Below are 72,089 nucleotides of genomic sequence, written 5' to 3'. Positions count from 1 at the left end.
CACTCATATCAGGCTTGAATTTTCTCAGCCTCTGCTTGACAGGAGGCACCGTTGGATCGGTGGGCAATTTGTGAACCACTAAATCAGTGCTCAGGCCCGGCATGTCGTCATATGACCATGCAAAAACATCTTTGAATTCTATGAGTGCTTTAATTAACTCTTCTCGGATCTTTGGTTCGAGATGGACACTTATTTTAGTTTCCCGGATATTACTCGTGTCCCCTATATTGATGTCCTCGGTATCACTCAAGTTAGGTTTGATTTTTTCCTCAAAGTGAATTAACTCTTTACTAATCTCTTCAAAAACCTCATCTTCATCATATTCTGATTCATAATCACAATATATTTCTTGAATTATTACTTCGGAACCAGATTGATTTTTAAGACTGGGCTGAGGATTCCTCATGCATGCCATATCACTAGAGCCAGCGTAAAAAGAACTGTACAGAAAAAAGAAAAAGAAAAGAAAACTATCAGGAATGACAATAAAAAGGAAACTGCTTTTTATTGGATGATGAAAGATAACAGGGTTTGCACACTTCAAACAAACTGTAAGATAAGCTTTGGGATTACAACCCTGAAGTAACCCAAACAAACTTGAAAGAAAATCAAAATAAACTACCAAGACTCATTTCGAATGGGGAGAGGAGTGGCTTTCCAATTATTAAGCTTTGTTTCTGGCCCAATGAATTGAACTTCTGCGTTGCTACACCCTTCTCCGCTTTCCAACATATTCACATCATCAAACAATTTCTCGAATCTTTCAATTAATTCTTCTTCAGGATTGACCCTGGATTTAGGAATTGTTGTTATCGGGCGGTTTTTAGCACCGATTTTGACAAAAGACTTTGACAGACGTGGGACCGGTTTTGGAAGAACCCATGCCTTGTGTTTCAGCTTTCTGGCCTTTTTCACATCGGTGATAGTGGGTATAAATCCCAAACCAAATGTTCCCCAGTTCTCGGGGAGAGATACTGGTTGTATAATTCCTTGCAAAGATGAGCCCAGACCTTTGCCGGGTATAAAACCATTTTTTAACATTTCATAGGCTACCATGACTGATGCAGAGGTTATCTTTGGATTCGGAAGGTACTTCCCCTCTGGAATTTTCTCTACCGACACTGTGTCGGACACTTGGTATACCCATGGTCCCTGGTCATTTTCTGTTCCCTCGACCGGTACAATGGTACTGCTGTGAGCATTTAAACTTTCTTCCCCATGCACAACTATTTCTTGATGATCCCATTCAAACTTGACAGCCTGATGTAGTGTTGACGGGACTGCTTTAGCAGCATGGATCCATGGTCGACCCAACAACAAGTTGTAAGAAACAGTTATGTCCAACACTTGAAATTCCATTGTGAATTCAACTGGCCCTATTGTTAGTTCCAACACTATGTCGCCAAATGAATCTCTGCTTCCACCGTCAAACCCCCGTACGCAGATACTATTCTTCTGGATCCTCTCCTCTTTAATTTTTAATTTGCTTAAAGTGGAGAGAGGGCAGATGTTTGCACTTGACCCATTGTCAACCAATACCCGGGTTACTACGGAGTTTTCACATTTCACGGTGAGGTAAAGAGCTCTGTTGTGCTCGGTACCTTCCACAGGCAATTCATCATCAGCAAATGTAATTCTGTTTGTCTCAAAGATTCTGTTGGCTATTCTTCCCAAATGATTTACAGAGATTTTTTCAGGAACATGAGCCTCATTCAGGATTTTCATCAAAGCCAGACGGTGCTCCTCTGAATGGATCAGTAATGACAACAATGAAATTTGAGCGGGCGTCTTCTTCAATTGATCCACAACAGAATAATCATGGAGTTTCATTTTTCTTAAAAACTCTTCCGCCTCTTCTTCCGTCACAGCTCTCTTTATTGGTGTTGGATTATTTTTAGTTTTTCTTAACTCTTCGGGCGTAAAACATCTTCCCGAACGAGTCAAGCCTTGCACCTCACACACTTCTTCCTTGACTTCTTTTCCCTTGTACATTACAGTCACCCGTTCATAGTTCCATGGGATGGCTTTGTTGTTGATGACTGGCAGCTGGGTTACAGGTGTGATAATAACCCGATCTGTACGGGCTCCTTCCACGAATACAATGGGTTTGTTAGCAACCCCTGGTACTATCACTTTCGGCCTTTCTTGTTTTGTGGCAACTTTGCTCGATGATCCCTCCTCGACTATCATAGATGGTTCATCACCATTTCTGTTCTGCTTAGGTACCGGCTTCTCCTCTGTTAACTGCTTATCTGGCTTGGCTTCATGAGACTTGATCATCATGACAGTTTGTGACGGCTTCTTTGTCTCCCCATCAGCTTGTATGATTTCTATCATATTGGCCTCTTGATGGGCTGGCATTGGATTTCTATTGATATTGGGAGCTTCGGGGGTTTGAACCTCGATTTTATTAGTATCAATCAGCTCTTGTATTGCATTTTTCAAATGCCAGCATTTCTCCGTATCATGGCCTGGTGCACCGGAGCAATACTCACAGCTAATGGTGTAATCCAGATTCTTTGGAGGAGGATTGGGTAGCTTGGATTGTATTGGTCTTAAGCATGTCTAGCTGTCTCAGCCTGTGGAACAGACTAGTGTAAGACTCTCCCAATGGAGTGTAAGTTTTCTTTTTCTGTTCCCTTTCTCCCCTGAATGCTGGCCTAGGCCTGAAACCTGGTCCGGGATAGGCTCGTGGGTAAGTATTTGGTGTGACAGGAGCACGCCAATTGGTGTGAACAGGTGGCTGATTGTATGCTTGAGCATGGTTAATGGAAAAATGAGGCTCTGAAGGGTGATAGTAGTGTTGGGATGAATCATGGTGGTAAGCTGATTGGCGAGGTCGTTGTTGATTATAGTAAAGCGGTGAACCTCTGGGTCCCGACCAAATTCCTGAATCAACTACCGCTGCTTCGTCCCTCTTCTTTCTTCTGATTCCTCCTACCCCGCCTTGAATAGCTTGAGTAGTCGCCTTAATCGCTGAATAGCTCATGATTTTATTTGTCTTGAGGCCTTCTTCCACCATACCTCCCATCTTCACCACTTCGTTGAATGATTTCCCAACCGCTGAAACCAAATGGGCATAGTAAGTTGGTTCCAAGGCTTGGAGGAAGTAGTCTACCATTTCACTCTCCTTCATAGGAGGATCCACTCTTGCTGCCTGTTCTCTCCACCGGAAGCCATACTCTCTGAAACTTTCATTGTGTTTCTTCTCAAATTTTGTCAAAGATAGTCGATCTGGGATGATTTCCAGATTGTATTGGAAATGGTATGCAAATGCCTGTGCTAGGTCATCCCAGGTGTACCATCTCCCATGGTCCTGGCGTGTATACCACTCCAAAGCTGATCCGCTTAAACTTTGACTGAAGTAAGCCATCAATAATTCGTCCTTTCCCCCAGCTCCTCGCATCTTGCTGCAGAAACCCCTTAAGTGGGCTACTGGGTCGCCGTGCCCATTGTATAGGTCAAATTTGGGCATCTTGAAGCCAACTGGTAATTGTACATTGGGGAATAAGCACAAATCTTTGTATGCTACACTGACTTGCCCACCTAATCCTCGCATGTCTCTGAACGATTGTTCTAGACTCTTGACCTTCCTGAACATCTCTTCTTGTTCAGCATTTTTGGCTGGCTTGTCAATTTCGGTTGGGAGATCAAAACGAGGAGCAGTTGAATGGATTTCGGAGGCTTTGAGGGTGGGCTCCGGGGGGTAATATTGGTTGTCCTAGGCCTGGAATGTAGGCTCACTAGGAGATTTGTGGAATGTAGCCGGGGAAGGTGCTACAAAAACAGGAGTCACAGGTGGAGGAAAGTATGGACCTGGTTTTGGAGGTGGAGACTGCGGTGTCTGAGAGGTGGTGCCTCGGTAGTGCTGGTAAATGGGGAAATTTGGGGATAATTCAGTGGTAATATTATCCTGAGTTTGGGTCATTGATGGAGCAGGGTTAGTTGGGTAAGACGGGGGTAACTGTCCTGTAGACCAGGCTTGGTACATCTCAGCCATTTGCTGCTTGAGTTTAAACATCTCTTCTTTCATTTTCCCGACATCCATTTCCTCTAGCTCCATACCTGTGTCAACATCTGGGATAGACATACTTTCGGGTATTGGTCCTTTTGATCTTGTGTGATAATGATAATATGCCAGTATACTCTTTAGAGAAACTAACTGCTTGAATTCTGAAAATGAACAAACTTGTTAGTTTTGAGAGTTTAACACATATATAATTACACGTTGAGATGCAATGCTCCTAGACAAATAATCCCTTTCTATTATGCATTTGCTCGGCTGCTTGTGTCGTCCCAGCTTTCTTGAAATTTTTATTGTTATTCACTTTTAATTTTTATTTATTATATATATCTTTATTGTGGTGGTCGAATTTTATAGAGATTGCCTACGTATCACGCCCCCGCATGAATCAGACCTTGCGTAGTTCGGACATGAGGCAAACACTTTTATTCATTATACAAAGATGAACAGACATTACATTTGAAAACTTTGTAAGAAAATGGCTTGAAACACACACACTTAAATCAAAATAAAAGATACAATTCTTAACATCTCACAACGTGCCCCACTTTCCACTTGTGTTGTAAATTAATAGATTATTTGCTCAATGTGGAGCTTGACCTGGATGACCTCCCAGCGTACGATACATCCTTTCCAACTCCATTGCTAAATGACGGGCAAAAATGGGTGCATGCTCTGTAAATCTTTCATAATCCATTCCTTGGCAGTTTACGTAACTTTGAGAGGTGTAGACTGCCAGGTCGTGGATTTGTGCCCTGAAATCTTGGAGACGTTGGTCTTGGTCCTGCAATTGCTGCTGGCGAGTGGTGGCTATATCTCTGACACGGTTTTCACGATCTAGAGCTGACTCTAATAGAGCTCGGAGTCTGGCCTGCTCTAATCTTGCATGCGCTCTTTCCCTGTCGATGTCTGCTTGTTGATGTTCTCTGTTGCATCTTCTTGCCTCTTCTAGTTGTGCACGAAGCTGATCTTCTGATCGTATCCAATGGTCTTTTTCCTTCTTGAATTGTGCCCTGTCTTCTTCGGATTGCCTTACTTGGCGTTCCTTATTAGATCTGGCCTCTTCGTTTAATTGTTGGATCCTTTCTTTTGCTTTGCTCAACGCCCTTTTCGTTTTCCGCAAGAATGGAATCATAATCTTGCATTCTTTCAAAAAGATTGGCGATGGTTTTTTGATCCTTCCAGCTCCTCTTTGGTGTCTCAGAAACTCTTTTCATTTTTTGGAATCGAGCATGAAGATTTTCATTCTCACAAGCTAGACTCTTCTTCTCGCCTTCGGCTTCTTGTGCTTGCAAATCTTTCTCCAAACTGAGGCTTCTCAGATTTTCTTTTAGGGCATGGATAGTTGCTTTGTACCCTTTTTCCTTTTCTCCCCAGATCAACCGCTCTTGGATTTTATCATTGAAGTTTTGAACATGGGGTCTTTTTGTTGGCCTTCTTAGCTCAGGCTCTGGTACATCATCCACGCGAGACCGTTTTTCAAACCACCTTGCATATCCAGGATTTATCTCACCCTTTGTAGTGTCTGGGACTTGAGTATCACTTTTCAAGTATCGACATCCATTCCACATCTGCTGAAGTAGAGCCTCGGGAATAGTGGCTTCTGGGTGTAATTCGATTACTTGCATACTCAAATCTTCATCATCAGGAACTACTTGATATCTCCCTAGTTGTCTTAGGACTCTTAGTGGCGCATACGGCTGGATGCTTCTCAATCCCAATAGTAGCAGATAACTATTTGAGGTTGACATGTGTATCACTTCCCTCATCGGGAGCCATCCCAAAGTCCATTCAATCTGATTTGCCGTTAAAGCTTTTAGATGAGATACCCATGCTTCTATCCCTTCTGGAGCCTGATAATTTTTTATTCTTTCCTCATAACTCTCGATGCAATTATCATTGTTTGACCCATACTGTATGATCTTGGGCTGCTGTTGGAGATGTTCAATCACCCACATTTGCAACAAAATTTTGCATCCTTCGAAGACTTTTGCTCCTGATTTATATAAAGTCAAAGCCCGATAAATGTCTGAGAGAATGATGGGGACAAGGGTGTGATTTTCTTTGGTGGTGAGGATTTGCACAACTTTCACGGTGAGAATATCAATTGTTCGCTCATTGTTCGGGAAGATCATGATTCCCAGAAAAGCCACCATGAAGGCAAAGCGACGGTGAATCTGCCAAGTGTCTTTGTTTTGCTTGTTAGTAAGGCCTTTCTCATGAATTTCGAACCCATCTGACTTTCCGAACCTTGAATACAAAAAGTTGAAGGAACAACATCCATTGATGACATTGCTTTTCCTGATTTGACTGCTGATGTTCAGAAGACCGAAGAATCGATGTACCGAAGGAGCCTTTGTGAATATCAGGCTTTGATTTCTTAGACTTCCGTCAAAACCAGCATATCCAGCTATCTCCTCTAATGTAGGAGTAAGCTCGAAGTCAGAGAAACGAAAGACATTGTGAACAGGGTCCCAAAAAGTTACTAACGCCGCAATCAGATCATCACGGGGTTTAACTTTCATAATATCCGTGAGATTTCCCAAATGCTTGACGACCCATTTTTGACCATCTTCGCCTAAATCATACCACCACATTTGAAGCTGAAATAGAAACTCTTCTGTATTCGTGGATGTGGGGTTTTGTGTGGTGCTCATTTTGTATCTGAAATTTAATTTAATAAAGTCAAGACTCATTTTGAAAATATACACTAAAAAATCATTTTCAAAAATTTTTATTTATTAAATACCTTTATTTCAAGATTTAAAGCTATTTTTTTTTGGAAATTTTTAAAACAACCCATTTTATTCCTCGGTTCTCACCATGATTTCATTTAAGCTGGTCAACAAGCATGTTTGAGGCAAATGAATGCACAAGTAGCAAGTAGGATGCATCAGGATGGTCTTTTTGTTTCGGGTTCACCTATCCTAGACAGACCCAACCCCTGTGTTGAGTCTCCAAGGCCAAATGTACATGATGCAGATAGACGTTCCTACTAGGGATCTGGTACATGGCTGAGTTATTCTAGGTGAAAAACCTGAGGTTGATTGTTCTAAACCTGGCTTACCCAAACGGACAGTTTGAGCCGAAGCGGGGGCAACGTACCGGGAGAACGAAAGTCTATCCGGTCTAGTTACTTGTCCCAACTTCGTCTTATTTGGTACGACCTTTAACAGAAAGGTGGGCCACGCGCACGTGTGCACCATAAATTCAGAAGACTTAGAAAGAAGGGGGTTTCGTAGCAATTGTATATGCACAATTCAAATAATATTAAAGCAGTAAAAAGCAACATTTAGCATATTAGCATATAAACAGGTGAAAATCATATAGTAAATAAAGCCAATTAACACAGATATTTTAAGCTCGAATTCTTTAAACCCTGAACCAATGGTTCTGGGTTACAGTTTACACTGTAGCACTTTCGTCCCCAGCAGAGTCGCCAGAGCTGTCGCACCTCCTTTTTACCGCGCCCGCGGGGCGCGTGGGGAGTTTTCTCCAATTGAAGGACAGTCGAAACGGGATTTATTTAATTATTTCAGAGTCGCCACCTGGGAATTTTAAGGCGTCCCAAGTCACCGGTTTTAATCCCTGAATCGAGGAGAATATGACTCTGTTTATTATTCTGCGAACCAGAAATCCTGAGTAAGGAATTCTGTTAATCCGGAAGAAGGTGTTAGGCATTTCCGAATTCCGTGGTTCTAGCACGGTCGCTCAACTGTTTTTATTATTGGCTTAATTATCATGATTTTACTAAATACATTTTTTATTGCATGATTTTACTACCGCTTTTACTTATTGTTTACAATTATATAAACGAATTACACGTACGTATATTCGTATTATATACCTTTCATAATTACGGGGGATCATGTCACGCATACGTGTACACAATATAATTGACCATATTATGTCCTTTATTACAAATTCATATGTTCGTGATTTAAAATAAAATTATGAACGTCATCACCCTTGTATTTAAATAGTGAACTGCACATCCCGGGTTATATGAAATTATTTTAACATTTTTGGAGAAATCTTTTTTATTAAATATTCGCTCGAAATTTGCGCGTACGCATAATCCGGATTTGCTTTTAAAAATATAATCAGGGTACGCGAACGCATCCCTAATTGCGCAAAATCTTTGTAATAATATTATGGATTTTTCACAAATTGTTTATTATAACTACACATTTTATATGAAAATCCTGAGAAATTCACGTTCAAGGGATGCCTTTAAATTCTTTTAAAAGAATTCACAATTTATTAAATGTTGCCCGTCGATTATAATTTCCGAGTATAAATTATATTCATCCACACTATTCTGATTCAAAGAAAAGAATAAAAATATGATTAATACTGTTTTTAGCAAATACAACATATATATATGCCAAAGAATGAATTGTATATGAAACTAACAAGAATGATTTATGAAGGGAAGAAATATTTTTTGAAGAATTTTTATTATTTTTTATTTAGTGCAAATTCTATTTTTACTTACCATTGATATAAAGTATTGCAATTTATGCTTGTACACCTCATTTCATTCTCATATACTTGCTTTTAATCTAATAGGCCTAATTGTTTGGTTAATTTATTTATGAGGGTAAATAGGCATCAAGTTGATAAGAAAGGAATTATTATACAAGCCGATTCAATAAAATTGCCTTACATGCAACCTAACTGTATGTCGTAAACATCGTAACAAGCTATATCATATCACCTTTCGCTAATGGTTATACACACATCTATTATCTTATACATGAAAAATACCACCAACACCATTTTAACCTTATTTAACAATAGATGTTACTAGTGTAGTTTTCTTGATATTTCTACATTACTCTTTACTTAGCTAACAACACCAAAAAAAAATTTAAATAATGGCCAACATTCATGCCCTATTCCCTACCTTGACAATTCAATCATATACTTTAATGAAATTCTAGAATAGATAATATTATTACAACACTTATATGAATTTCAAAAGAGAATGATCAACTGAATATTAACATGTCAAGCATACTACTATATTAAACGACATGAAACAAAACTGAAATTTATAATAACAAACTTAGATAAATGGAAAAATAGAATTGCAATTCAAGCTTCATCGATTTGTCATGCTGAATCTCTTTCCAACATAGAATTTAAAGATAAGTACCTGGAAATGAAGGTAGAAGAAGTAAATTTCAGCAGTTGCAGCAGTAATAAAATCAACAGAATACCAGTATCTCCACAGATTTGAGCAATAATACAGAACCCGAGAAACCCAGATTCACAAGAGCAAAGCTTCTTAAAGAATTTCAGATTTTAAAACCAAATAGTATCAATACACAGATCCGGACAGATTCCAAAAAGAAAAACAAGGTTTCGGATTTTTCTTTTCTTTTCTATTCTCTGTTTCAACTTCATTGTGTGTGTGTTCCTTTTTTGTTTCTTTTTTCTTTTCAAATTTCTGTTTCTGATTCTATTTCTATCTCTTTCTTTCTTTCTGTTTTTCTCAAATGTATCTCTCTGAAAACTGATCTTTCTCCTCCTCTAAAATCTGTTTTATTCTCTTAAAATCAAATCTTTTCTCTTAATTTCCTTCTGATTTTTCCTTTCTTCAGTTTTAAAATCTGTCCTCCAGATCAGATTTTTTTCTTTCTCTCTTTCCTTTCTGTCTGAAAGCCCCCCTCAAGTCAGTCCCAATCCCCCTCTTTTATACAGGCCTGCCCCATCTTTTTTAAGTGTTGCCTGGACCCTTTTCTCTTTTTAAAAATCAGAAAGTTCCATTAAAAACTGCTTTTGAATACTTTAAATGATCTTATCCTGATTTTAAGCAGCCCCATTACCCTTTGTTCCCCATTATTATCTTAAACTATAGCCACTAACATTCCACTTTCAGCTCACTATTATTATCAGATTACCTTCACTGTTTTACCTCAGATATGCCCCAGATTTCTTACTGTAATTACTGTTATTACTGCCTTAAATTCAACATCTAACACTACAGATTTTAAAATCTGTTTAAGAAGCTATAACCAATCCTAGGATTAACCTCCTAATATAATTGTATTTAACCAACTTTTTGTAAACTTGAATTCAAAACTAACATCACAATACTATTATACTGAATTCAGCCTAATAATTCAACTGCATTTCAACATTGGACTAAAATCAAACAAACACAGGAGCATATTCAATGTACTGACAATGCCCTGTTCAGAAAATAATATATACACAACATTCATTTGAATTTACTGATTTGCAAACAAACATGATTTAATTGATGAGTATTAATCAGTTGATTATTTACAACATTTGTCAATAATCAATCTAAAAAAAATAGAAACAGACTGTTTCAATCAGCATTTTCAGAAACAGGATTTATAACACAACTAATCGACGAACTTAATCGAGTCGATTACACATATTATAAACAATCATAAACAAACAGAAACAATTATAATTCTGATCAAATAGACGAGTATGAGACAGTATAACAGAATTGACTAGAAAATTATGAAAAATTAAACAGACTAATGAAACAAACATAGAATACATGTAGAATACACATAAGAAATAGACAAGTACCTCTGAACCTTCAAATTTATTCAGACTAGAACTCCTCTTGGATTCGGATTTTTTGTTTGAAATCAAATAGACCTTAGTCGAAGTATTTTCAACTGAAAATACTTTGACTAAGGTCGATTAAACCTCAATCTTCTATTTAATTTGGGCAGAATCCAAAAATTGGTGTTTCTAGGGTTCTTGAAGGTTTGATTTCGGACTTAACCATTTCTGGTCAGATTCGAGGGGAACCAACAATGACACAAGGGTGAGGGAAACCTAGGGGTGATTTGGTGTTAGTTTAGAACAAATCTGGGTAAGTTCTTGTTTGGTTCGAACCTTCAAAAGAAGATTCGAAGAGTTCTGAGGGGATTCGAACCAAACAAACACCGGATCCATAACGAGGCATGCTAGGGGGTACTATGGTGTTAACTAGGGGTTGTTTGGTTTAGATCTGAGTTTGGCTCGAATCTTCAAATGAAGATTCGAGAACTTTCAGAGAGATTCGAGCCAAGCGGATAACATATTCGGATAGAGGGTGTTCAGGGGGTTCTGGGGTGTTAAGGTGGTGACCGGCGGCGTTGTTGCCGCCGGGTTTCAGGCGGTGGGATGTTAGGGCGGCTAGGGTTAGGGGTGGGTTTGAGGAAGATGATGATGAACAGTGGAGAGGGGGGTGTTCAGTTAGGGGCCGGGGTAGGGGTTTGGGCCTTATATAGGGGTGGGGTGGATTGATCTCATCCGTTGGATCAATTAAGATGCACGGTTGAGATCAATCCACTTAACCAAACGTTGTCGTTTGGTTGAAGTTCGGGGTCACGGGTTGAACCGGGTATCGGATCGGGTAATGATTACGGGTTAGGTTCGTGGGATCTCAGCCGTTGGTTGGCTTTGATCCAACGGTCACTGATAAACTACGACCAAACGCTGTCGTTTTGACTCGTTTGAATAAGACCGGATCTGGGCTGTTTGGATTGGGCTGGGGGGGGGTAACTTGATTTTGGGCCTGGATTTTAATCCAGGTCCGAGTTTCATTTTACAACTTGTATTTTTATTTTCTAATTTTATTATTAATCATTAAAATCTTAATTAAAATTATAAAAACAAAAATTACCCTTCTAAAGATATTAATTACTTTTTAACAATTGTTTAACACACAGACCAAACATTAATCACACAGTTAAATATTAAAACTAGAACAGACACATATTTTTGTGATTTTATTTTTTGAATCAATTATTAAATGCATAATTAAATCCTAGATATGCATGCAACATATATTTTTATTTTTATTTTCATTTTGTTATGACAAAGTAAACATTTACGGATATAAGACAAATATTTAACAAACACCACGCAAATTCAAAAATTGCACAGTAAAAGAAATTTATTTTATTTTTGATTTATTTTGGAATAGTTTTCGTAAGGCAAAAATCACGTGCTCACAATAGGTTTCCCCTCATATCCTTCTTCTGTTCCCGATAACTGGGATGGTTTGACTGGTGTAAATGGGGTTACTCCCGTCCTCGTGAATGATCACCTCCTTATGATTCCATTAAAACTTCACGACCTGGTGTAGTGTGGAAGCCACAGCCCCAGCGGCATGTATCCACGATCGGCCCAACAGAAGATTATATGAAGCTGATATGTCAAGCACTTGGAATTCAACGTCGAACCAAGTTGGCCCCATCTGCAGACAAAGATTAATCTCCCCAATCATGGCCCTTTGAGACCTATCAAAGGCTTTCACGTTCATGCTTCCTGCCCATATTTCATGGGAACCTTTGCCCAATCTTTTAAGAGTATCCAACGGAAAAATGTTGAGGCTCGAACCTCCATTGATCAGAACTCTGGCAATAAATTTGTCTTCAAATTGTACCATGATATGCAATGCTCGGCTATGATTCAACCCTTCAGGCAGTAGTTCATCCTCGTGGAAGATTATCTTATGACTTTCCAGCACCTGCCCTACCATGTTGGTCATCTCTCTGTAGGTGATATTGTTGGGTACGTAAGCTTCACCTAACACCTTCATCAAAGCATTCTTGTGCACCTCTAAATTTTGCAACAACGATAGGATAGATATTTATGCTGGGGTTTTGTTCAAATGATCAATGATGGAGTATTCCATTACATTTACTTTCCTCCAAAGATTATCTGGTCTTATTTCAATGACAGGCTACTTGGTTGTGGCATCCTTACTTGGTCCTCCCAAGTGTTTAGTAGTATAGATTCTTCCAGTCCTAGTCATTCCTTATGCAGGATCGGATTCTTCCATCTTTGCCTTTCCTTTTCGCCTAGCTTCGGCAACGTAATCCTAGGGTATTGCTTTTGAATTGAAAGGAGGTGTAATTGATATTGTCACTGTGAAAGGTGTGACTACTTTTACTTCAAATAGAACAGGGGTGGTCGCAGGTGGAGCTACCTCTACCTCAAATGGAACCGATGCAGCTACCTCAAATGGAACCGATGCAGCTACCTCAACCTCGACTGGTGACTAAGTCTGTACCACAATAGGAGTAAGTGTGACTGCGGGTTTAAAGTCATCGCCTTCTCGAATAAGCCCGATTAACCCCTCAGGATCCCATTCTTCATCCATCTCTATCACATGTATTCTACCGCCCCTATGATCTGGGAGAGGATTGTTGCGGACATTGGGTGCAGCTTCTTTTACCTGTATGCCTTGTTGTCAATTAGTGTCTGGATTTTATCTTTCAAGGTTCGACACTCGTTAATGGTGTGCCCCTTCATACCGGAATGGTATGCACAGGTTTCTTTTGGGTTGACCCATTGGGATGGGTTCTCTACTGCCATAGCAGGAATAAGAGTGACGTAACCAGCAGCCTTCAACCTTTCAAACAGCTGGTCGATGGGTTCAGCAATAGCGGTGTATTTCTAGGTGGTTTGCGGTCAAAATTGGGTCATGGTCTTGGATAATTTTGGCGAGTTGGAGGTGACTGGAAATGAGATGGTTGGGAATTATATGTGTGATAGACAATGGCTGGTTGGGGATATCTGGGAGATGAGGGTTGATATGCAGGTGGAGGTGTTTGGTATGTGGGTGGAGGTGTTTGGTATGTGAATGGATATGTTTGGTATGTGAGTGGAGATTTTGGACCCTGAGCCACCATTACTGGCCCAACGTCTTTCCTTTTCGATATGCCGCCTGATTGTAATGCTTTATTTGTGGCCTGTAGTGCCGCTTTTGATGCCTTCTTCGATCCTTTCACCAAGTTTTATGATATCAGAGAATTTATGGTTTTCAATAACCATCAACCTTTCCTAGTATTGTGGATTATGTGCTCTGACGAAGAATTTGTTCATTTGTTCCTTGTCTAAAGCTGGCCTGACTTTGGCCGCTTCTGACCTCCAATGAGTAGCATACTCATGGAAAGACTCGGTGGGCTTTTTCTTAAGGTTCTGAATATAGAAAACATCTAGTGCATTTTCTGTATTGAACCTGAATCGGTCCATGAAATCAGACGCTATACTCACCCAGTTGGACCATTTCTTAAGATCCTGTCTAATGTACCAGGACAAAGCATCTCCTGTAAGACTTCTCATAAAAAATTTCATCCGGATCCTTTCATCCTTTCCGACCTTGACAAGCTTGTCATAATAGGTCCTTAGATGAACCCTGGGATCACCTGCACCGTCAAACATCTCGAACTTGAGAGGTTTGTAACCCTCTGGCAGTTCTACATCTGGCTATATGCATAGGTCTTCATAATTCAAACCCTCTATCCATTTGCCTCCTTCAACACCCTGAACCCGACTTGTCAATATCTTGAGTTCCTCAACCATGTTCTTGATGAACAAGACCTTCTTAGTGGATTCTGGTGTATAGGAGGTTGGTTGAGTAGAGTGAGGTACGGTTTCCACATATATAGGGTTGTTTTGGTGAGTGCCAGAAACCTAGGTGTAGTGGTGGTCATTGGTTGAGTTTTGAGGACCAGGAATGAGTTGTGGTGTATTCTGAGGAGTGTGATAAGTAGTGGTTGGTGGGTACTGGATTGGTTGATGGTGGTGTGGTAGCGGAGTTGGTATCGATAAGGGATTGAGATTTTGAGGTGGAGTTGCATATTGATGCGGTGCAAGAGGGTTTTATGTATGTTGATTCAGTGTATTTTGGGGAAGTGCTAGGTTTTTGATGTTTTGTTGGTTGACATCGGGGACATTCAGGGTAGGGGACAGGTTTGCTAAGTTGCGGACCTGCTCAAGTTCTCCCTGTAGCTCTAGTATCTTTTGTTCCAACCATAAAACCAAATCATTTGGTGCCGGAGGACTCCGACCATCTGAAATTTTTGCATTCTCCGCATTTTTCTTTGGAATACCACTTAAGTCATCCATTTTAGCTTTACTTTTGCTTTTTTATTACTTAGAGGAGGAGGAGGTGGAGGTCCTCTAGATCTGGTGTGATACACTGATGATACCATTATGTGCGAACCATACTTAGGGGATGGGAGTAAAGAATAAAGAAAAACAAAAGGTAAACAAGTCAGTAAGGGTTTTGAAAAGTTTGTAGTATTTAAACACGTATTGCGGGAATGTAAATTTGTGTCCTAATTTAGGAGTCTCGTTGTGCCCGAGGTAGGCCTAGGGACAAATAGATTTGGAGAAATTTAGTGACAGTAATTGCCTCATTTCATTAATGTAAAAATAAACAATCCAAAACAACACTAAATAATGTTACTAATGGCACTTGACCTTATTACATTTAAAAGAAAAACAAGTAAACCTAATCTACTTGGTCCCAGAAGGACCCTCTCCAGACTTGATGCTGTTGTCGATCAATTTCTCCCAGCTCATGCAGGTTTAGTAGTAAGAATGCCTTGCCAAATGCCCTCCTTCATTTCCCTCAGCATTCTGGCAGTCGGTGACTCTCTTTCTTATCTTCCCTTCCAATTCCATTAAATTGTACTCCAGATATTCCAGCCTTTCACTGGATTTAACAGCTCTCTCTTTCCACTCATTAATCATTTCCATATCGGCCTTATGTTGCACCATATGCTCAGCTTCAGATTCTCAAACTCTTTTGCACAGCTTGTTATACTTCACCTCTGCTTCAGCGAACTCATATATGACCCTATTTACTGGACCAACCCTTGGCTCGAAGATTCCTGATAGATTATCATCCAATTATGAAGGGTAAAAGTATGAATGGCCCGCATGATATCGGTCTAGCTCGATGGTATCCTTCTCTACAATAATCTTCAAAGTCCACTTATGTTGTGCTTCATTATTATATGGGATGGCGTCACCCTGGAAATCAGCTATGAAGTGACTCATTTTAGCGACCCGTGGTATGACCTGTCTCCTGCATGCTTGTCTCATAACCTTGAGAGGAACATAAGGGTATACCTCTTTAACCCAATCAACACCAAATGTGGGACGTCTCTGGATCTGATAATGAACTCGTCGGATGGGGAACCACTCGAACATCCACGGAACATGGTCCTCAGTTAACTTGTTGAAGAACTGCACCCATCCTATAGCATCCTTAGGTTGAGCAAACATGTCTGGAATGTAAGTCATTATCTTAGGGTTATGGAAGGCTATATGGTCATTCCACGGCCTTCGTGGAAACTCTTGGCGGTATTGACTCCTTTGGAGATGTTCTAACAGCCAACCTTGTAACAGCAAATTGCAACCCTCAAAGAATCTGGACCCCTTATGACAGCGTTCCAAGGACCGGTACATGTCTGCAACGATCATAGGGAAAATAGTATATGTTTGTCACTCAATCCTGTCCATCAAAGTTTTGGCCACCATGGCCAGCCGGTATGGATTATATCCCCTTGGATTGTGAAAACCAGCATGCCCAAGAAACACACAATGAACACGAAGACCCTACGATGAACCCAACCCAAGGAGGTGATTGAGAACTCATCATCAAAAATACGGTAAGAGCTACTGTGATTGTATCTTTCATAGAGGAAGTCAAAAGGTATGTAGGAGTTTTTCAGGTACTCCAAATCATTATTTTTCTTCAGCCCTATCATCTTAAGGAACCCTCAAGCGGTGCGATTTTCAGGTGCTAACAGACTAGGGCTATACCAAGGCAACCCAACAAATCCTCATATTTCTTCTAGAAGGGGAGTCATTTCTATGTCTCCAAAGCAGAACACGGCCCTTTCCTTGTCCCAAAACAGAGTGGCAGCATCGATCAACATTTTGTTTGGTTGAAGATCCAACAGTGAAGGAAAATTCCCTAAGACTCGTTTCACATGATTTTGGTCACTTGAGGGAAGATCCCTCCACCAATCTAGCAAAAGTGGGGGTATGCTACCGACCATACCGAATCTGGGGACTTCGTGCCTCATTTTCTGCAAAACAAAAGATGGTTAAGCCCTTTCCCCCTCCAGGTTCATCTATTTATACAATAATGATTAGCATATTGGCACTTATTTCTCCAAAATTAATGCACACAATCGTGGTTGCGTCCGTTGGGATTATGGAAAACCCGATGGACTTTTGGACGAGGCTTGTCTTAAAGGGTTATTATGCGGATAACATATTAACCCGGCTAGGTTTGACCATGATGCATGCACAATTAATCAGAGTAAGGTTGCTATAGAGGTCTAGACTGGGACCCCCAAGAAGACAACTTGAGGGGGAAAGGCACGAAATCGTCAAACGCACCGCTGATCGACTAGTTTTACCGTAAATATGCCTTTCCGAATTTAAAGGGTGATATATAGGAAGAGAGCACACACTCATCAATCGTTGCTATAGTATTAATTACGCTCGAGTGGAGTATGATGTTGAGCATGATTTATGCAACAATGAATAGCATGTTGTCAAGTATTTGCACGTTAAAAAATGATAAATGCAGTATTTAAATAATTAGAAAGACAGTTATGGAAAAAGAAAACAAAGAGACAAGTCAGTTTCAGGAAATAAAGGAAATTATAAATACTTGAAAATAGGCATTTAAATCCAAATAAGGGGGAGGGTGCACGGGATAAGGCATGCTTAAGACTAATTCATAAAAATTAAGTTCGTTATGGTAAGAGCCTAAAAATATCCCCAGTAGAGTCGCCATGTTGTCGCGCCCCCTTTTTCCTTCGCGGAGTTCGGGTTTTGACATTCATGGGGAGCAACTCGTTTCCTTTTGGGAATTGGGTATTTGAAAAGTCACCACCTAACGGATTAAGGTGTGTTAGGGCACCTAGAGCAATTAACTCATGTAACCAATTTGCATTACCAAAGATTAGGGTAAGGGCTCAAAATAACCTTGAGGGGAAGGTGTTAGGCACCCCTCTCGGTCCACAACGGTGGGTCCCGACCGAATTAATTATGTGAATTAGTCATTTAACAAGTAAGCGGTCTAAGCACACATTTGCAAGTAAAGGTAGTTTATGAAGTCTGAACACATATACAATCAAGAAATTTTAGATGGTCTAAGCATACGTAAATTAAGAAGATTTGAACAGTCCAAGCACACATACATAAACCAAGGAAGTTTAGGCTGTTTAAGCACACATGTGAATTGGGGAAGGGAAGTCCTAAGTTGATTAGCCTATAGGATCAATTTGTACAATGCCCGGTAATCCTCCTCAACTAGAGGGGCTACACGTGACATTAGCGCATAAGTCATCATATCCTTTTACCACCCATTACCCTACCCTTAGTGGTTATATAAGTGAGTTTAATTAACTAACTCTAAACGTGTTTTACCTATCCTTTCCTTGTGGTCCCGAAGGCGTTTAGGACCTCTATACTTAGGCATTTCTAGACACTCCTAAGGTATTTAAAAGGTAAATTCTAAGCGACAACAAAGAACACGTGGGACTGTCAAATATGGAAGCAATTAGGGGATCATGTTTGCCTCCACACATAAATAGATACGTAGCACGTCTCAAACAACTGATTTTAAAGAAATTCAGAAGGCCCTAGAACATGATATCTAGATGAACATCACAAACACATAATATGCAGCATTCGTTTTAAGGAGAAGTGGAAGAATCCTAATCAGCTTGCTACTGGTTTTATAGCCTGTTAAACCTGGGCAATTTTACAAATAAGCAGAGTATAACTCTACAGTTATTAGGCCGTTAATTACCTAAGGCTTTCCTAGGTTTGTGCAATCATAATTCTAAGAGCTAATTGAAATAACTTGAAGTTGTCCAATCCTATAGGCATGCTGATCTAGGCGACTAATATTACAAAACTGATTTCATGCATGTTTACGCTAGGATATGATATCTATGTGTTGGACTATTTTTAAAACCTTTTATAGACAGTTATTTATTCAAACGATGTAGACATGGTTTAGAGCCAATGCAAACAAAGTCCTAAATCAGAATTTCTAATGCATATAGAGATGATCATTTTTATTAAGCCTGATTACAACAACAGTTTAATGACATGATTTCCAGGTGATAATACAGAGAAAGAAGTGATGAACTTATAACATGTTTCTAATATGCAAAATATAAACGTGAGTGTCCTAAGGTAGGTTTTCTAATGCAAATATTATAGACTTATGACATGTCTTGATGCGAGTAACATAGCATATGAGCCTAAAACATGATTTCTATCGTAACAGAAACTCAAAGCAGGATTTCTATTGCAAATATATATAAACTAAGAGCATGATTTCTACTATGTATCAACCTAAAGCATGATACCTACCCAGTTTCCCACAAATATCATATAGGAACCCTCCCCTTTTACTAATCACCCCAACATCCATTTACAAATAATATTATTACAGACCGGGATCAAATGAATTACATAAGTAAATGAAACTATACTATTGTTGCCACTACTACAAAGTAGTGAGAGTGGTCGAAGCAACTTTTACCCGAGAAGGTCGGGATCGATTTTCACAGGGAGCTAGAAATGGGAATTGGGTTTCTATCTAAACTAGAGATGCGTAATTGCTCTTAATTGCACTTCTAATCATAGTTGGTTTTTTTGATTACTTCTAATATTATGCTAATAAGATGCTAAATTAAGCTAAGAGTGAAATACTTGAAGGTTGTCTAAATAGTTAAGAAAGCACTAGGGAAGTGACTTTCTCCTAGGTGGATACTTGACAGGTTCTCGAGGCTAAGGCTAGGTTGTCATGTTGGAGATTACGATATAACCAATGCACTGAACTTCTCACTCTATACCTCTCGGTAGTTTGAGTGATTTTGCCCTAATTGACTTTCTCAAGATCAATTGGGTATGATAATTTGTGCAAGCAATTTAGGTTCAAGTCAGGTATTACTATCTCTAGGTTTAACCCTTTAATTTGGGCTATCAATCTCTTGAATACGCCCCAATTCTTGTTGGACTAATTTTCCTAGACTCAAGTTCTCTTTCTCAAGAAGAACCCAAGTTAACTAGGCACAAATTAGTGTTTGCAACCACTAATTCAACATTGAAACCATAAATTAGTCCAAATATCAAACACTCATAGACATTCAAGTCTTAAAACACAAGACCCATCAAATACCCACACTAGGGTTGAGCCACAACCCTAGCTATTGGGTCTAACTACTCATGATAATAGAAAAAAATAAAAAAATAGATGAAGAAAAACCCATAATATTTAAGTACAAGCTAAAACTTGAAGATTCAATGATAAACTACTCTAAAATTACTCAAAATAGGTAAGGAACACTGTTCACGAGCGCAGCTGAGCGTTAAATTACAACTGATAACCTAAAAATGGGAAAAGAAACTATTTATACTAGCTCGAATTTTCTGGACAAAAATACCCCTACGGGGGTAGTGCGAACCGCACAAAATCGAGTGATGACGCAATGAGGCTTCTTGGTTTTAATCTCTACTCTCGGAACTTGGCCACCGCGGGCCGCACAAAATGAACCATGGCCGAGGTGGCTTCTGTTGCAGTCCGCACAAAAAGGACCGCGGACCGCATTGGTGTCAACCTCAAAATCCCCAACTCTCTGAACTCCAACTTTGCAAACCGCACAATATCGAGTGCGGCCGCGATGAAACCAATGTTGTCCGCACAAACTACTTTGAGGCCGCATTGCTTATGTGTCTGAAATGAGCACCTCTCTGAACTTCCTCACTACGGACCGCACATAATGGAGTGCGACCGCATTGGACCTGTTGCACTATGCTTGGACTTGTTCTTGGTACTTGAGCATGTTTCACTCCTTTTTGAGCTGATTTTGACTAATTGTCACTTTGTTGACCAAACCCTGCAAACAAGTACAACATGTAAGCCTTTGGAACTATTTTGTACACATTTTTAATCAAAACTCAAGTAAGGAGTATAAAATGCACCATAATCCCTAGTTATCAACTCCCCAAACTTAAGCTTTTGCTTGTTCTCAAGCATACAAAATAAGACTCACCCCTTAAGAGTAAATCCAAGAAAATTCAGCGGACCTAAAGTGACCTCATCTAGCATCAATTGGGACTAACAATTGCCCTCAATTCAAATGAATCATTAACAACATTCATTCTTTCAAGCATCATGGTTTTAGTATGACACAAGAGCATCAAGAGTTGACTCAATCCATCAAAGAAACTCTTTCTACTACTTTGGTCATTGTGGAACCCCAACTCATACATCCTCAACTCTCCTTAAGCAAACCTCACCTTTAAGATTATGGCACTCAGAACGAGGATAGTGGAAACACGTTCATATCTCTCAAAGAAAGGTCACAAGTCTGGCTCTAAGTACCATAAGCTTGCCCCTTATGTGAGTCACCACTGATATAAGCTTCATTCAACTCAAGATCATATAGGGATTTTATGGAGATATAGTGAAAGCTTCTGGTTAGGGTAGGAAATGTTTGGTCTAAGGAAGTTCCATCTTCCCTTTAGCACTTTATTTGCTTCATTTTGGCACATATTCACTTGACTTTTTAAGTCATTTGCTTCTTTCTTAGGAGCTAGAGAGACACATTGTCACTCTTTCTTGCTCATTTCAAACTTTTTCTCCTTTCTCAACTTTCCACACCTTTACTTTTATTGAATCCCTTCATTTCTTTTCTACACTGATCATTCTTTTTATCTTTTTGATTTTCTTTCTTTTTCATTGCCTTTTCTTTTCTTCATTTTGTACCTTTTACCACTTTTTTGCATTCCTCGTCTCTCCCTCCAAACCTATGCTTTTGCCTTGTGCTAAGGAAAGATCGGGTGTCAAGAGAGGATATTTTTAGAACGGGTAAAGGCTTGTATCGTGGTTCTTGAAAGAAAAAGGTCTATGGCTCAAAAGGGTTGACTAGGGATATTATCATTGGTAGGCTATGGAAGTGTTCAAGATAACATTCGGATCAAGGAGAGCCTATAATCTCATCTCAAGTCAAATTACACTTAGGATTTCTCCTAGACAAACATTCAGGGCAAGGTCTAGACTAATGGCTCAAGACTTGGACCTGCAATTCAAATTCTCACCACACAAGCTATGGGATTGCTAAAGAGACAGAGTCGGGGAACCACAACAACCTTAGCTAAGATTTTAGCAACACAACGGCTCTGAAAAACCACTTGATGATTATCGGCCAACACAAGAGTCTCAAGGTCACAACTTTCACCATCCTATACACAACGATTTGTTTTTGACCATAGGATCAAAGGAAAATGTGTTAGGACCAAGTGAAGCTTTGCTTGAAGCACCCTTAACAACTAGCTACTATTAAAAGCAAAAAGAAAACCTTAAGAAGGTTGTCATACCATCCATCATCGGGAAGAGCCACCCGGTTCACACAAATTCCACCTTTGGGAAGAACCGTGGCATTAAGAAAACCAAAGGCTTATTGCACGCAAAAACTCAAAACAATAAGCTACTAAAATAAAATAAGAAGCTATGAAAGGAAAAATGCGGAAAGTAGAATGAATATATACAAGAGGGGATTATCGAATATACAATAGGGAGAATGAATATATACATAGGAGCATAACTTTATATACAGACCAAAAGTAAAAGTACGAAAAGTGCAATAAAATGATAAAATTATGTACAATCCAAAAGTAAAAAGAAAGCATAAAAGAAAAAATAATGTAATATATACAGTCGTCCAAATAGGGCTACCCCTTCAAATGAAAGTTAGCATTGTCCTCAATGCTAACTAACCAAAATAAGCACAAAATAAGGAAGAGAGGAAAAAGAAACTCCCTATTGGCCCTCCGTCTGCATAGGGTCCTGAGTCTGGGTCCCGGGGTCCTCGGTCTGCTCGGGAACCTGTGACTGACTCCCTGTGATCTGTGTCTCCACTGGGACCTGGGCCTGGACTGAGTCCTGGGCCTGTACTGGAATCTGGGGCTGGCTAGAGGAACCCCCCTACGGGTCCTCCAACTCTATGACAGCATTGTTAGTACGGGGAATCACCCTCTTCCTCTTGGGTGGCCTCTCTGTCTCCTGCTCTGGCTGGGGCTGGGCTTTTGGAGCCGGGTCATGCAATAACAGATCCAGAGGCAAGTGATCCACCTTCAACCTCTCTACCTCCACCCTTAGCTCCTTTACCGACTCCTTGGAAGCACGAGTCTTTCTCATTTTCTTTGCCTCCCTAGTAAGCTCCTTCAATGCCTTTCCATGAGAATCAACAGCATCCATAAGCTTCTTCTGGTTATCCAAAAGCTCCTTGAGAGTGTCCTCCACTGACTGTGGGATCTGTGGTGGAGGAGGTGCTGACTGGGCTGCCACCGAAGTAGATAGTATAGACAGCTTAGAAGTGGTTGTTCGCATCCAGTTGTTGATTCTGGCAAGGGTCTGGTTCAGGCGGCGGGCAGTCAAAGGATATGCAGTGGATGAGGGAATCTCTGGAGCTGTAGAAGTGGAGGGTCCTGGGGCCATGTCTACTATGGAAGAAGGAGGCTAAGTAGGAGCCACTACTACTACTGGCTCTTCAGACTGGCCAGTTGAAGTAGTGGCTTTGCCCTTAGGGTCCTTTGGGTTGTCGGGACCCTTGGTGTTGTACCAAGAGAACGGTGCCTTTGCTTTCACTTTCACATCAAATCTCCGCTTCTCCACATCAAGGTCCTCAAAGTACATAGTTAGAAAATTGGGGAAAGGGTAGGATCTGTCACCTTCATTAATCACCCGTGTAATTACCCAATACATCACATTACCGATGTTGATCGGGTACCCCGCGATGATTGATGCCACTAATATAGCCCGGGGGATAGGAAGTGAGTTGTCGTGAGTGGTGGGGTCTAGCTTTCTACACACAAATGTTTCCCATCCTTTAGCTTCGAAATTAGGGTCCTCCTCAGAATCTTCACTCCCGTAGTCAACCAATCTGGGGTGGTACCTGGGATTTCCAAGTACTCTGCTAACCAAGGAAGAGCATCCTCACCCAATGCCACCTTTTCTAGATACAATGACTCATCCTCCTCCAGGAAGCCCAAATAATCATTTCTTGTTTTGCCACCAAATTTCACTTTCAAATTCTGTACTTTGGTTACTGTGGTGCCCTTTTTGATGTGGGCAACATTCGTGTAAAACTCCTTCACCAAGTGATCATTGGCATCCTCTACATGGCCTACGAAATAATCCCATCCCGCTCTTTCTCTGAATTGCCTCAACACATTGGGGTTGTGAGGTATGAGGTCCCGTGTGATGAATTTCTGCTCCGGTATTAATTTTCTCTCAGGCCACCATTATCTGAACTTGTGGTAGGCCACTTCACTAATGAACATGTCCTGCTGGGCCTCCGGGTTTCTGGTTCTCTCTACCCCTCCTACTTGGGGCTCACCCCCTCCGACTTCTTCTCCTTCTTCTTCTACGAGCCCCTCACCGAATAGTGAAGTTGTAAGTGAGGTGGAATATTCACTGCCATTGCCTGCAGCTGAGCCCTCAGATGACTCAGAAGATATGCGCACTAATGCTTGGGCAGTGGGAGAGATCAGAGGTATATCCCTCAATCTGTTCCTCTCCGGCCAGTCAGGAACATACTCTGGCACGGAGTCTGAGTTAAATGCCTCCCGGGAAGGCTCATATTCACTCCCGGATTGGTCAATAGCTCTATCAGCAGCCTTTATGAGCCTTCTGGTGTTTTTGATGTTTTGCCGGGCTTGCGGGGTCAATATTATCCTTCCTTGTCCCCTACCCCGGGAGGACTCTCCTTTCCCTTTCTGTTTATCACCTCTGCCTCGCGATTTTACCATGATCTGCATAGAACATTCATTTGAGATTGGTTAGTATCAGCAGAGTCAATGAAGCATTGCAGAAAAAATTGCAGACATTCAGAATTTGCAGACCGCGGTCCGCACAAAATGAAGTGCGGCCGCAAAGAAGCTACCGCGGACCGCACAAAATGCATTGTGGTCCGTACTGAGGTGGGGTTCAGACTACCCATTCTCTGATTAAAGGCATTGCGGACTGCACAAAATGAATTACGGTTCGCATTAAGGCACCGCGGACGGCACAAAATCCATTGCAGCCATGGTCCTCAATTGTCAGATTTCAGAACATTTACCACCGTGGTCCGTACAAAATAGCATTGTGGACTGCAAAGAAGCACCGCAGACCGAGCAAAATCCACCGCGGTCCACGGTGAGTACTCAGCAGCAATACCAACCTAGGGTTCAAGATTTTCATGTTTTTAGTCCAATTTTTCATCTATTCTTGATCCCCTAAGTGTTTAATCATTGTTTTTTAACTAACTAACCCTAATTTAAACATGATTAAACAAACCTATGCTACAAAATTGAAAAAAACGAGAAGGAAAGGAAGAACAACTAAGAAAAATAAAAATTAAAAGAAAATGACAAAATTAAATGACTAAGAAGGAATTAAAGTAACCAGAAGTGAGATGCAAGCTTGATTAACGAGACTTAGCAGTTAAATTCACGCAAGAATGAGTGATGAACAGTAATTTTTAAGCTGTTGGGAGTAAAAGGTCAAAAAGTTTAAACTGAGGGCCTCAGGTCCTATTTATAGAAAAAGGACCTGGGGCCTATCTCACCTACCCACGTTGGACCGCACAAAATGGCACCGCGGTCTGCGGTACTCAGAAACAAGTGACACTGGAAAGATGGCCACTGCGGACCGCAAGAAATGCAATGCGGCCGCAGTGGTCCACCGCGGACCGCACAAAATGCATTGCGGCCACAGTGGCAAACTTCAGAGACTCCTCATTTTTGACCAAATACTCTGCGATCCGCATTGAAATGTTGCCCCCGCACTAAGGCCTTGCAAAATAAAGTCAGTCCAAAAATAAAGTGCGGTCCGCATTGCAAACTTCAGAGAGTGTGCATTTTTTTTCAACTTGGTCCTGCACTGCATCAAACAATCCTACAACATCTCACAACCAGTCAGTCCAAAAATAAATCCTACACTACAAAGAAAATCAAGGAAAAACAAAAAGAAAGACACATGGGTTGCCTCCCAAGAAGCGCCTGATTTAATGTCGCGGCACGACGCAGGTTACCATCAAATCACTTTAGATGGAGCAGTGCCACCACGTGGCTGTCATCAATCTTGCGCAGGTAGTACTTGACCTTGTGCCCATTAACTCTCAAAGCATCCCCATTTTTGTTCTTCAAGTCAAGTGCACCAAACGGAGTCACAAACACCACTTCAAAAAGTCCACTCCATTTCGACTTAATCTTTCCCGAAAACGGACATAACCGAGAGTTGAACAAGAGAACCAAATCACCCATTTTGAACTCCTTGACACGAAAATATTTATCATCAAGGTACTTCATCTTGTCCTTGTACAAGGACGAACTGGAGTAGGCATGGAATCAGAATTCATCAAGTTCATTAAGCTGCTCCACATGAAGGTTTGCTGCCAAATCCCATTCAAGATTCAGCTTCCTCAAAGCCCACATAGCTTTGTGCTCTAACTCAACCTGTAGATGGCAAGCTTTCCCAAACACCAACCAGTATGGAGACACACAATCGGAGTCTTGTAAGCAATCCTATAAGCCCATAGAGCATCATCCAACTTCTTTGACCAATCGGTCCTATTTGCATTGACTGTCTTTGACAATATACTCTTGATTTCCCTGTTTGAGACTTCAACTTGGCCACTCGCTTGAGGATGATAAGCAGTAGAAACTTTGTGGTCGACACCATACTTTGCAAGCAAAGTGTCAAAAGCTCTATTACAAAAATGAGACCCCCCATCACTTATGATTGCACGAGGAGTGCTAAACCTTGTAAAAATGCTCTTCTTGAGAAACGCAATAACACTCTGGGCCTCATTGTTGGGTAAAGCCACGGCTTCAACCCACTTTGAAACATAGTCAACCGCCACAAGAATGTATGTGTTCCCACACGAGCTAACAAACGGGCCCATAAAATCAATGCCCCATACATCAAAAATATTAACTTCAAGAATGGAATTAAGAGGCATCTCATCTTTCTTCGAAATTTCGCCCGCTATTTGACATTCGTCACACCTCTTCACAAGTTCGCTTGCATCTTTGTACAAAGTTGGCCAATAAAACCCACAACTAAGAACTTTTGAAGCCGTCCTCGCCCCGCCATGATGGCCACCATAAGGAAAGGAATGACAAGCCTCTAAGATACTCAATTGCTCCTCCTCCAGGACACACCTACGGATTACACCATCCGTGCAAATCTTGAACAAGTACGGCTCATCCCAATATAAATCCAAACTATCATGTTTGAGCTTATTCCTTTGGTTAGAAGAGAGGTCACACGAGATTATACCAGTCACAAGGAAATTAGCAATGTCCGCAAACCATGGCATACCATTCACCACACCAAAAGGCGTTATTCGTCGGGAAATGAATCATTGATCTCTAGGCCATCACGAGGCCCCCCCTCCTCCTCCAAGCGAGACAACTGGTTCGCCACTTGGTTTTCACTACCCTTCTAGTCCACAATCTCCAAATCAAACTCTTAAAGTAACCAGACCCATCGCATCAGTCTAGCTTTGGAATCCTTCTTCATCATCAAGTACCGGAGTGCGGCATGATTGGTATGGACTATGATCTTGGCACCCATGAGATACAGCCAAAATTTCTCCATCATGAACACTATAGCCAAAAGCTCTTTCTCGGTCACCGTGTAGTTCATTTGAGCATCATTCATTGTCTTTCTCACATAGTACACTGAATGAAATATTTTGTTCACTCTTTGACCCAAAACCGCCCCAACCGCAACATCGCTCGCATCACACATAAACTCAAAAGGCAAGCTCCAATTGGGTGCAGTAATAATAGGAGTGGTGGTCAACTTGTGCTTGAGAAGTTCAAAGTCTTGCATACATCTTTCATCGAACACGAACTTGGCATCTTTTTCCAATAACTTGCATAAGGGATTCACTACCTTCGAAAAGTCTTTGATAAATCTCCGGTAGAACCCCACATGCCCAAGAAAACTTCTAACTCCCTTGACAGAGGTAGGGGAGGGATCCATGAAATCACATCAATTTTTGCTTTGTCCACCTCTATACCATGCTTTGAAATTTTATGCCCGAGAACTATGCCCTCTTCCACCATGAAGTGGCACTTCTCCCAATTAAGAACAAGATTGGTTTCTTCACAATGGGCCAACACTCTATCAAGATTTTTCAAACATTCCTCAAATGAATCACCCACAACACTAAAGTCGTGCATGAATACCTCCAAAATATCTTCCACCATATCGGTGAAAATGGCCATCATACACCGCTGAAATGTAGCTGGTGCATTACACAACCCAAAAGGCATCCTAGAAAAGGCAAAGGTGCCATATGGGCATTACATAACCCAAAAAGGAATCCTTGAAATGTAGCTAGTGCATTACACAACCCAAAAGCATCCAGAATACCCATCCAAGAAACAGTAGAAAGCACGCCCAACAAGTCGATCTAACATCTGATCAAGAAAAGGCAATGGAAAGTGATCCTTGCGGGTCACTTTATTCAACTTGCAGTAGTCCATGCATACCCTCCACCCGGTGACGGTCCTGGTAGGAATCAACTCATTTTGCGAATTTGCAACCACGGTCATGTCACCCTTCTTTGGTACACATTGCACCGGTGAAGTCCAAGAGCTATCAGAGATGGGGTACACAACCCCGTCATCCAACCATTTGATCACCTCTTTTTTCACAACTTCTTGCATTGCCTCATTCAATCTCCTTAAGGAGAGCTTTGTATCATCTTCCAGAATGATCTTATGCATACAGAATGCGGGGCTTATTCCCCGAATATCAGCTAAAGTCCATCCAATTGCCTTTTTTCGCTTTTGAAGCACCGCCAATGTGGCATCAACCTGCATGTTAGTAAGACAAGAAGAAAGAATAACTGGTAAAGTTGAACTAGGGCCTAAGAACTCATACATGAGGTGTGGAGGCAAAGGCTTCAACTCTAACACCGGAGGTTCCTCAATTGAAGGTTTTGTTGGTAGAGTCTTCCTATTCTCAAGATCCAAAGAGAGTTTCCTAGGCTCATAAGAGTAAGATCCCATTCCATATAAAGCATTCACGCACTCCACTCGGCATTCATCCTCATTTACATCAAGATTCAACAACACGGCCTTTAGAGAGTCCTCCACATTGATCATTGCACCAGTATCATCAACTGTCACTATTGTGACAAGGTCCACAAAAGAGCACACCTTAGAACTGTTGGGCTGCTTCATTGACTTGCACACATGAAAGACCATTTTCTCATCACCCATCGGGAAGGTGAGTTCCCCTGCTTCTACATCAACTAAGGCCTTCCCAGTAGCAAGGAAAGGTCTTCCAAATATGATTAGAACTTCATAATCTACCTCACAATCCAAGATCACAAAATCAGCTGGCAAGATAAATTTGTCCACCCAGACAAGAACATCATCAATAATACCTAATGGTCTCTTCATAGTTCTATCCGCCATTTGCAATCTCATGGAAGTCGGCCTCGGTTGCCCAATACCCAAAGTCTTAAAAACTGAGTAGGGCATCAAGTTCATACTTGCCCCCAAATCACATAGAGCTTTAGCAAAGTCCGCACTCCCAATGGTGCAAGGAATGGTGAAAGCACCGGGATCTTCAAGCTTTGGGGCCATTGAGTGCACTATTGCACTAACTTGGTGGGTCATCTTGATAGTTTCACAATCCATGGATCTTTTCTTTGTCACCAAGTCCTTCACGAATTTAGCATAACCCGACATTTGTTCTAGAGCCTCCACCAAAGGCACATTAATGGATAAGCTTTTCATCATGTCAATAAACTTTTTAAACTGATTCTCAATTTTCTACTTCGCGAGCCTTTGAGGATAAGGTGGAGGTGGCTTTGGCAAAGGAGCATTGGCTTTAGGCACAACCATTTCTGGCATGTCTATTACGTGTTCCCTAGACGGGTTCACGTCATTCTGAGTCTCCACCTCGGCATCTTGAATATCAATCCTCATTTCTTCATTCACATTCTCATCAATCACATTTTCAACCACCAAAGGAATTTCATCTTTTTGCAACTCAACTTCATCACTCAAAATTGGTTTTTGCTTGGAGGCATTCATATCACCGCCTCTTTCACTTCTTGTAGTCACCGCCATCACATGATTGTTCCCACCCTTCGGGTTAACTATCGTATCACTTGGTAGTGCCCCCTTAGGGCGAGTATTCAAGGATTGTGAGATTTGGCCTAATTGAACCTCCAAGTGTCTGATTGAAGTATTGTGGGAAGCGCAACTGAGCATCAGAGTCCGCATTCTTTTTCATCATCTGTTCAAACATCATTTCAATTCTCCACATATCGTTGTTAGAATAACTAGGACCTTGGGATGGAAATGGGGGTGGATTGTTCGGTTATTGGTACATTGGGGGCCTTTGAAAGCCTTGCCCTCGATTTCCTTGATTGCCATTGTTCCAACCTCCCTGATTGTTGTTACCATCTCAGTTGTTGTTGCCATTCCAATTACCCTGATTGTTCTGATTATTGTTCTGATTGCCCCAATTGGAATTTTGGTTGTTGTTCCCCCAATTATTATTGCCTTGTTGTTGTTGATTGCCCCAATTGCCTTAGGGTCTCCATTGTTGTTGGTTGGAAGAATTGCCCCTTTGGCCCTGATAGTTGTTCACGTATTGCACCTCTTCATTCTGCCCATCATAACCATCATCTTGGAATCCACCATAATCACTGTGCCTTTGCTAGCTAGTTCATTGTAGTTGTCAGCTCTGCTATAGCCTACCCATGGTCATGTAACTCTTTGTGCAAGTGAGTGACCGTGGGGTCACCCTGTGGCACATTGGCTCTACTTTACCAAGCGGAGGATATGTCAGTCATCTCGTCAAGAATGTCACAAGCCTCATCATAAGATAGCTTCATGAAGTTACCCCCAGCAAGTTGGTTCACTATGCACTGGTTTGTTATGTTAATACCCCGGTAGAAAGTCTATTGGATCATTGCCTCAGTCATATCATTGTTGGGGCATTCCTTTACCATGCTTCTATATCGCTCCCAAATCTCATGTAATGGTTCGGTAGGCTCCTGCTTGAAAGCTAAGATCTCATCTCTCAATGCTGCCATATGCCTCGGTGAGAAAATTTTTGCAATGAACTTATCCGCCAACTCATCCCATGTAGTGATGGAATGGTTGAGAAGTCGCTCAAACCAATCCAATGCCTTCCCTCTAAGTGAGAAAGGGAATATCTCAACCGAAGTGCATCCTCGGACACATTAGTTTGCATGTTCTCCCAACAGGTATCCACGAAACCCTTGAGATGTTTGTAAGCATTCTAATTTGCAGCGCCCGTGAAATACCTACACTGCTCCAGCAATGTAAGCATCACATTGGTAATTTGAAAATTGCCCGCCCGGATCCGGGGTGGGACAATTGCACTAGCATAACCTTGGTTGGGAAGAACTCGAGGAGCCACTCTTGGAGGTGGCGGGGGAGGGTCTGGAATATTATCATTGGCCTGGCGGCCTCTACTTTGTCCTTGAGGTACAATAAGAACCTCATCATCAACATTTTCATCTACCTCTTCCCTCGGCGGAAGATCTCCAAGAGGTGGGTTGTTTGCTGCCATTTTGTACCTGAAGTTGTGACGCACACAAATTAGTAATACAGAAGGAAAGAAGAACAATAAACAAAACTATTTAAATAGATAGCCAAAATCGTTAGCTCCCCGACAATGGCGCCAAAAAGTGATCGTTGCCAACCCTACACTACTACAAAGTAGTGAGACTGGTCGAAGTAGCTTTTACTCGAGATGGTCGGGATCGATTTCCACAAGGAGTTAGAAATGGGAATTGGGTTTCGATCTAAACTAGAGATGCATAATTGCTCTTAATTACACTTATAATCATAGTTGGTCCTTTGATTACTTCTAATATTATTCTAATAAGATGCTAAATTAAGCTAAGAGTGAAATACTTGAAGGTTGTCTAAATAGTTAAGAAAGCACTAGGGAAGTGACTTTCTCCTAGGTGGATACTTGGCGGGTTCTCGAGGCTAAGGCTAGGTTGTCATATTTGGGATTACAATATAACCAATGCATTGAACTTCTCACTATATACCTCTCGGTAGTTTGAGTGATTTTGCCCTAATTGACTTTCTCAAGACCAATTGGGTATGATAATTTGTGCAAGCAATTTAGGTTCAAGTCGGGTATTACTATCTCTAGGTTTAACCCTTTAATTGGGGCTATCAATCTCTTGAATACGCCCCAATTCCTTGTTTGACTAATTTTCCTAGACTCAAATTCTCTTTCTCAAGAAGAACCCAAGTCAAATAGGCACAAATTAGTATTTGCAACCACTAATTCAATATTGAAACCATAAATTAGTCCAAATATCAAACATCTATAAACATTCAAGCCTTAAAACAGAAGACTCATCAAATACCTACACTAGGGTTGAGCCACAACCCTAGCTATTGGGTCTAGCTACTCATGATAATAGAAGAAAACAAAAAAATAGATGAAGAAAAATCCATAATATTTAATTACAAGCTAAAACTTGAAGATTCAATGACAAAACTACTCTAAAATTACTCAAAATAGGTAAGGAACATTGTTCATGAGCGTAGCTGAGCGTTAAATTACAACTGATAACCTAAAAATGGAAAAAGAAACTATTTATACTAGCCCGAATTTTTGGGACAAAAATACCCCTGCGGGGGTAGTGCAGACAGCATAAAATCAAGTGTGGCCGCAACGAGGCTTCTTGGTTTTAATCTCTTCTCTCTGAACTTGGCCACCGCAGGCCGCACAAAATGCACCGCGGCCACGGTGGCTTCTGTTACGGTCCGCACAAAAAGGACCGCGGACCGCATTGGTGTCAACCTCAAAATCCCCAACTCTCTGAACTCCAGCTTTGCGGATCGCACAATATCGAGTGCGACTGCGATGAATCCAATGCGGTCCGCACAAACTGCTTTGCGGCCGCATTTCTTGAGTTTCTAAAATGAGCACCTCTCTGAACTTCCTCATTACGGACCGCATAGAATGGAGTGCGGCCGTATTGGACCCGTTGCACTGTGCTTGGACTTGTTCTTGGTACTTGTGTATGTTTCACTCCTTTTTGAGCTGATTTTGACCGATTGTCACCTTGTTGACCAAACCCTGCAAACAAGTACAACATGTAAGCCTTTGGGACTATTTTTTACATATTTTTAATCAAAACTCAAGTAAGAAGGAGTGTAAAATGCACTATAATCCCTAATTATCAGTATGCCAGAGTTCAGAAAGATCTCAGGGATCTCTAAGCAGTACACATACCAGAGGGGCAGAACTTAACAGTCTAAGAGTAAGGTGAGAGTGCTTGACATAATGTTGTAAGAGTTAGTAAAAACAGTTAGAAGTGAAAAGATTCAGAAACAATTCTTAAAGATACAGGGAGTGACCAGTTTTGAGAAGAATGCTGAGAGTAGGAGCAACAGTTTTGAAATAATTATTTGAGGAAAGCATACTCAGCAAACAACCCAATTAAACGTAAAATACCCAAATTCACTTAACAAGCAGACTTACAAACAAGGGATGAAGGGGGTTGGGAAACATATAAGGTTGAAACCACATAAACAGGAAAACTAATACAGCAAATGTCCAGAACAACTAGGAGTCTGTTGAACAAGCTAGTCATAGTGATAGACAGTTAAGACATAGAGAAAGAATGTAACATAATCATGTTGAAAACAAAGATGTGTTGAGCAGAATTGGACATAATCAGGAACAATTTAATACATTAGAAAACTAAATAACTAACATAGTCATACTAATTAAAGGGAGGGGTAAGGGAACTAAGTAAACATGCTGGACAAATATCAAAGAACTAAATGAAGTCAGTCATGCTGATTACACATAAGGCAGAATTTAGACATGCTTAATAACAGCAAATAGAGAAACAAATTGAATAACTAATGCAGGAACAAGCATAGATGTATAGGCATAGAACACATAAATATGAGTTTCAAAATCTAACTGGAGACATAACAGTTAAAGAAGAGAAATGCAGAATGTAAAAACAGGTGCAATTCCACTATCTAGCCTTGGCTTTCAGCCGGCTACACCAATAGTTAGCACAAGTAGCAAAGAAAGAAGACAGAGTTTGAATGTATGTGTGTGTATTCTGAAAAGTATGTTCGTCTGTTGAAGGAGCAGAATGAGAGTATATATATAGCACTTTAGGGAGTAAACAAATAAGGTAAAGAGAATCACGATTCAATCAATTAGAAGTAATCAACCAATTATGGAATCAATTACAATTGAGAAATCCGAAAAAAGCTCCTTTAATTGGGGAGAGTCAGTTAACGGTCAGAACTGAGACTCAAATAAGGTAATAAATCAACACCATATTATATAAGGAGTCCATCAAATCCCCAAACTACTGATAACTAATAAAGGCAAATATAGTTAGTCAAAATAGGGAGACAAGTAAAGATTCCGAAAAATATTGATTTTAACAGGAAACAATTATTGAAATTCCCTAAATAGAAATCAATTAAGCAAAAGAAAGTCCCAAAGAATGCTGGATTTAACAGGAAAATCACTCAAATCCCTAAATAGAATCAGTTAATACGACTGGTTCATAGACATAAATATAATAAATGAAAAAATTGAAGAAATCAATGTTACAATCAGAAACATCTAGGGTTCGAGCATACATATGAAAATTAACCAAACACGCAAAGAGATGACTAGATTAAAAATTTGAAAGTAGAAAAAACCTCTTGAAGAGAAGTCTGGGAAGAACCCTAATTTGAAAACACTTAAGGTCGATTGACAGTATAGAAATCAAAGGACCCTTAAAGAAAATAGCCATGGAAACTTGAAACACTTCAAATAGGCAGGGATTCATACAACAAATAACAAAGAAACAAAAAACCCTAGAATAACATAGTGCTGAAAATCGATTAACAGTAAGGAAGTAAGAGAACCTTAAAGAAAATCAGTGATGAGCTCAGAATCACTCCAGATCTACAAAGATCTAAACTGATTCAAGTCCAAACATTAGGTTTTTGAAGAAAAAAGGAAAGGGTAAAGGGAAATCTGGTCTTGAACCAGAGATTTGAACCGTAAACATCGATAGAAAAAGCACTCACAGACCATTGACGGACTTTCAGAGGGTCTTGAACAAGATCTAGACTAGATCTCTTCGAGATCTTTCCATGAAATCACAAAAAACGAGTAACTAGGAAACATAGGAGACAATTAGAAGTCTCAAACAGCCATAGGAATCCATGGATCAAGTGAGGATCGGAGGGATTAAGGCTGGTTTTCGGTGGCGGCGGCTAGGTTTAGGTTTAGGTCTCAGAGAGAGAACTGAAAAGATGAGAGAACGAGGGCGGCGAAGTAGGGTAAGAATGAGCTAGGTTAGAGGGGGGTCGTTTGGAATTAAAAAGGTAAGAAGCGATAATGGTCGTTGATCTCTACCATCAACGGCCAGGATTTAGAATGTTTGGGGCCGGGTTTATTTGATTTGGGCCTAGGGTGAATTGGGTTAGAGACATGGGGTTGAAATTGGGTTGTTCAATTAGGCTAGATTCGAAAATATGAGGGCTATTTATGTCACGACCCGGATTTCCCACCATCGGGTGTCGTGATGGCGCCTACTATCGGAGCTAGGCAAGCCAAATATTTAAAACACCTTTCCTACTTTCTTTCAAACAATATAATAAACGAGACAAAATCTAAGCGGAAGACTTTAAATCTAAAGCAACTGAAAACCAAAAGTGCGGAAGTTTAATACACTGCCCAAGGTCTGGTGTCACTAGCTCACGGACTACTACAAAATACTACAATCAATGTCTGAAGGGAAAATACATCATGTTTGTCTGATACAAGATAAACAAACAAAAAAAAATATGGAAAGGGACTTCGGCCTGCGAACGCCAGCTAGGCTACCTCGAGAGTTCCTGGACTGAAGATAGCTCCCAGAAGTCCTACTGCTGCGGTCCATAAGTTGCTCCCTGATCTGTGCACCAAAAATGCACAGAGTGTAGCATCAGCACAACCGACCCCATGTGTTGGTAAGTGCCTGGCCTAACCCCGACGAAGTAGTGACGAGGCTAGACAGTACCTACCATAATTAACTTGTACAGATATATATACAACGAGTGCAAGAAAACAATAACAAGATAATACAAAGTAAAACTGGGAGGGGACATGCTATCGGGGAGTAACAGATAAAAATGAAATATCGAAAATAAACAGAAGAAACTCTGGTTCCCATGATGTATATATATATAAGTGGACGACGTGCCACACGATCCCATAATATCATATATAAGTGGACGGCGTGCCACACGATCCCATAATATCATATATAAGTGGACGGCGTGCCACACGATCCCATAATATCATATATAAGTGGACGGCGTGCCACACGATCCCATAATATCATATATAAGTGGACGGCGTGCCACACGATCCCATAATATCATATATAAGTGGACGGCGTGCCACACGATCCCATAATATCATATATAAGTGGACGGCGTGCCACACGATCCCATAATATCATATATAAGTGGACGGCGTGCCACACGATCCCATAATATCGTTCATAATATCTGACTTCATATAGTAGACCCCTTCAGGGGAGAATAACAACTCAATACCTTTAACCCGGCAAAGGTACAGCTAATAGCCCAAAATATCCCGATAAGGGAGAATCTATATATCAGTCTACACCTCCCGGCAAGGGAGTATTCACAACACATTCTCCTTTTTAAATCCATTCTTCCTCAACTAACACATTCATGTTCGAGCTAACGCTCCAAAAGTACACCAATCACAATTTTACCTCAACCGTTCACATTATATGAAACTCATCAAATAAACAAGGAGCTTGTGTCACATTATTCGAATTAAAAGCAATCAAGACTCACGGTCATGCTAGACTCCGGTGCATAGATAACCGTCACCATGCCTATACACCGTACTCCACATTAGCAAGTAGCAAATATCATCCTAATCCTATTCCCTCAAGCCAAAGTTAGAACAAACACTTACCTCGAATGCTCCAAACTCAACTCACGCTTCTAGTACAGCTTTACCTCTTGATTCCACCACCAATCCGCTCGAATCTAGTCATAAGTTACTTAATCACATTAATAATTACTAAATGAATCATCCCCAATGCATGAAAATAGATTTTTCAAGGTTTTTCCCAAAAAGGTCAAAAATATCCTCGGACCCACGTGGTCGAAACTCGAGGTTCGGACCAAAACCCGATTACCCATTCCCCCATGAATCCCAATATATGATTTGTTTTTAAATCGGACCCTAAATTGAGGTCCAACTTCTCAATTTGTAGAAAACCTAGGTTCTACCCAAAACACCCAATTTTCCCCATGAAAATCTTTGATTTGAAGTTGAAATTATGTTAAAAGATGTTAAGGAATAAAGAAATTAAGTTAAAAATCACTTACCAATCGTTTTGAAGAAGAAAAGTTGTTTGAAAAATCACCTCTTAGGTTTTGGGTTTTTGAAAAGTGAAAAATGACTGAGATTTCCAAACTTGTATACCTTTCTGAGGACCTGGCGCGGACCGCACAAAAATGTGTTGCGGCCGCGCCGAGTGGGAGAAAAGCGGGGCTTCTCTGAACCCTTCCAGCGCGGACCGCACTGTTTTGGTGCGCGGCCGTGCTGGTTAACCTAAAACCCTATCCCTCAGACTCAGCCACGCAGACCGCACAAAAATGCATCGCGGCCGCGCTGGTGTCTGCAACACCTGAATTTGCATTTTCTTAAGTCCAAGACCTCCCGGGCCCCATTCAAAACTCACCCGAGCCCTCGGGGCTCCAAACCAAACATGCACACAACCTTAAAAATATCTTACGGACTTACTCGTGCGATCAAATCGCCAAAATAACATCATATACATAGGATCAAGCCTCAAACACACGATTTTCTTTCTTCAACTTTCATAACTCAAATTCTCCCTTTTTAGTCTGAAACACGTCATATGACGTCCATTTTTAGCCAAACTTTACAGATAGTGCTTAACACATATTTAAGACTTGTACCGGGCGTCGGAACCAAAATACGAGCCCGATACCTATATTTTCTAACCCCTTTTTCATTTCAAATTTTCATATCAAATTTCAGAAAAACAATTTCTTTCAAAAATTCATTTCTCGGGCTTGGGACCTCAGAATTTGATTCCGGGCACACGCCCAAGTCCCATATTTTTCTACGGACCCTCCGGGACCGTCGAATCACAGGTCCGGGTCCGTTTACCCAAAATGTTGACCGAAGTCAACATTATGCATATTAATACCAAAATTCATCAAATGTTTCACATAATTCACATATTCTAACATAAAAACTTTCTGACTACGTGCCCGAACTGTGCACGCTAATCGAGGCAACTAAAAGAGAGGTTTTCAAGGCCTCGAAAGCGCGGAACAAGGAAGAACTACGGTGATGACCCTTCGGGTCATCACATTCTCCACCTCTAAAAACAACCGTTCGTCCTTGAATAGACAAAAGAAAGAAGTACCTGAGTCGGGAAATAAATGAGGATAACGGCTCCGCATATCGGACTCGGACTCCCAGGTCGATGCCTCAGGAGGCTGACCTCTCCACTGAACACGCACCGAAGGAAAACTCTTCGACCTCAACTGTCGAACCTGCCGGTCTAGAATAGCCATCGGCTCCTCCTCATATGACAGATCCTTGTCCAATTGGACAGTGCTGAAATCCAACACGTGCGATGGATCTCCGCGATACTTCCGGAGCATAGATACATGAAACACAGGATGCACGGCTGACAAGCTAGGTGGCAAGGCAAGTCTATAAGCCACCTCTCCCACACGATCAAGAATCTCAAATGGACCGATGAACCTAGGGCTGAGCTTGCCTTTCCTCCCAAATCTCATCATACCCTTCATAGGCGATACACGGAGCAATACCCGCTCACCAACCATGAAAGCAACATCTTTGACCTTGCGGTCTGCATAACTCTTCTGTCTGGACTGAGCTGTATGAAGTCTATCCTGAATAATCCTGACCTTGTCCAAGGCCTCCTAAACTAGATCCGTACCCAATAATCGAGCCTCTCCCGGCTCAAACCATCCAACTGGAGACCGACATCGCCTACCATACAATGCCTCATACGGAGCCATCTAAATGCTGGACTGGTAGCTGTTGTTGTAGGCGAACTCTGCTAAAGGCAAAAACTGGTCCCACAAGCCTCCAAAATCAATGACACAGTCTCGGAGCATGTCCTCAAGAATTTGAATAGTCCTCTCGGACTGACCGTCCGTCTGGGGATAAAATGTTGTACTCAACTCAACCTCGGTGCCCAACTCTCGCTGAACCGCTCTCCAAAAATGCGAGGTAAACTGCGTACCCCGATCCGAAATGATAGATAGCAGCACCCCATGAAGGCGAACAATCTCCCTAATATAAATCTTGGCTAACCTTTCGGACGAATAGGTGGCTGCAACAGGAACAAAATGCGTGACTTGGTCAGCCTATCAACAATGACCCAAACTGCATCAAACTTTTTCCGAGTCATCGGAAGTCCAGTAACGAAATCCATCGTAATCCTCTCCCACTTCCACTCGAGAAGTGCAATCCTCTGAGATAGACCACTGGGTCTTTGATGCTCGTACTTAACCTGCTGACAGTTCAAACACCGAGCCATGTGCGCAACGATGTTTTTCTTCATCTTACGCCACCAATAGTGCTACCTCAGATCCTGATACATCTTCACGGTGCCCGGGTGAATAGAATACCGAGAACTGTGGGCCTCCGCTAAGATCAACTCTCGAATCCCATCAACATTGGGCACACAAACTCGCCCCTGCAATCTCAATTCACCATCCTCATCTAAGGTTACTTTCTTGGCACCTCCACGCTGCACTGTGTCTCTCAAGACACACAAATGGGGATCCTCAAACTGCCGCTCGCGGATACGCTCTAATAATGAGGAATGAGCAACCGTGCAAGCTAACACTCTGCTAGGCTCAGAAATATCCAACCTCACAAGACGGTTGGCCAAGGCCTGAACATCCAAAGCAAGCGATCTCTGGCTGACTGGAATATAAGCAAGACTACCCATGCTGGCGGACTTCCTGCTCAATGCATCGGCCACCACATTGGCCTTCCCCGGGTGGTATAAGATAGTAACATCATAATCCTTTAGCAACTCTAACCACCTCCTCTGCCTCAAATTCAACTCTTTCTGCTTGAACAGATACTGAAGACTCTTGTGATCAGTGTAAACCTCACACGTCACGCCATATAAGTAATGCCTCCAGATCTTCAAGGCATGAACAATGGCTGCCAACTCGAGATCATGAACCGGATAATTCTTCTCGTGGATCTTCAACTGCCTCGAAGCATAAACAATGACTTTGCCTTCCTGCATCAACACTGCACCAAGCCCAATAAGAGACGCATCACAATAGACCGTATATGGCCCTGAACCTGTGGGCAAAACCAATACTGGTGCTATAGTCAGAGCTGTCTTAAGCTTCTGAAAGCTCGCCTCACACTCGTCCGACCACCTGAACTAGGCACCCTTCTGGATCAATCTGGTCATAGGGGCTGCAATGGATGAAAACCCCTCCACGAACCGACAGTAGTAACCTGCTAACCCCAGGAAACTCCGAATATCCGTAGCTGAAGCTGGTCGAGGCCAGTTCTTGACTGCCTCTATCTTCTTCGGGTCTACCTGAATACCTGCTGTTGATACGACATGACCCAGGAATGCGACCGAACTCAACCAAAACTCGCACTTTGAGAACTTAGTATACAACTGACTATTATTTAGGGTCTGAAGGACCACTTTGAGGTGTTGCTCATGCTCCTCCTGACTGCGGGAGTATATAAGAATATCGTCAATGAAGACTATCACTAACAAGTCCAAATAAGGTCTGAACACTCGGTTCATCAACTCCATGAACGCTGTTGGGGCATTAGTCAATCCAAATGACATGACCAAAAACTCATAGTGCCCATACCGAGTGCGAAATGCTGTCTTGGGGACATCAGACGCCCTAATCCTCAGTTGATGATAACCAGATCTCAAATCTATCTTCGAGAACACCCTCTCACCCTCGAGCTGGTCGAATAAATCATCAATCCTCGACAGTGGATACTTATTCTTAATTGTAACCTTGTTCAATTGCCGGTAATCGATGCACATTCTCATCGAACCATCCTTTTTCTTAACAAACAACACTGGCGCACCCCAAGGTGAAACACTGGGTCTAATGAAACCTTTCTCAAGCAAATCCTGCAGCTATTCCTTTAACTCTTTCAAATCCGGCGGGGCCATACGATATGGCGGGATAGAAATGGGCTGAGTGCCCGGGGCCAAAATAATACAAAAGTCGATATCCCTGTCGGGCGGCATACCCGGCAAGTCTGAAGGGAAAACCTCAGGAAACTCCCGAACAACGGGCATAGAATCAATAGAAGGATCCCCCGCGCTAGAATCGCGAACATACGCCAAGTAGGCCAAACATCCCTTCTCGACCATACGCCGGGCTTTCACATACGAGATAACACTGCGGGTACAATGACCAGAAGTCCCTCTCCACTCTAAACGGGGTAAATCCGGTAAGGCTAAGGTTACGGTCTTGGCATGGCAATCCAAGATATCATGGTACAGGGATAACCAATCCATCCCCAATATAACATCAAAGTCGACCATGTCCAAAAGCAACAAATCAACACAGGTCTCAAGACCCCAAACACTACGATACAAGAACGATGAACTTGATCAACCATAATAGAATCACCCACCGGTGTTGACATATAAACAGGAATACTCAACGAGTCACTAGGCATAACTAAATAGGGTGCAAAATAGGACGACACATATGAATACGTAGATCCGGGATCAAATAGCATAGAAGCATCCCTATCACAGACCAGAATAGTACCTGTAATCACAACATCTGATGACTCAGCCTCTGGCCTGGCTGGCAAAGCATAACAACGGGGCTGGGCCCCACCTCCCTGAATCATATCCCTGGGTCGATCTGCTGCTGGTTGACCCCTACCTCTAGCGGTCTGAGCTCCACCTCTAAGACCTTTACCTCCCCCTCTATGTCCTCTACCCCCGCCTCTAGCTGGCTGGGCAGGCTGTGGGGAAACTGGTGCCTGGATCATCGGGCGAGGACCCTGCTGTTGCGAGCTACTAGAAGCTCGAGGGCAATATCTGGCAATGTGACTCACATCGCCGCAAGTATAACAAGCCCTCGGCTGCTGAGAATAACGAAGTGGTGGTGCACTGATAGGTGCTGATGGTGAACTGAAGAGCTGCTGGTCAGAATACTGCGGCTGAGAACCACGACCACCTGGTGTACCATGAGAAGCCTGGAGAGCTGACTGAAAGGGCCTCGAAGGATGGCCTCTACCATAAGAATCCCTACCTCCAGACGAGGTACCACTGAATCTACCAGAATGACGGGGCCTCTTATCAGACCCATGGCCATCTGAACACGGATCGGCTGGGCCAACCCATCAATAAACCTCTGCACCCTCTCTCTATCGGTGGGGAGTATCACAATGGCATGACGAGCAAGATCAATGAACTGGGTCTCATACTGGGTGACCGTCATAGGACCCTGCTGGAGACGCTCAAACTGCCTGTGAAGAGCATCTCGCTGAGTAACTGGAAGAAACTTCCCCAGAAATAACTCTGAAAACTGATCCCAGGTCAATGATGGCGACCCTGCTGGCCTGGCTAAACAGAAATCCCTCCACCAAGTCTTGGCGGATCCTGCCAGGCGAAAAGTGGCGAAGTCGACCCCATTGGTCTCTACAATGCCCATAGTCCGTAGAACCTCATGACAGCTGAATATGAAATCCTGAGCATCCTCTGAGGGGGTGCCACTATATGTAGTAGTGAAGAGCTTGGTGAAACGATCAAGCCTCCACAAAGCATCCGCGGACATAGCCGCACCATCGCTGGACTGAGCCGTAATACCTGGCTGGGCTGCCACAGCTGTCTGCTGGAACCTGAGCCTAAGGAGCTACCGGCTCTGGAGTACGAGTATCGGGAGTCTGAACTCCTCCCCCAGCCTGAGATGTGGCTGGAGCTACGGGAAGCAAACCCGCTCTAGAAATGCCCTCCATAAAGCCTACCAGTCGTACCAAAGCGTCCTGAAGCACTAGAGTGGCTATAAAACCCTCTGGGACTTGATCTGGGCCCATTGGAACAGCTGGGGCCGGAACCTCCTCCTCAAAATCGACCTGAGGCTCCGTCGCTGGAAATACTGCTTGGGGCTGAGCTCTGCCCCGGCCTCGGCATCTGGAACGGCCTCGGCCTCGCCCTCTGCCCCTAATAGGGGTTGCTACTGGGGGCTCAGGCTGTTGCGTGGTAGAAGAGGAAGCACGTGTCCTCGCCATCTGCGAAAGAACAGAGTGGAAAGACAATCAGTACTTGAGAAACAGAATCGCACGACAAGAATGAACAAGGTGAAGTTTTCCTAACTCAGTAGCCTCTGCGGGATAAATACAGACGTCTCTGTACTGATCCCTCAAACTCTACTGAGCTTGTCCGTGAGTTGTGAGACCTAAGTAACCTAGTGTTCTGATACCAACTTATCACGACTCGGATTTCCCACCATCGGGTGTCGTGATGGCGCCTACTATCGGAGCTAGGCAAGCCAAATATTTAAAACACCTTTCCTGCTTTCTTTCAAACAATATAATAAACGAGACAAAATCTAAGCGGAAGACTTTAAATCTAAAGCAACTGAAAACCAAAAGTGCGGAAGTTTAATACACATCACTACCCAAGGTCTGGTGTCACTAGCTCACGGACTACTATAGAATACTACAATCAATGTCTGAAGGGAAAATACATCATGTTTGTCTGATACAAGATAAACAAACAAAAAAAACATGGAAAGGGACTTCGGCCTGCGAATGCCAACTAGGCTACCTCGAGAGTCCCTGGACTGAAGATAGCTCCCAGAAGTCCTACTACTGCGGTCTGTAAGCTACTCCCTGATCTGTGCACCAAAAATGCACAGAGTGTAGCATCAGCACAACCGACCCCATGTGCTGGTAAGTGCCTAGCCTAACCCCGGCGAAATAGTGACGAGGCTAGACAATACCTACCACAATTAACCTGTACAGATATATATACAACGAGTGCAAGAAAACAATAACAAGATAATACAAAGTAAAACTGGGAGGGGACATGCTATCGGGGAGTAACAGATAAAAATGAAATATCGGAAATAAACAGAAGAAACTCCGGTTCCCATGATGTATATATATATATATATAAGTGAAGAGACTTTGGTTCCCATGATATATATATATATATAAGTGGACGGCATGCCACACGATCCCATAATATCATATATAAGTAGACGGCGTGCCACACGATCCCATAATATCATATATAAGTGGGCGGCGTGCCACACGATCCCATAATATCATATATAAGTGGACGACGTGCCACACGATCCCATAATATCATATATATAAGTGGACGGCATGCCACACGATCCCATAATATCATATATAAGTGGACGGCGTGCCACACGATCCCATAATATCATATATAAGTGGACGGCGTGTCACACGATCCCATAATATCATATATAAGTGGACGGCGTGCCACACAATCCCATAATATCGTTCATAATATCTGACTTCATATAGTAGACTCCTTCAGGGGAGAATAACAACTCAATACCTTTAACCCGGCAAGGGTACAGCTAACAGCCCAAAATATCCCGACAAGGGAGAATCTATATATCAGTCTACACCTCCCGACAAGGGAGTATTCACAACACATTCTCCTTTTTAAATCCATTCTTCCTCAACTAACACATTCATGTTCGAGCTAACGCTCCAAAAGTACACCAATCGCAATCTTACCTCAACCGTTCTTATTAAATGAAACTCATCACATAAACAAGGAGCTTGTATCACATTATTCGAATTAAAAGTAAATCAAGACTCACGGTCATGCTAGACTCCGGTGCATAGATAACTGTCACCATGCCTATACACCGTACTCCACATTAGCAAGTAGCAAATATCATCCTAATCCTATTCTCTCAAGCCAAAGTTAGAACAAACACTTACCTCGAATGCTACAAACTCAACTCACGCTTCTAGTACAGCTTTACCTCTTGATTCCACCACCAATCTGCTCGAATCTAGTCATAAGTTACTTAATCACATTAATAATTACTAAATGAATCATCCTCAATGCATGAAAATAGATTTTTCAAGGTTTTTCCCAAAAAGGTCAAAAATACCCCCAGACCCACGTGGTCGAAACTCGAGGTTCGGACCAAAACCCGGTTACCCATTCCCCCATGAATCCCAATATATGATTTGTTTTTAAATCGGACCCCAAATTGAGGTCCAACTTCTCAATTTGTAGAAAACCTAGGTTCTACCCAAAATACCCAATTTTCCCCATGAAAATCTTTGATTTGGAGTTGAAATTATGTTAAAAGATGTTAAGGAATAAAGAAATTAAGTTAAAAATCACTTACCAATCGTTTTGAAGAAGAAAAGTTGTTTGGAAAATCGTCTCTTAGGTTTTGGGTTTTTGAAAAGTGAAAAATGACTGAGATTTCCGAACTTGTATACCTTTCTGAGGACCTGGCGCTTACGACTCAACTCTACGCACGATCTAGATTCAGGAAGAAGGTAACAACCCTAGATGTCATGTAGCCTCCTGATTATAAATGTGGCGCGCTACACATCCATAATCAAGACTCTACTAGACACGGCTCATAGACAACCCCTAGGACAGACTTGCTCTGATACCAAGTTTGTCACGACCCAAACTGAAGGGCCATGACTAGCACCCGACCACACTTGCCGAGCACCAACGTACATTTCATCTAACCTTCATTATTATCTTTTAGGGCTGACGAGATCAATATAAATGGTAGACCTAGATCATGGACAACCAGCAATAAAATATGACGGCATGAACATACATAGCAGGGGATGACCAGACAATCAAGAAACTACATATAAGGTATGAGCTACCATGCTACTATGAAAGACTATACAACAAAAACTAGCCGACAAGGCATACCAAACTATACATGAGCCGACACCTGTCTATGAGCCTCTAAAAGAACATAAGTGTTGCAACATAGCCGGAACAGGGCCCCGACATACCCATAATGTCTATAACAAAAATTGCATACCAAGACCAAGGCAAGTCCGGAGAAGGGATCTCGCCAATCACCGCTGAACTGGACAGTCTACTGTGGTGGGGGAGCTGCACCTGCCTGTCTATCAGGACCTGCAGCACGACATGCAGTGTCCACAAATAAAAGGACGTCAGTACGAATAAAGTACTGAGTATGTAAGGCAGGGAACCATAAATACGATCAGTAATGTAAGCAAGGATAGAGAATATACAACCTGTAACATCTTAGTACCTCTGAGGGCTACTTACATGAAATGCATGATACATATGTATAAATACATAAACCTTTAAAGCATTCGCCTCTGTGGGCATCATCATCATCATATCGTACCCGGCCATAATAGGCTCGGTAAAAAAACGTACCCGGCCATCATAAGGCTCGGTAGAATCGTACCCAGCCACGTGAAGCTCGGTAAAACCCAACTGATCAGTGGTTGCACAATAGGTGTCGTACCCGGCCAACTATAGCGTGGCTTGGTAGAGTAAAATAGATACATATATATAATGCATGCTCGACTCATGGAATCACATTCTAAACCTTTCGGAGTGACGTAAGGTCGGTATCCTCTGTACATGTTATTAGGACTAACTCTTCACTATGAACCTTATAAGAATCAGGAAGTACCAACAACATTGATAACATAAGAATAAGAGAAGCAACATTAACATCAATCGTTCCATAAGAGGGAAAACAATGTAAGTACTGCTAGCTTCTAAGAGTAGAGTATCTTGGAAGCTCGTTCATTACATTATGTACAATCGGAGTCGTGCAAAAGAAGGAAAGGGATAGCCTCACATACCTTGTATATACTGCCCCAATCTCAAGCTATGCAATTGTCAAAACTCCTTAGTCTACAATAAGAGAAACGATACTATCGTTATCATTTAAGCGTCATAACTATTATGTATCGACCACAACCTATTTTACGATGAAACGGACAGCACCTCCCCTATATATATGACCTCACACCATTCAAAACAGTCACCAAACAGCCCAAACAACATCAATAATAAACATATTGAGCCTCCCAAAATAGTCCACACACAGCCTAATCACTCCATACATACGACGACCACCGTAGTCGTGTCAAACAACCTGGAAATGTTACGAATAACTATCAGCCCATAACCCTACATATATATGGTGTTTCTCCACACCCTTCCTCCTCCAAAACTCCACAAGATAGTAGTAAAATACGCAGCCCAACAACAACGCAAAACAGTCCACAAAACAATAACATTACTACCAAGCCTTTCGATATATATCTCACAAGTTCTAGCTTCAATGGCTTAGCCGCAACTTGGATAATCTTAAATACATATAGAGTAAGAGGTTCCTTACCTTTATACAGAAAGAACAACTCCAATTTGACCTTAAATTTCCATGAAATATCCCTCCAATGCTGCCACAACAACAAAAAAGCGAAACTAGCGATCAATTAGTGTTTTTCGGCACTAGAATCACTTTAGAAGGCTTGAAATCACCTAGGATTGATATTAAGAACATGAGGGAGTATTTACAGAACATAAACCCTTTAAAACAACCTCCCACACGAGCTGGAACGACACAAAAATGAGCAACAACAAGAAGAACAAGAGACTTACTAGCGCCACGGAATTCCCGACACTTGATTTGTGTTGTTTGCCCTTTTTGGGTCTTGAATCTTGAGAGAACCTTGAGAGGATGCTCCTAGGGTTCTAAGGTCTGAAAATAGTGAGAAGAAATGACTTAAAACGGGTTGGAGGCATCCTATATAGGTCCAAACATCTTAAACCGCCTTAGTGGGCCCCATAGAGAGGTGCTTGGCGCAGTCTCGCGAAAACGCGAATATCTCTCTACTCCGAGATCGTATCGATGAACGGTTTAATGCGTTGGAAACTAGACTCATATATATTTAATTTGGTTGGTAGATCACCCCGTAATTCCTTGTAAATTATGAGAAAGGATTAGAAACATTTGACCTAATGTTTAAGTAAAATTATGAACCTAAGTTGCGACAACTTTTGTCGACTTTTGTTTCATAACTCGTTTGACTTCAAGACTTATGATACGGATATTATATGATTAAAATACCTTAATAAATGACCTCTTGAGTGTATTAAGCACCGCTAGATTACCTGAAAATACGAGTTACAACATCCTTGATTCGTTTAACTTCTAATACTGGTTAATCACCCTTATACACTCTTGTATCACTTAAGACCAATAGGATTGACTTCTTATCATCTCAAAGATAATTCCTTCTTGGATTTATGTTAACTAATATATGGCATGAACTAACACATGTGGATATGGGTTGTAACACCCTCCCCCCTTAGGAACATTCGTCCTCGAATGTAAGGGTTTATGGGGAGTTTAAATCATCGTGGATTCCAATGGAAATTTCCGATCAATTTTCCCCTATAAAATGGTCACTAGCAAAACTTGCAAGTAATTAAGCCCAACATATGGCTTCACAAGGCTACACAAAGCATTATGCGTATTTACATTATCTACATATCACCATTTTCCCTTTTTAGTCCGAAACACATCATATGACGTCCGTTTTTAGCCAAACTTTACAGATAGTGCTTAACACATATTTAAGACTTGTACCGGGCATCGGAACCAAAATACGAGCCCGATACCTATATTTTCTAACCCCTTTTTCATTTCAAATTTTCATATCAAATTTCAGAAAAACAATTTCTTTCAAAAATTCATTTCCCGGGCTTGGGACCTCAGAATTTGATTCCAGGCACACGCCCAAGTCCCATATTTTCCTACGGACCCTCAGGGACCGTCGAATCACAGGTCCGGGTCCGTTTACCCAAAATGTTGACCGAAGTCAACATTATGCATATTAATACCAAAATTCATCAAATGTTTCACATAATTCACATATTCTAACATAAAAACTTTCCGGTTACGCGCCCTAACTGTGCAAACCAATCGAGGCAACTAAAAGCGAGGTTTTCAAGGCCTCGAAAGTGCGGAACAAGGAAGAACTACGGTGATGACCCTTCGGGTCGTCACAATTTATTAAATACCCAAATAATTGAATAAAAATTATTTTATAAAATAATTAACAATGAGAAAAAATAATTTTCATGCATAGAAGTACTTTAAAATAATTATTCACTATTTTAAAAATATAATAGACCAATTCCTGGTAAAATAATGCAGTGATGTATGCATGGGCTATAATTGCAAAATTATTGTAATTGTAACCAAAAGGTGTAAATCTGGCCATTTGTGAAATAATTTGAACTTAATATGGCTATAAATAGCAAAATTAAATCAATGAAATGTTATAGAGTCATTTGTGATGCAATTTTGTAATTATTTATATAAATAAAATACTAGAATAAATTAATTTAAAAATATAGAAATTATGGAAAAATATCCATTAATGCTAATGCATAGTTTTGAAGGTATATATGCACTTTAAAAATATTATAAGGAAAAATTGGGTATCAACACCGTCTTCAGGGACCTGTATATGTCAAGTTGGGCCTTAGCATGAACCCATATTTCATACAACTCCCATGACACACTGGGAGCGGCAGAAGTATGAGAAGTGGACGGCTGGGCCTGCACCTGCACCTTCTCGACCCTTAGTGAGACAACCTGCTAATTCAGCTGAGATAGGTCCGCCTCCAAACCCCCAATCCTCTCCTCAAGTCTTGCCTCCTAGAGCGCCGAAGTTTTCACCTCAGTAGCTCGCTCAGACTTGCAAACATGAAGGGCGCCCCCTAGAGCTGCCGCCTCCACCACAACGGTCATCTTGCTTTCTCCGCTCGGTCCAACTCTTCGACCCTGGTGCTTAACTCACCCCTCAAGTTGACGGCCCTTGCTTCGCTCTGCTCAAGCTCGAACCTTAAAAATGCCACCTGCTCCTGAAGGTCAGTGTTTTCGGCCATTACTCTCTTCCTCACCTCAAGCTCATCCTCCTTAGTCCTCAGCACCCCCTCGAGCATGATGCACCTGCCGATGGCCCTCATATGCTCCTCATCCTTCTCCTTTAGCTCCTTATCCTTCTACTTGAGCCTGTCACGAAGCGTCTAAAATTGGTCGTCCTGGCTAAGTAATTCGACTAGCGTTCGATGCTTAGAACAGTACTCTTTGTACTTAGATACCATCTTCTTGGAGAGGGTCGTCCGCTCTTCTCGCCGATCACGCTCAATCTCCATAATAAAGGTCTGGCACACAAAAGAAGACAGGTCAGCGGAAGCAAAATACACATACAAAATAAACTAACCTAACATGGGAAAAGCAAACTTACTCGCAAGGCTATGCCAGATATACCCAATGACAGATTCGCATCCCTCAACATTTGCAGTGTCCTGTTCTCAGAATCTTCACACAGAGGAGCGAAGGCCGACACTGCCCGTTCCGAATTGGCCAAGAGGTCGTAATCCACGGGGATGACTATGTGCCAATCAGTCCCCTCCATCCTTATCTCCACTCAGGTGAACCTCTCCTCAAAGGCCCGCACCTCCTTAGGGTCGATATCGGAGCCCGACCTATCATCTTCTACGAGGATGGTTTTATCTCTTTCGTCCGCTGATGATGGGCCAGCCTCGGCTACTCATGCAGGTTCCCCTCTGTCGAAGGTCCCTTCAACCTCTAACTGTCTTTCTTCCGTAACGACAACCGACGTGGGAGTAGCCTCAATGCCCAGTAAGGGTGCCGCCTCTACATCCAAAAAAAGGGCCTTTCCAACTCGGCATCAGTAGGACCGACCCTTCCAGTCTCCACCCTCCGCCTTTTCCTCGATATCGTCTCCCCCTCGTTAGGAGATGACTCATCGATCAGGTGCAAGATGCGGTAATCGGAGGTCTCAATCGACGTAAAGGTTGCCTGTGGGGAGGAATCACCCAAAGACAGAGCTAAGGTTCGACTCTCCCGTGCAGACTCAGCTAGTATGAATTCCATTCCAGCCGAAGCGACTGTCTAGCGGAAGGCGGGCACCGGAGCCTTTGCCTTCTTAGAAGCTCGCCGACCTGGCGCAAAAAGAAAATCATGTTTAACGAAAAATGATAGCAAGATAGTGGTAAACTGTAACGAAAGCAAAAGGGTCATAGAAATGGGAATCAGACTCACTAATCAAAGGCTTGGAGCCGAACCGCTGTTAACAGACATCCAGTCATGAATCCCCACGGTATGAGGTAATACGCGAGTCACCCAGCCTTCGATATCAGGAACCAAAGGAGGTGGACGCTTACCAGCTGAAAATAGAAAGACATGAGAAAGTCAGAAACAAAAAGACTAGGGATGAACAAAATATGTAACGAATGGTAAAAGGCCCTTATGATTGAAGCTCCACTACTCAGGGAACCCGGTGGGGTCTACCACTACGTGCTCGGTCCTGACGAAGAAGTAATTGCACCAGAACCGGCGGTTCGCCTTGTCATCCATCCCCATTACCAATCCTTTAATCCCATAGTGGCGGAGATAAATCAGTGTCCCCCTATAGAAACTAGGCGTGAAGAGATGCAGCATATGATGAATGGAGACTTCGCATCCGGCCAACTTTGTAAATTTCGCCAGCATAAAAAAGGCCTTATACAGGTAGGGGGAAAGTTGTGTCGGGCAAACGCCATAGAAACGGCAGAATTCCTCATCAAGTGGGGGAAGATGAAGAGAGTAACCCACCAAGAAAGGGTATTGGTAGAAAGCGAATACCCAGATCGATGAACTAGTATTGAGTCGTTCCCTGTCGGAACAATGCGACGTCAGCAGGAATACGGAATTTAGACCGCATCTCAGATATTTGCTTTGACCCCATGACTGAAAGAACCTGCTCAGGAGCAGGGCCAGGTTCCTTCTAAAATTCATTTCTAACTGATGGTTTCCGAGGAACTATCTCCTTCACGGTGGGAAAACTTTCATCTTCCGCAACCATGGGTTCGCTACTATCGGAAGGCATAGCCACCGATAAAGGGGTGGCATCGGAAATTGTATCAGAAGTATGAGGGGAGTTTGTCATTTCTACAAGAAACGTGTATACCATAGAATCGGAATAAGGGTATTAACGAAAAAGTGTTTGATCGATGAGAAAGCTAAAACTAAAAAGTAGGAGCAAATCGAAAGTAATGGTTGGAGAAGAACCAGAAGAACAGGCAAACTGCCAAAGGACTAGGAAGTTCGAAAAGTCTCATTTTTGAATCTCCCTTCCCCTATTTATAAGGTACTATGGTGCCTAGATCAATGTAAGAAACTATCAGTGACACTAAGATCGAAACAACAGAGGCACTAGAAATGACGCATTGCATGGGGAAGATGCATAATGATGACGCGCGTGGTCATGATGTCATCCTATGTTAGCCACGCCAACCACAACCTCTGTGTCAGACTGTCGTCAACGCGACATCGACCAACTCAGCTTATTCAAGATGGCGAAATATCTTGTGATTAGTTACAAAAAAAATTCGCTCATCAAGGACTCCTAAGAGGATGACCTCAATAAGCGGAGGGACTAACGGTATGGGTCAAAATTAGTTCTAGTTTAGCGAATGCAGACAGACGATCTAAGGCCGAGGTCGAAATCAAGTACGGTCTAGTGGCGAGGAGTCGCTCAAATGAGGAGACCAGTGCTGAGGTCGAGTAGAGAGCAACGACTACAATTGTTAGAATGTTCCTGTTATTATGAATAGGAATATTCTGTTGTACTTTTTTAGGATTTTCTAGGGATATCCTTTATAAATAGGAAGAGAGAGGAAACAAAGGGGGATTGGGGACTTGGGTGAAAGAACATCTTGTAAAGAGTTGACTATCAGGAATATACAAAAAGCTTATTTTGTCTCTCTTGTTTGGTTCCATCACATAATATCCCTCTTTAGCTAACAAGATCCAAGAACACATAGTCCATTTCATTTGTTTGCTATCACACGTTGCAGTCAGAGGAAAGAATCATCCATCTCATCCGACATTTGGGTGACAAATTCTTTCTTATTACATTTAATGTCATTTATCATATTTATTGCATATTTTCATCCTCGTATTAATTACTAATTAACTCAGCATTTGTTGACTTGGACACGGGCCCATACCGTCTAAGTTTTTTACTTTTGGATCTAGAATTTTTTACTTTTAACTTGGATTCATCCCTTATCTATTTATTAAATTGGTTTAACTAAAATTGTGTAAAACTTTTTGGTCAAACATCTACGACCACCCTCTCACTCACGCATACATGCTATATGTGTGATGCTGACACCCTAATCTAGACAACCACTCCAGACTATTTACCTTATTTACTATCTTCTTATGGCCATCACGTTATTCTATAATTAACTATGCTATTTATGCTAAAGATAGCCCTTCATAGATCTCTATGACCTACCTCTACGAACAACCTTATGAAAGTACAAGATGGGGGTGAATTGTAACTCTTTTAAAAATAATTGCTTATTAGTTGACTTATTACTTGAGTAGTCGACTAGATATGATAAATTGACAGATATAATAACAGGAAGCAAATTGCAGGAATTAAAGAAACCAGGATTTTTATACTGGTTTGGATTCAATGTGAATCCTAGTCCAGTCCCTTTGGGTTGCAAGGGAGTTCTCTTTAGTAAATGAGTTTCTTCCGAGTATAGTTGTAGTGAATTTCACTCAGTTTCTCTAGAATTCGTTTTTGATACAATGTCTCACCAGTGTTATGCTCTCTTTCTTTCCCTGACTTGTTACACAGCAGATCCTAGTGAATACAATGCTTGTTTGTAGTAGAATAAAGAGAGTAATTTTGGTTTGATCAAAGTATAAACACTAGGGTTTACAACAAGGTATAAATACTTTGATGGATGGTAGAGGCTTGACAACCCAAGAGATTTGATTCCTGGAAAGAATTGATTCTTTCCAAGAATAAGGAATGAAGGGTTTACAACGAGGTATAAATACTTTGATGGATGGTAGAGGCTTGATAACCCAAGAGATTTGATTCTTGGAAAGAATTGATTCTTTCCAAGAATAAAGAATGAGTTGTTGCTTCTCTTAATTGCTTTCCTTCAGCGGAGATACGAATGAAGATTGCTCCTTGATTGTTGGTTCTTCCAAATGCGGTCGCGTACCAAATCTCCTCGTATCCTTCAATCTTCCGTGATTCTGCCCTTGATTTGTGCCTTTACTCAAGGCTTATTTGATTCTTTCCAACTCAGCTAATCGTTGTTATTATTGATTGATTTGTTGATTAGATTCCGCCCAGATTTGTGAAACCTTTCCAAATTTGTCGAGTGTATGCTAATTGATTTCTTTCCTTATACATCATGAACCACTCCAGCAGTCTTTTTTACTTCTTGTAATTGATTTCATGCACATGTATATTATTTGCATCATTAAAACAAGATCTAACAATCTTCCCCTTTTTGATGATGGAAAAATAATATAATAATGTAAAGAAGTAAACACCAGTCAACTTCCCTGTGTTTTACTAGTCGACTTGACTTGTCCATGATACTCCCCCTAAATGTATGCAGTCGACTTGCTCCATGATACTCCCCCTCAATGTATGCAATCGAATTGTACCTGTACAATATACCAATATATGCTACCTATACACATAGATTTTCTCCCCCTTTTTGTCATCAGCAAAGAGAAAATAAGAGAATAGATAGCAGTAAAGCAGAAGAGGTAAAGAGATTATCCAACGGCTGGTAAAATAGCCTACAGTAGCAAAAAAGACATAATTATCCAGGGGCTTAAACCACAGCCCACAAACCACCAAAACAAATTGTCAAAAAAAAACACATAGTCTTAAAAGCATCCACACTAGCGGCGCAGGAAATAGGTAAGGGTGTTGCAGATGGCCTCCTTTAACTGTTCGAAGTTTGTATTTGCAGAGACGCTCATACCATCCAGCCTATCATGAACCTCCTTGAAAGCTTTGACAGCATTCTCCCTCACTTTGAGAACAGCAACTTTGATTTTTAACATGTCAGACCCTGTTTCCTTGGAAATAGCATGAATGTCACCCACAGTAGACTGAGTGGCGGAAAGAAGGTTATTGGTGTCAGAGAGTTAGGAGTTAATAGTGCAAAGCTTCTCACTAAGCTCAGAACTGGCAAGAGTAGGAGGAGGAACAACGGGTGAAGGTTTGGATTCTATAGGGGCCTGCTTTGTTTCACTCTCACTTTTCTTAACCCAGGAGCCCTTGATACTCATATAGCCCATACTAGCAAAATCTCTAGAATTATACGACTTGGAGACAGTGATGAATGGATAGTTGGACAGAGAAATTTGATGGGTTTCCAGAATATGAGTGATTGCCATGCCATAGGGTAAACTAGTGGGATCTTCAGCACTTTCTATCATGAAATTTATAACCCATGAGGAAAGCTTGATTTTGAGTTTGATGATAAGGCGGTAGACAAAGAATGTATCTCTTTGAGAGAAGGTTGAAAAGGAACCAGTGCAGGGAAGCAGAGTGGTTGCCATAATATGGGCCAGAACCCAAGTTTCAAAACTGACATCACTGGGGCACAATTGGTTTGGAAGGATTTCAGAGGGACACTCAACAATGCACTGTTTGGCTTGGTCAAAAGAGATTTCAAAGTCATCAGGCCACATGTTTTTAAACATAGTAGGGAAACCAAAGCAACGACATTGAAAAAGTGAGTCAAACAAGGCACAATCAAGAACAATGTGCTTACCTAGCACTAGAGATTCCAACCTACCCGGTTTACTAGAGCGAAGATTTGCATAAAATATTTTGACCAGAGGTTCATATACCTTAGGCGGAGGAATAGAGAGGAATTTTTCCCAACCTTGATAAACAAAAAGTTCTTTAACCTTACAGTTAAGGGCTTCCATATCATCAAGATCCACGACCCTTCCATGGGCGATGGGCTTGTCTTTAAGAGTAATAAAAAGATCCCTATTTGGGGTATCCCAGATATTTAGTCAGACTCGAGTGAGGCAGAGAAATCAACCTTTGATTTCTTTGGGGTGGATGAAATAGGGGGATCTTCCATGGGTCGCTTGCCTAAAGCTTTATCTCCTAGAAGTTGGGAGTGTTCCGAGAAATCTCCCTGAGATGAGGCGAAGCCTTCAGAGTGATCAGACCCTAGGTCTACTTGCTTAGGAGGCGTAGAAGGGGGTTTTGCTTTGGAGCGGGTACTCTTTATGGTGGAGGCAGAGGGATTTTTGGAGTGTTTTGCCATTGTAGAGAAGGGGCTTTGCTAGAGGTATTGGAGAGGAGATGGAGATGAGAGTGACTGAAGGGGTTTTCTAACTTAAGAAGAGGGTTTTAACGGTTGAGTATAGGAAAGGAAAAGTTGTCAGTTGAGAAGACGTGATGATTGGCTTTCCATCTTCGAACTACGAACTGATGTGAAAGAAGCGAAAAGAGAGAGAAAAATCGAAGGCGTAATTAAGGCGTGGGAAAAGGACAATTATAGCACTTTAAAAGTAACTGAGCACATAGGTTCTAAGAGTTATTAGAAATGCAAATAATACCAAGTAATTTCCTCAAAGTACAAAATCTTTCTTCTAACAAAGGCTTAGTAAAAATATCAGCTAATTTAACAAAAGTTCCAATAAAGGATATTTCTATGTCTCCCTTAAGAACATGATCTCTAATAAAATGATGTTTAATATCTATATGCTTTGCTCTAGAATGATGCACAGGATTTTTTGAAGACAAATAGCACTAGAATTATCACAAAAGATTTGTATGGGTTTAAATGAAAGCTCATAGTCACCCAATTGATGAGACATCCATAGTAGTTGTGCACAACATTGTCCAATAGCAATGTATTCAGCTTCAGTAGTGGACAAAGCGACTGATGCTTGCTTTTTACTGTTCCAGGATATTAAAGCCTTTCGTAGTAATTGACATGTTTCGTTTGTGCTTTTTCTATCTTCTTTATCACCTGCAAGATCAGCATCTGAAAAACCTTCTAGTATAAAAGAGTTAGAACGAGGATACTCCAATCCATAAGATACAGTTCCAATGAGATATCAAATGATTCTCTTTACAGCAATCAAATGTGACTCCTTGGGAGCTGACTGAAACCTGGCACATTTACATACGCTGAACATAATATCTGGTCGACTTGCTATCAGATATAGCAGTGATCCAATCATTCCCCTATATTTGGTTTCATCAACAGGGGTGCCCTGTTCCTCTTTGTCTAGATTTGTAGCGGGGCTCATTGGAGCGCCAATTGATTTTGCATTGTTCATACCAAATTTTTGAATCAGCTCTTTTGTATATTTGGTCTGACATATAAAAGTTCCTTCTTCGGATTGTTGAATTTGTAGCCCAAGGAAGAACGTGAGCTCACCCATCATGCTCATTTCAAATTCGCTTTGCATAAGATTTGAAAATTCCTTGCACATAAAAGAGGGTTAGCACTACCAAATATAATATCATCAACATAAATTTGAATAATGAGGTTACCTTCTGATGATCGTTTAATAAATAAAGTAGTGTCTATTTTACCTCTTGTAAAGCCATGATCAATAAGAAAGGTACTCAGCCTATCATACTAGGCACTGGAGCTTGTTTCAACCCATACAGTGCTTTAGCAAGCTTGTATACATGGTATGGAAATTTTGAGTCCTCAAAGCCGGGAGGTTGTTTCACAAAAACTTCTTCCTTGATAAATCCATTTCAAAAGGCATTTTTAACATCCATTTGAAACAGCCTGAATCCTTTAAAAGATGTGTATGCCATAAGAATTTATATGGACTCCAAACGAGCTACTAGGGAAAAAGTCTCATCATAGTCACCTCCTTCTAGTTGTGAATAGCCCTGAGCAACTAGTCTAGCTTTATTTCTTATGACCTTTCCATCCTCGTTCAACTTGTTTCTAAATACTCACTTTGTTCCGATTACAAACACATTATCAGGTTGGGTATTAGTTTCCACACTTGATTCTTGCTGAACTAATCTAATTCCTCTTGCATGGCTTGCACCCAGCTTGAATCTTTCAGTGCTTCCTCTATCTTTTCTTGTCTCAATTTGAGAAATCAATGCAATGTTTGCTTTCTTCTTGAGAGTAGCCCTGGTTTTCATTCCTTCATTTGGATCCCCTATAATAAATTTCTGAGGATATTCGGGTTCGCTTCTCCATTCATTTGGTCAAATTGCATTTGTAGTTGACTCAATTTGTGGATCTGGAATATTGCTGCTATTTTCACCAGTTGACTCGATCACCCCAGATGTATTAGTCGACTCTTGTGATTTTCCTTTATCCTGAGCTTCTTGAGTTTGATCTTCACCACCTGTAGTAGTTCCTTTCTCAACCAAGGGATTATTTTCATCGAATATAACATGTACAGATTCTTCTACACATAAAGTACATTTATTATAGACTCTAAAAGATCTGTTATTTAATGAATAACCAAGAAAAATACCTTCGTCACTTCTTGGATCAAACTTTCCAAGATTATCCTTACCGTTATTGTGAATGAAACATTTGCTTCCAAAGGGATGGAAGTAACTGATATTCGGACGTTTACCTTTCCAGAGTTCATATGGGGTCTTCTTCAGAATTGGCCTTATGAGGCAACGATTGAGGATATGACAAGCAGTACTTACACCTTCTGCCCAGAAGTGGTTTGGCAATGAATGTTCTAGTAGCATGGTTCTTGCCATATCTTGGAGAGTTCTATTCTTTCTTTCCACGACCCCATTTTGTTGTGGTGAGCGTGGTGCAGAGAAATTATGAGTGTATCCTTGATCATTACAGAAGTCTTCAAAAGCTCTACTTTCAAATTCTCCTCCATGGTCACTCTAAATTTTTGAGATCAGATGTCCCCTTTCTCTTTCAACCTTTTTGCAGAAAACTTCAAAATTTCTTAAAGCTTCATCCTTATGAGACAAGAAGATTACCCAAGTGAAACGTGAAAAATCATCAACAATGACAAATGCATACCTTTTTCCTCCTATGCTAGCAGTTCTAGTAGGCCCAAATAAGTCCATATGAAGTAATTGCAAAGGTTTTGAAGTAGATACTATATCTTTATTTTTGAAAGAATTTCTGGTCTGTTTACCCATTTGACATGCATCACAAATTGAGTTCTAGAAAAATTCAATTTAGGCAAACCAACAACTAAATCATGGTTGGACAGTTTTTCAATCAAATGCATACTAGCATGACCTAGTCTCCTATGCCATAACCATGGATCATCAGACATAGAAGATAAGCAAATATGGCCATCTACCTTTTCAAAACCATCAAGTATATAAACATTTCCATACCTTTTTCCAAGAAGAATTATCTTACCTGATTCGTATTCAATAGCACAACCTATTTTCTTAAACTTTACCTCATATCCAGAGTCGCAGAGTTGACTTATGCTCAAGAGATTGTAGTCCATCGACGAGATAAACTTCAGTAATGTCACAATTGTTATTAAAGGGAATTGTTCCAGTACCGACTATTTTGCCCCTTGAATCGTCTCCAAATTTAACACTTCCTCCATCGATTTTTGTAACTTCTTTGAATAGGTTTTTATCTCCTGTCATATGACTGGAACACGCACTATCTAGATACCATTTTCCTTTGCGGCTTACTTTGTGGTGTTCCTGCAAGACAAGATGATTACTTTCTTTTAGGTACCCAAGCTTGCCTGGGTCCTGGAGGGTTAGTAGTACTAGGTTCAGAATTTTTTGGTTTCCAAACCCATCTTGACACATTTGATTTACGAAAATAACAAAAGGAATATTTATGCCTACTTTTATCACAGTAATGACATGTAGCTTCAGACTTGCTTATAGGTCTTTCATAAGTGTTTGAACTAGCTGACTTAGTTCTAGCTGGTTCTTTCCCAGTTGATTTGTAAGTCACCTGGTCCGACCGACTGGTTGACTTTGGTTCTGGTTGGTTCCTTTCCAGTCGACTTGTAAGTCGTCTAGTTTGACCTAACAGAACTATGACTGGTGGATTTGCGCAAGCTGTTGAGCTGCATTTGCAAACCCTCAAACTCTTCCTAAAGTACTTCCTTTTCAATTTCACATACTTCGTGTTTGAGTTTCCAGTCTTTAACCTCCCTAGTGAGTCTCTTAATCTCATTCATCATTTTTTGAGACTCTTTCAAGGTTGAATAAAGAATATCCTATAATTCATTACATCTTTCACAGTCATAAGATCTTACTTCACTAGTTTCACCTCGTGCCATGAAACAGTTCTCATTCTCGTCATCTGAATCGTCTTCATCTGTCCAGCATCCTGAAATTTTGTTTATTTCATTTTCCAGAACTGTCATGAAGCAAAGATTTGCTATTTTTTTGTGGTTAGAGTCATCCTCATCGCTCCAGCTTCCGAAGGATTTGTTCTTGTTGAAGCCTCTAGAGATCTTCCTTTTCAGTTCTGGGCATTCATCTTGAATATGCCCAAATTTTTCACATTCGTAGCATTTTCCATCATTCTTGTCATGTTCGTTGTATTGTCTAGGTCATCTTGGTGGGTATCTTCCTTTCTTTGTGTTTCTGTATCTTCTCATCAGTCCATCCATATTTCTAGACATTATAGCAATCTCTTTTTGTAGAGCTTCAGGATCATCAATTTCATTTTCAGCCATTTCAATAGAGGTTTTGAACGCAACTATTTTCTTTTTCTCTTCTTGATTTGTCTTTTTCAGATACGTTCTTTCAAAAGCAATGAATTCTCCTCGTAGTTCATCATATGATAATTGTTTAGGTCTTGAGATTCCAGTGTGACTACTTTGGTCTGCCAAGTGGTTGGCAGACTTCTGAGAATTTTTCTTACTTGATCACCATTGGTGTAGGGTTTGCCAAATGCCTTTAAGTCGCTAATTATTTTGCTAAACCTGGCAAAAATCTCTTCAATGAATTCTCCTTCTTTCATTGATAAGAGTTCATAATCATGAACTAGCATGTTGATGTGTATTTCCTTTACTTTGTTGGTTCCCTCATAGGTGACCTCAAGTTTGTCCCACATCTCTTTGGGTGTGTCACAACTCGATATTTTCTCGTATTCTTCACCACTTATAGCATTATGAAGCAGGTTTCTTGCCTTGTTATTCACTTGTACCGCTTCCAGTTGCTCTTTTGAGTATGAATCTATATCATCAGGATCATCAAGTGGTGGAGTGCTAGCTGGTAGGGGATAGTTTTTCTTTTTGATGACTCTCCAGACTTTGACATCGTAAGCTTTAGCAAAGATTTCCATTCGTACTTTCTAGTGAGAGAAATGTTGTCCATTGAAGTATGGTGGTCTAACTTGTGAAGTTCCTTCCTAAAAAAGAGCTCCTATGATAACCTGATTTGCTATGATTTTTTCTCACAAGCTGTTAAGCAAAAGTAAAATGTGAGCCAGGCTCTGATACCAATTGAAAGTACAAGAGGGGGGTGAATTATAACTCTTTTAAAAATAATTGCTTATTAGTTGACTTATTACTTGAGTAGTCGACTAAATATAATAAATTGACAGATATAATAACAGAAAGTAAATTGCAGAAAGTAATTGCAGGAATTAAAGATACCAGGATATTTATACTGGTTCGGATTCAATGTGAATCCTAGTCCGGTCCCCTTGGGTTGCAAGGGAGTTCTCTTTAGTAAATGAGTTTCTTCCGAGTACACTTGTAGTGAATTTCACTCAGTTTCTCTAGCATTCATTTTTTATACAATGCCTCACCAGTGTTATGCTCTCTTTCTTTCCTTGACTTATTACATAGCAGATCCTAGTGAACTACAATGCTTGTTTGCAGTAGAATAAAAAGAGTGATTTTGGTTTGATCAAAGTATAAATACTAGGGATTACAACGAGGTATAAATACTTTGATGGATGGTAGAGGCTTGACAACCCAAGAGATTTGATCCCTGGAAAGAATTGATTCTTTCCAAGAATAAGGAATAAGTTGTTGCTTCTCTTGATTGCTTTCCTTCAGCAGAGATACAAATGAAGATTGCTCCTTCATTGTTGGTTCTTCCAAATGCGGTCGCGTACCAAATCTCCTCGTATCCTTCAATCTTCCGTGATTCTGCCCTTGATTTGTGACTTTACTCAAGGCTTATTTGATTTTTTCCAACTCAGCTAATCGTTGTTATTGCTGATTGATTTGTTGATTAGATTCCGCCCAGATTTGCGAGACCTTTCCAGATTTGCCGATTGTATGCTAATTGATTTCTTTCCTAATACATCATGAACCACTCCAGCAGTCTTCTTTACTTCTTGTAATTGATTTCCTGCACATGTATTTGCATCATTAAAACAAGATCTAACACCTTAGATTGGCGTACTAATAGTAGCTGCTACCCATACCGCTGATGGTCGCTCACCTAAACCTATCTATGTATATATGCTTAGAGCACACCTCCTCACCCGATAGACGAGAAAAGATATTACAGCATTTTTAACATCTGCAACTCTAGCAATTAGTTGTCATTGTTCCTTGAGTTGAGGGTCTATCGGAAACAACCTCTCTACCTTCACAAGGTAGGAATAAGATCTGCGTACAAACTACCCTCCCCAAATTCCAATTGTGGAATTATATTAGATTTGTTGTTATTGTTGTAACTCTAGCAATTAGTCCTCACATGGATTGAAGGATAGTGGGAATTTTTTTAATTTTAAGAAAGAAGTTGAAAGCTAGCAAAACATTAATTGGAAGAGTGAGCAGCACAAAGGCCAAAGTTGGAGTGCATTAACCATGTTACTAATTCTACAAGCATTAAGCTGCTGACTTTGGTAGGGTTTTTAGGATCTGAAGCACAGCCTTCTCAGATCTCAAAACTATACTTCAAGTAATATTTTCTTCTAATAATTTAATTCAGTTTTAAAACTTAATAATAATTTTCATAAATAGGTTCATTAATTCTTCAATAAGTACAGTCCTACTACTACTTAGATTTTTGAGATCCAATGCTGTAAAAATAATATTTGATGCTGCGTGATTTGTACTACAATAATCTGCCTTTGACTTTCGTCCATGTGAAGCTATGTTGCATTTATTTTTCTCCTTTTGATATTCAAGAAAATTTCTTGATAATTAGGTTAACAATTTTTTTTTCCAACAGAGCAGAACTTCGTTTTTCTTTTATTTTTTTCACAGTTAGGAACTACTAATCGACATGTGGTCGGCTGGAAATCCTTGAAGTTGTGATCTCGATACTGTAAGGTAGAGGCAGAACTAGGATTTTAATTTTATAAGTTCTGAATTTAGAACAACGACTTCAAGTGCTAATGAATGGTTTCTAAATTAATATGACACATATTTAACGAATTTTTTAATACAAATATATTATTTGAACAAAATTTGTTGAGTTCAGCTGAATTCGTAGCTCGGCTTCTGCCTCCGTCCATGCTATTAGGGAGGTCCTGCACAAAAGTAGCTCAGGAACACTTCGACCAATGAGACTAAGCTTCCTACTTGCCTTAAAATTTGTATTACCGAAAAGGTTCTTTTTACAAGGCAAGAAACTCGCATAAAGAAAGTAGAAATTTATGCACGCTCGACAAAATCTTGAACCTTTTATCTTGATTTATAAATTCAGAAAGAAAAAAAAATAGGAGTTACTTAAATAGCTAGAAGTTAAAGACATTACACTATTCCATATTCCACGTTACTTCAAGCGGTCAAGCCTATTAATTGGCGAACAAAAACTTTTACTTTTTAAAAACTTGTAATATAACGAGGAATTTAATTTATAAATGCCTTCTTAATGGAGGAAAACCGAAACATCATTGACGAATTAGAAATTCATTAAAAGGGTCGCAAACCATTAAATATCAGGACTAATTACTGTAAGCACGTGATTTTTGCTTTACGAGCAATCGCTCCAAAAGAAAATAAAAATAGTAACAAATGGTTACGCTGTACAAATGTTTGAGTTTTCGTGACATGTGTTGTTAGTCATTTGTGGATCTGTCCATTTTTGCATTTAATCATTAACAAACAAAATATGTATGTCAGGATGATTAAACCATAATTCGGTCAGTAAAAGAAAATTCAAAAAATAGATATATATGTGTGCATCGTTTGTTCTAGGTTTTTAACTTACTTAAATAATTTTTGTGGTAATTGTGTTAAAATGTTGCATTGTTGTTTAGTTTTAATTTCGTTATTTATTATTTTTATTTTTATTTTTTGTTTTATAAAAAAAAATGAAATTAGAAAACAAAAGTGAAGGAAATCGGTTTGGGCCAAAAATTAAACAAAATAACTGGCCCAACCAGCACTCAGGCCCAGTCCAAATCCGGTTGCCCAGACACCTCCTGAAACGACACCGTTTCAGGCCAATCCATCTCAGCCGTTCCAATCAATCCAATCCAACGGTCCAGGATCATTTTCAGCAACCCGTGTTCAAACCCGACCCAATAACCAATCCGACCCAACCCCTCACTTAAACCAAACGACCCCGTTTAACTACCAAACGACCCCGTCTCATTTCCCACCCTCAGATCCAAGCCGTTGAAGATCATATGATCTAACGGCTCAGATCCGATCAACCTCCCCATATATAAACTCAGCCCTTACCCCGCACCCCCTATACCAACCCCACCCTTCATCGTCCCCAAACTCAAACCTGAAACCCCCGAACCCTAGCAGCCGCCCTAGTCTCCTTCGCCATTAAAGCCGGCGGCACGAACGCCGGTGACCACCTCCTGAACACCCTAAGACCCCCTCACTCTCCTGAACATGGATCTACTATCCATTTGCCTCGAATCACTTTCGTTCGTCTCGAATCTTCATTTGAAGATTTGAGTCGAACCCGGACCTACACCAAACCTCACCATCTTTGTATCAGCCACTCCCCTGACCTTCCTCATGACCAAACCAAGCTTGGTTTGGTCCGAATCTACCCACAACTCCCTAAAAATCAGATCTGGGGATCCAAAACCTAGAACACTAATAGCCTTGGAATCCGGCCGGTCTTGACAAGGGTTTGAGGTCTAATAGACCTTAATCAAGGTGTTCTCATGTGAGAACACCCTGATTAAAGTTTGTTCGGCCTCAAGAGTTCGAAGTCGAGTCAGATTTGGGTCCGTTTTGATTTCAAACTTTTTCGGTAAGTTTCCTTTTCTCTTTGTTTGGTTCTGATTAAGTCATTAGCATGCTTTGTGGTAATTGCTTGTTATTTCCTGATAGTTTCTTAATTTCTTTCTTCTCTGTAAAGACCTTTTATTTGGTCGATTGTGTTCTGTGTATGATTTAAATGTATCCTATGATAAGCATGTCCGATTAGTATAGTCGTCGCATGAATAAACTTATATAGGTTCCCAGTAATTGAACACAAAATTGTCTGATGCCCTTTAGGTCCCCGAACGTATTGTTTATATGAGCGACTGATTATTACCTGCTATAATTAGTATAGTCGACTCGATAAATGTCGTTGATTAGTTTCTATAACTAATGAATCGAACGAGCTAATAAGGTCGCATGACTAATTGAACGTTGCCACTAACTGAATGCCCCAGCATTGTTTAAAATGGTTGGTTTGCATTGTAAAAATGACTGAAAAGGTTCAGTCCAGGCAGTCTTAAATCTGAACTTTCGCCAGTTCAAAAATGCCCTGAGGCTGCAATAGGCAGGGCAGTAATAATCAAGGTTAAGCAGGGGTATTCTAGGGTGTTAAAAAGGGCAGAAAGATTAGTTTAAATGAGCTGACAAGTAGGGTACTGATTTAGGATTAAACTAATACCAATGGGGAGCAAGACATAAGAGTATGGGGCTTGAAATGAATAATAAAATGATGCCCATAACTCTTGATTAAACAAAAGACCAGGCGTGGGAAACAAAGGGGCTGGCACCAAAGATGCTTAGGCATGGGCTTAAAGGGTATGGGTATTCTGCCAATTGGCAGGGGAGGCAGCTCAGCTGCACTGGTTCATTTGGCCTATAAATAGGCCATTTGAGAACTTAAAAGGGGCTGGACTTTTAGTCTTCAGAAAAAAAGAAAGAATTTTGAGTCTTGAGGCTGGAATCTTTAAGTCTTAAGAAAGGTTTGTGAGTTAAAAGAAAAGACTGAAAACATAAGAGAGTTCCAGCAAGACATTGCAACCAAACATTGTCGGAAAGTTGTATAAGAGTGCATTTTGGTCAAGCTGTCTTGGCCAAGTTCTGTGTTTGCACTGACTGAACTGTTTCTGGTTGTTGAATTGGTAGTGTTGCTGCATTGAATACTCTGTTGTTGCTGTTGTTTCATCATTCTTTTCTGGGTTCACTGGTTTGGTACTCGACTATTTGCTGGTTCTCTTTGGTTCTAGGAAATATTTGTTGTTTGTCTGTGGACTGTGGACACCACTGGGATTGTTCATTTGTTGTCCGACTCTTTGCTGAGCTTCATCATTATTGGCTGGTTGTTTGTTGCTGTGTTGTTGCTGTGAATCTGCTGATTGATGTTGTTTGCTGTGTGCTACTCAGCTGATCCTTTTTCCTTCTTCTTCTGTTCCTCTATACCAGGTACACACCTAATACACTGTCAAATGTAGCTGGAAGTTTGAGTGTGAATGCAAATGAAAAGACCTGAAGAATGTTTTTTTTCTATATACATAATTTGCTACCTTAAATATCATGTAATGTAGAAAATTTTATGCTTGTTTTGGATGCTGGGGATAGCCTTCAAGCCTAATACTGACAATGAAGGGTAGTTGAATGTTAGATTGTGTATATAGGATGGTGATAAGAGCATGCCCAAGGTAATAGGTTGTATCTCAGATTTAGTGCAATGGTGCAGTATAAGCATGTAATGTATGCCAAGCATGAAAATCGTATACTGTAAATTAATTTCTTTCCTTTCCAATAAATTTCATATATAACTGTTAAAACCATTTTTAGATAAAGAACACGGTTTACAATCTCAACCCCACGAGGGTCGAGCCCGGGTCAAAACAGACCCAGCAGGCTCGCATCGAACAAGCAGCGGCCCAGGTCTGGCCAATCATGCGTGGGCTGGATTTGGGCCTATGATTATTTGTTCGGCCGACTATGCATGTAGCCTCATTGCTGATTTTTTTTTTTTTTAAGAATTTCTGAATGTTGTTACAAACAACTTGCAAGCATGTAATTAATTAGGACTATCTACTGTTTTCAATTAGTAGAGACAAACGCGATAAGAAACGTAGTTGTCATAGGACATCCTTTCAAAAAATAAGAACGAGATGAGCCTCGACAAACAAAAACGCATAAGATGCGGGGCCCTTGTTAAAATGTATATTATCGAAGCATTTAGTTTCCAGGACGGGTTGTTTAGCAAATCTCACAACCCTCCTAAAATAACAATACGCTAGACTCTCTAGGACGCGCCTTAATAAATCTTACCTTCTTAAACTCGGGTGCACATTTATGTGACCCAAATCCAAATCTCAACGGAGTCGAAATGTGTTTCTAATCACGGGTACATTGATTGTGACGTGGTTCGAGATGCATGTCCATGACATTGCAAATTCATTTTTTAAAAAATAAGAATGAGATGAGCCTCGCCAAATAAAAATACAAATTGCGGGGCCCTCAGTAAATATTTGTTTTAAAAATTATTTGGACTTCGGGATGGACCGTTTAGTAAAATTTCACGGTCTTACCCAAAATAAATACGCTAGTCACTTTAGGCGCGTCTTTAATAATTTAATTTCCTTAAACTCGGGTGCACATTGATGTGACCCAAATCCAAATCTCAACGGAGTCAAAGTGTGTCGACGACCACGGGTACATTGATTGTAACGCGGTTCGAGATACATTTTCACAACGTTGCAATTCTTGATAAAAACAGTAAAATGATAAAAGCGGTTAAAAGTTAAATTTTGCACATAAGTTCACACTTGTATAAAATCAGATAATCAAGCCGAATATAACAGTTGAGCGACCGTGCTAGAACCACGGAACTCGGGAATGCCTAACACCTTCTCCCGGGTTAACAGAATTCCTTATCCGGATTTCTGGTACGCAGACTGTAATATAGAGTCATTATTTTCCTCGATTCGGGATTAAAATTGGTGACTTGGGACACCCTAAATCTCCCAAGTGGCGACTCTGAAATAAATAAACAAATCCCGTTTCGATTGTCCTTTAATTGGAAAAAACTCCCTTGCGCCCCTCGGGTGCGGAAAAAAGGAGGTGTGACAGCTCTGGCGACTCTGCTGGGGATTTTTTTTTTTGAACCCAGAACCACTGGTTCAGGGTTAAGAATTCGAGCTTAGAATAATTGTTATTATTTGGCTTTATTTATTATCTGATTTTATTATATGTTTTAGCCTAAATGTGCTAAATGCTGCTTTTACCGCTTTGATATTACTTGGACTGTATATATAAACTGTGCCGAAACCCCTCTCTTCTCTCTCTTGAGGAGTGCACGCTGGTCGTGACTTCTTTCTGTTAGTGTCATATGCCAAAATAGAACGAGGATTCGGAGGAGTTGCAAAATCGGATGGCCTTTTGGTTACCGGTACACAGCTCCCATCCTTGGCTCGAGTTGTCTGCTCGGGTAAGCCAGGTCTAGAACATACACCCAGGTTCTAAACTTAGTATAACAAAGCCACATGCCGGATCCCTAGTAGGAACGTTTATTTGCATCATGTGCATTTGACTTAGGGGACTCAACACAGGGGTTGGGTCCGTCTAGGACTAGCAACCTGATATGAAAAGACCATCCTGCTGCATCCTGCTTGCTTTATGCATTTACTTGTTTCAAGGCTTGCATGCTGACCGGTTTCGGAATAACGGATAAGGAGATAATTATTTTTGAGAGATCAATATCCAGAAAATGGTTAAGACTCTACCAGAATTTTGAAAAAAAAAGAAAAAAAAATGTGTGTGTCTTATTAAGGGTCTTTGATTCATCTCTAAGAGAAAAATAGTGTGTCTCCAAATTTCGGCTTATGCCTGAACTACGTCAGTTCGATTCTCGCAGGGTGCAATATACATAGGCAACCCCCATCGGGCTCAACTTATTTTTCAAAATATAGGTACAATCCAAATAACGAAAGTTTTAAGGTAACATCGTACTTTTCAGAAACAACCAAAATTTCGTTTTTTCTAGAAAAATAGTGTGTCAATTTGTGGATTTGAGTCTAATGAGTCTGGATCTTTGCTTAATCACCCCAATAAACATGCAGAATGAGCATGAGTCCAAGTTTGCCGGTAACAGTTAGAAGCAAAATCCCCCTGGAAGTGCGATTATGGTGGGAGGATTTGGAAAAGTCAGAGCAAGACAAGGTCAAACTGCACCTGGGAGGTTTGGTTGATTTGTTGAAAGTCAGGCCTCGGTGCGACATCATAAAGGCTTTGGTTACATTTTGGGATCCGGCCCACAACGTGTTCCGTTTCTCAGATTTTGAACTCACCCCAACCTTAGAAGAAATGGCGGGTTACATGGACGTCACTGAAGGTTTGAGACACAAATACCTGATCGCTCCAAGGGCTGTGAATTCACACAAATTCATGGATCTGTTGAAAGATAAGCAAAGGAGTCCCATACGCTGAACTGGATAGAGGTTTTTCTACCCTACAATTCATATACCAGAGGTACGGGAGCAAAGGAGGATTTAATGACCCAGAAAGTGGTATTTGCAGCAGGGGAAATCTAGTAAAATGGAATGAGCATAGGCGGTTCGCTTTTATGGTGGCATTTTTGGGCCTTGTGGTGTTTCCCCGAAAAGATAGAAATATCGACCTAAAGGTGGCTGGAATCGTCAAAATCCTGATTACCAACGATAAAAGCATCCTTGCTCCCATGATAATGTCAGAAATATACCGAGCCCTCACGGCTTGTAAGGCTGGAGCAGACTTCTTCGAAGGGTGCAACTTGTTGTTACAGATGTGGATGATCGAACACTTGTGTCACCACCCTCAGTATATGCGCTACATGTCTACAAATGGGGGCTGCATCGAGGGTTATAGCCTAAGGGTTTCAGGTTTCCGATCACCGGGAGGGTTTGAAGAATGGATATCCTATCTCCGGATCATCACCGCAGACCAAATAAACTGGACTTTGGGTTGGCTTTCTGTGGAAGAAATCATATACATGCCCGCCACTGGTCCTCACTTCCTCTTGATGGGACTCAGGGGTATTCAACCTTATGCCCCTTACAGGGTAATGAGACAGTTGGGAAGATGTCAAGTACTACACCCGGACGAAGATCTCAGCACTTATGCAGTCGAGGTCAGCAGTGACGGCCAATTTCCTGAAAAGACAGTTCGTTGCATATGGAGTGAATGCCAGTACTTGACGGCAAATACCCGGGTAAATGATGTGTCTAGGGGTGAAGTCTCGCCGGCCTACCTCACTTGGCAGAACAAGAAGAGCATCGTGAAACGGCCAACCAAACGGCCTCACCTCCGAAGTTTTGTTGAGTCATCGCAAGAACAATGGGACTGGCTCGCAAAAGAGGAAGGTTACCTGGTTGAAATTAGGAAGCTGAAGCGACAAATTGAAAGGATGGTATTCGAAAACAACGTGCAAGTCGCCCAAGAGCAGGCTGAAAAAGACAAGTTAGCCCAAGAGAACCAAACCCTGAGGGCCCGCCTTCACCAAGCCAGTAAGAATAACATCGACCGACAGAAGCGCTGCTCCGACGAAAGATTGATAGCCAGTTTGAGAAATCAGGTCATCCAGAGCCAAGATGAATTAGACCAATCAGAGGCTTGCATAGCAAGGATGAGGGTCAAATGGGCAGAAGGTACAATGGCCCGGAGGGAGCGCCTACAGCAAGTCATGAGGAATTGTGAACTGAGCGTCAAAGCAGCAAAGGAAACAAATTCCGCCCTGCAAGAGCGGATCTTCAAGCAAACACAAGATGCCCAAGCCGACCGAACACGCTATTACAATGCAATGACAAGGATGGAAAGGCAAATGGATATGTTCCAGGATCAGCTCGCCACCAATGCACAAACGCTAGGATTAAAGAGCCGACAGATAAGGCAGTTGTTCGCAGAAAGGGACAACATTCGAGCAAGAATTGACAAAATCGGGCATTACATCTACCTAAAATGTTTGGCATGCGAGCAAACACCTCGAGAAACCCTCATTGCTTCCATCATGGGCTGCGTCCACCGGATTATGAACGAGTTGAAGAGCCTGCAAAGAAACCTTACACCTAGGGCCGCGAAAGGGCCGAAAGATGCCTCGTGGGTCCCTAAGTTGGAAAATTAGTTGTTGATCGAGTCCTGGTTGTTTTGTTTGTTGTTTCCCCAATGTTGTTTTCTTTTCCTCAAACCAAGTTTAAAACCCTGGAGTCTGTACTGTTGCTATTTTGTTTGAAGTAATGTGTAATAGCAAATTTTGATAATGAAATTAAGTGACTCCGGAAGAATTTCTATGTGTCTTTACTTTAAGGCAGAACTACGCCTGGTCTGATTCACGCGGGGACGTGATACGTAGGCAATCCCCATAAGATTCGACCGCTTTTAATAAATAAAGAAAAGAAAATGTAAATAAAATAAAACGCAGGGTTTCGCAAAATACTTTAAAGAGACGAATGAGCAAACCGGGATGACGCATGTTGTTTGAAGCAAAGCATGTAGAAACGGTTAACTGCCTAGGTGCATTGCATCCTCTATGTGTTATGATCAAATCTGTTAAGCTCTAACACTAACAAAGTTTGTTGTTGTCTGATATCAGACAGTTAGTTGTTAAAGAATTCTGGCAACACATTCATACCAAACCAGATCCAAAGGACCGGTAGCAACAAGCATGACTACTTCGGAGAATAGCAATGAGGAAGAAAGGCCGATGAGCCAGTTGTTAAAAGAAGCGATGGAAAAGATTGAAAGGATGGGACTAGAAATGAATGCAATGCAACTAGCCCTAGCCAAAACACAAAAGAGTCCTGAAACACTGGGACACATGCCGGAGTACCCTCACTCTGGCCCTTCCACAAGCCGCCCAAATCCCCTCTATCATCAAGAAAGAAGCCCTCATGATTCCCAAGCTCCACCACCCCATCAACCTCTCCCAACACCCAATATTCCCATTTTTGTGGGACCTACATCAGCCCCTTTGCAGAGAACGACCAGTGAGCCATTGTTTCAGGCTCACGATACACAATACTATCCCCCTGAGCCTACATTCCATGCACCCGAACCACAGGTTTACAATCCCCATTTGGAAGTACCGGCAGAGGTTGAGAAGCCGGTTAAGGCCCCTGAACAGGATGAAGTG

This window comes from Nicotiana sylvestris, chromosome 11, assembly GCF_000393655.2.
Source record: "Nicotiana sylvestris chromosome 11, ASM39365v2, whole genome shotgun sequence".
Lineage (NCBI taxonomy): Eukaryota > Viridiplantae > Streptophyta > Magnoliopsida > Solanales > Solanaceae > Nicotiana > Nicotiana sylvestris.
Note: the sequence above shows the minus strand (reverse complement) of the source record.